We start from the raw sequence: 66561 nt of genomic DNA on the forward strand, positions 1-66561 counted from the left end.
TCACACACCCATTCTTAGTACAATTATCACCTAAACTCACTCTACCCAGTCACACTAATCCACACCGATAAACACATCCACTCTAACCTGCCGCATACACCTTCTAAGCTCACCCACCAGACCACTACCCACATCCCTACATCCACACCCCTCTATCCTCAACACTATACCTTCAGCACTATCCCCTAAATCCTAAACCCTAAACCCTCATCCCACAACCCTCAACCCGAAACCCTAAACCCTAAACCCTAAACCCTAAACCCTAAACCCTAAACCCTAAACCCTTAGGGCATTCCTAGATTTTCAGGGGTCTCCACTCATTCAAATATCTACTTCAGCGATCGCAACGTTTTTTTTGGACAGGTGGTTGATTATTATTGGCTTCCTTGCAGCTCTTCCGGTATTTGAACTGCTATACTATCAGCGTATTCTCCTTCTAACAAGCAATGCTGGTGACGTAGCCGCGGGTGACATTAGCTTTCGACATGCTACGAGGTTTCGAAAACACCGCAACCGCCGCTTATTACGCTCATTCCTTAGCAGAAACCCAGGAGCAATGTGTACTGAGAAAGCAAAGCTCTACGCGGTGTGTTGGTGGGTTAAAACGGGTGTCAATACTTTAATACTAGCATTATTTTGCTGTACACACCGACCATCAGTCCTCAACACACCTTACGAGAATTCTCAAAATTTCGCCCATCCCCGAGCTGTTCGCCCTATTGGGCACTTTCTTTCTCCATGGTGAAGTATGTCGCGGGCGTACTCAATTTGATCGCCAGCATGCGCTCACAATCGCTTACCCGTCCACTAGCGTGCAGGGAACCGCTGATAATGTGAAGTAAAACAATATTTTTTTATGCTGCGTACTGTGCGTTATGTGATATTGACAAAGTAAGTACTTGCTAAAAGGTCATAAAACAACCACGTTCAAGCCAACCGCATGTGGCTAGCGACACAGCGGGGACTTCTTCGTTTGCGCATTCTGACTTTGCTTCGAAGTGCCATTTTGCACAAAGCATGATATTATATTGTACGATGTGGTGGGATTCACAATAAAGTGGGGAAACCCACATCGCCCTTCTGATGGACTGGGCTGCATCCCATAGTAGTGGAGCATCTATTACCGTGGGCAGATCGTCAGCAGCCGAAACCACGAAATTTTTCTATACCCTTTACAACTTCCGCTCGTGAGGGGTAGTTAGCTACACCTACTATGAGTATTCTTGTTGGCCTGCCGCATTTGTAGGCTCAGTATAGCATCTATATCGTTACCGACAGACAGCAAAAATGCGCATTTCACCCGTCTCAGCAACGATGTCACGCCTTAGGAATTCGCTCCATGAGTCGCGAAGTATGCCTGAAAGATCCAAATCTTCAGGAGTACTATGGACCTAGGAACCCTAAGGAAGTACTGCATGATTCGCGAACATATTGACCATAATGTGACCACTACGAACCACACCGAGGCAGATAGACAGACAGAGCACATGAACCGCGCTGTATTGAACTAGCTGAGACTACATGCTCACAAATCCAAACGCTCGGCTTGAATCAATTCAGTGTACTGTGTGAATTCTCACCATGATACAATCGATTAGCAGCTTCCCTCCCACATCCTTATTTCACACTGAAGAGACAGAGCACCCTCGCTGAGCGGAGCCAGGACTTGGTGGTCCGGGGACAGCATTCCTAGAAGCAAAATATTCAGAGAGCAGCTACCTAGAGCACGGGAGTGTATGCACAAGGCACGATAACCAAGGAAGAACCAGAGATAAGGGTGGTCGGTGCTGTGTTTTGAGTCTGAAATTTTGGTCCTGATCCATCGGCTGCTCTGCAGCTTGCATCAGAACATGGCCAGACGGCGATCTTTGCCACTAGGTGGATAGGACTTTTTGTCAGTCGCTCACGATCCAACGCCTTCTTACTTTATTGATCTCTGCAAGGTGGAGCGGGCACAGAAGTAATGGGCTTTTGATGAAGTTTTAATGCTTCTCGAACTACTCGCTGACTTGCAGCGCAGGCAGATGTTCCGATTTGAGGCTGAGGAATCACAGAATGGCGCAGAAGTGGTCGATTATCAATGTATTCACAGCGGTAGACACACTAGGTGGGGGTTCTAGTAAAATGGGGTGGAAAGCGTCATGCTCAGTGGTTGACGGCGAAGCAGTCGCGGGCTTCGTTGCCAGTGGGAGACTTCGGGATTCCGTCCTTAATGTGTGTCACCATGGGCAGTAGTCCTAGCATTCCTTGGTAATCTTCCCTCCTCAGCGCATACTCTATCTGAAATGACCATCTTCATCTGTAGGAATATCTTGAAAAGTTTCGGCTAAGTATTTTCATGTTGGTTGCACTCAAAGCTTAGCGTAGGAACACTCAGATATGCTATTCGCTACATTCTTTTGTATGTCTTATTACGGATTTTTGAAGCCGAATACGCTGCACGCACTACTTATGTTGACGCGCAGAGACTGCTGAGGCGCAGAGGCACTGCTAAACTAGTGTGCACTTTGAGTTTCTCAGCACCTTGCATTTGTCTTCTCTTTTCTCGTCGCAGGCCACTCACATATTTTCCGTGCTCCAACAGTGCAAACCATCGGGGCGCTGCGGTTATGCTGTTCGGTCGCCTATTCCGTGTTGGTTCGTGTGTGTCTCTTAAAAGCCATTGTACTTTGCCGGCCCATTCACCCTCGGGCTTGCTCATTCTTACTGGTAAAATCGCGGCTGTTGCTGCCTGGGCAGTGACGATGGGACGAGAGCTCTTTATTGGTCCTGCATGCACTTTGTCTCGACATGCATGTAACACGCAGTCGTGTGTTTGAAGGAGGGAGGAAGATATAGCGGGCTGAGCTGGAACTAAAACTTCCTTCCGCACTATGTATATGGATTTAGGAGCTAGTAAGAGCTTGACTGCTTGGTTCATCTACTCCTGGGTCTTCTTTCTTGCAGTTAACTTCCTATCTGTAGAAGAAGTGATTAAGCTGTGTGCATGTGAGCTAGATGCTGCGTTGCGCCTTGCTGTGGATGCTCGGAGCGTTCAGAGAATGCAGCAGAGGGCACTCAAACGAATGCAAGCAGAAGAGAGAACAGGCACTTTGGGAAACTATTTGTGCAACTTTCGACAAAACTTACATTGCGTCAGGCTAGAGGTAGGTGTCACTACACGGGGACCCTAGATGGAGTGTTGTACCTAGGCTCTAGCTTAACCCGCCCCACTGCGCTCTTCTCCTTGATGACTTGGCGCCTCAAGGCGGACAGGGGAGATGGGATAATCTAGCTTGATTAAAATACTGGAAAGCATTGATGTGCATGGCCGCTGCCATAGACAAGGTACCAGCTGCGTCGCACCACGACCCAGATTGTGGAATTTCCCACTGTGGAAAAATTGTTCTACTAAAATTGAGTAATACAGACGAATTTCCGATAAGTATTCCGGGCATTTTCCGACCATAACTCACAGGCAGTCTGCGTCTTCCAAATTGTGGACATTGACGTTCCTTTCGCCGTTAGAAGCGTGGTACGAAAGCTCGTTGAATGACAAAAACAATGACAAAAACCATAGTTAAGTAGAGGACGCAAGGACGATTTGCCTTCTGCCGAGAATAGGCGTCGTATGAGCAAATGCATGTGTGTATTTACATTATTGGAAATGATTGCGATTCCTGGTTCCCGTTGTTGCACCCCCAGGGCAAAAAAAATGTGCTTTGAGGGTTATGTTTACAAGTGCCAATCAAATAGTGAAATTCACGGTTCATATCTGCTCGGGCACCTGATGGTGGTGCAGTGCTAAAGCCTACGTATTTGCAGGTATGTCAGCCAGGCCGGAAGCTCGGACCCACAGTTTTCCTGAGATGTTTGACCTTTGCAATGCACGGTGTGCTATTAAGCATCCTCCATTTATGTGGCATTATTACAGTGGGTTTTTTTAACGTCTGCATGCTTGGCCTTTACTGCTATCACTCTATCCTCCAGTTGTTCTCCAACTGCGAGGTCGCCATAAGCTCGTTTCAGTGACAGCACATATGCGACGGCGCGACCCTGCTTTCTAAAACGCCTGTCCGGGACATTGGTGCTCCTATCTCAAAAACTAGTCTGGCATACAAGTATTCAGGCTACAAGAGTGTAGACTTTGTTTAGGCATAATGCTGGAACCGCGCATACTGTGCCCGCTGCCTCTCACTTCGTGCAGCCCCTTATCATGCGGCCACGGGCCTCCCTCTTGGCATTTCAGGACAGTGCCGCAATGATTGCTGTCCACCCCCTTTACGCATCTAGACCGCACTGCTGTATCTGGGACTGCGCTGTTACCCAGGGATGGCGTAAAGCCTCTGCCACTGTCATCCGCTCCCGCGGGTCCCGGTGTAGTAAGCGCCTGCAGTACCACCAGTCGCAGCAAAACAGCAGCGAATAGCCCTCCACGAAGTACCGTCGTCTCCAAATAAGCAGCAGTTTCTATGTAGGACGTAAGATGTATGTGCCTTAGGTTGTGCAGTCCTTCAGCCGCCCTCACCTGAGGATGTCTGTGCACTCAGGAGAGATGCAGCGCCAGGCTGGCGTCTTCAAGTCCTCCCGCATCAGGCGGCAGGCCAGATCCAGGCCTCGGCAGCCCCTGCAGCATGCGCAGCACCCGACAGCCACTCACAGCTGGCAACTGGCTTAGAATCAGCAGTAGTACTAGCAGAAGCAACTACCCTAGAGAGAGCTGTTCCACGCTACCCCACCACGCCAGCCCAGTGTGAAGAACGACCGCCTCTCCTGATGCCAGCAGTCGTTCACATGCAAGCCAAGAGAGGCGTTGACTTTAAGGCACACTCACCAGAAAGGGGGCCTCCCGAAAAGCATGCAGAAGAGGGTCATCCCCACCGCCCACATGTCACGGGCCCGCCCGTCCGTGCCTGCAGCATCTCCGGTGCCCAGGCACTCGGGAGGTACGAAGTGAGGAGACCCCGCTGCAGCCAGAAAGCGTTGAGCAATACACATTACACCATTTAAGGCATATATTTGTGGCACGGCAGGCAGCTAACAAGAATTGAAGACTGGCTGCATCATCGGAAGGCGTTGGGAGAATCCCTTCGCGTCGAAGGGATAGCGATCAAGCACCCTCCGTATCAGACAGGAGAGCAGAGCGAGGGAGACAGCAAGCCCAGAGGCTTTAGATACAAGGGTGGAGAGATTGGAGAGGAGCGCATGTGAGCCTTACCTGCATCCCAAATTGTGCACGCATCATCATCCGCCACAACAGCAGTATTGAAGTCGGTCAGCTGTAGCAGCACTTCCTGTTCATCGATGCAGTAGCCTCCGGTGCCCGGTTCCTCATCACTGGCGAGAGGCTGGAGGGTATCTTTGGAAACTCTCGTGGGCGGAGGCTCATCAGTGGGGCTATCTCGTGGTACCCTTCGCGATCGTTGGCGGGCCCTTTTCCCTGTTACCACTCCATGCTCCTGCTGTTCCTCTTGCTGATCCTCCTGGTGTTCGGAATCTTCATCTGCGCTGCAGTTGCTGCAGCTGGTTGCTTCCTCAGTGTCGCTGCTGCTGTTTGGGGGAAAGGCCACTGCTTCTAGGAGGCCCTCCTTGAGGGCCTTGTAGAGGGGTACCTGTCGCTCTTCTGAGAAGCAAACAAGCGGTGCAGCTGCTGTCGCTGCTCCTGAATCGGCTGCGCTTGCTGATGCTGCGAAGTGGCTGAGCTGGAGATGCAGTGCAGAAATATGAGGGGTTCTTGGGAGCGGCCGGCTGTCTGGTACCAACAAGGCCTTTCTCAAGGGCAGAAGACTGTCTCCAGAGGCTGCCAGCGTTGGTGCCGAAGCGAACAGGAAAGAATCCGCTGTTTCACAATCCTGTTCATCCTCTGAGCTATCTTCGACTTCTGCGTCCGAGAACAGCTGCCCTTCACAGTCTTCCAAGGGGCCCGCTGCGGTGGAGCTTTCCTTGCCACGAGAGGCCCTCCTACGTAGTGGGGGCATCCACACGCGACATGCTGCGTCTAGAGGCACACGACCCGCAGAGTTACAAAGAGCGCAGAACGCCTATTATTGTGCGCAGTCTCTCGCTGATGGTTGCATTCAGGAGCTGAGCAAAAGCCTGCACGACGCTCTAGCGGCAAGTGCCGCGCAACGGACGCAGGGGAGTTGCTCTACTATTTTTCGATTCACGGGCTTACTGGGGGGCAAGGCACGCAACAGGAGAATATTTGAAGGTTTAATATCCTTGTGGACAACTCGGAGTGCATGCAGCGCGGATACCGCCATCAGCAGCTGCGCAAAACACACAGCCGTATACTCATCTGCCTCGCACGAAGGCCTTACAGAGGAGCCAAGAGGCCGGTTGGAAAAGGAAGCAGGCGAGAAGTCCAGGGACCTCCCAAGGAAAGAAGAAAACGCAAGAAAAGAATGTTCCGCGAGTAGAAATAATGGGGAGGAAATCCAAGAGAGAACCGGGCAGGTGAACTGTTGATAGAAGACGAGGACGCTAGGAAACACAGGAAATTTCTTACAGGGTAGCAGGGCAAAAGGAAGTGAGGGGAAAGAGAGACGAGAGCCGGCGTTTTTACCTGCTTGAGCAATATACGCGCTACCTCCTCAGTGTACAGCAAGATCGGCAAGCAGCCGCAAATCTTCGGATCCTCACAGGCGTGCTGCTGCTCTTCCTGCTGCTCCTGTTTATCTTCAGGAGGGAGCGTGAAGGCCGCCGTGCGTTTATTCCACTGCTGCAGCGTGCAGTGCCTTCTAGGGAAGAGCAGCAGCAACAACCCCGCATCCTCGTCTATTACAACTCCTTGTAGTGGACAAATGAGGGGGTGTCGCAGAGATGCATGCAGGAGCACCTCGCACTTCACCTGCAGCAAGCAGCAGCGGCGGCATCTTAACTGACACAGCTCAAAAAAGAGACCACGGCAACAGCCATGCCCAGTCGCCCTTCCTATGCTTGACCCCTACAGACGTCACCTGGATTGGCTGAAAACTCATGCGTGTGGAGGGCACAACTGTACAGGCACAAAAGTGAGCGTTGTGTTGTTGTATAGCCCAGCCCTCACCCGCTGCCACTCCGTGTGAACTTGCACGTCACCCGCGATGAAGCATGCGGTGCGGAGGCGCCGCAACGCGTGTAACAGATACCTCTGAACGCATCAGCAAGATCAAACTACGCCATCCAATCTGTCTTAAAGGTACGAAGCAGATATTTTCCAGTACAAGAGCTCCGCATAGGGGTTCCTTCATGCACATAGCGCAAGAGGAGGGGGTTCTGCTCGGGGTACGCAAACATGGGTGTGAGCAGGCCAGTCAGGGGCATGCAAGAGGCGTCAACAAATCAAAGACAGACCAAACATATAGGGTGCTGAAGAATTCTTCAGAGAATATCATAGGGAGGACACACACATAGATGGAGAGTGACACACACAGGGACAGTGCAGCAAGGAAAACAGAGGGGAATATCTCGTTCGATCCACATGGGTAGACCCATGAGACGCAAGGCGAGGAATATGCGGGCACAGAGGTGGATGACATGCCTTCGCGACAAGCGCCTGGGGAGAGGGTGCTGCCATGGTGGCTGCGGCAGTAACCAAGCAGAGAGCTCCCCGTCCCACCATGCCCCCTAGGGCTAGGCCAGAGACGCAACGGACGCTACCACTGCTGCTGCCCTCATCGCTGCTGCTGTCCTCATTGCTGCTGCTGTCCTCGCTGCTGCTGCTGTCCTCATTGCTGCTGCTGTCCTCGCTGCGACGAGCTCGAGTAGGCACACCATCCCTTTCATTTCGGGGACTTAGTCGCCATCGTTGCGGCCGCCACAGCATCTGTGGCCGGTCGGTGGTGCCGTTACTGCAGCGCCGCAGCAGCTGTTGCACTGCTGCCTCTGAGAAGAAGGGAAAATCCTCCGATCGAGGGGGAGGAGGAGGCGAGGGACGAGGGGGGCCCTCCCATGGGGGCTGGTGGGCAAGATCCGAAGGAGTCCCCATCGAGGGTCCTTTGAATGGCACCCCCGTAGGGCCCATGCTGTCTACGAGGCTCGTGAGAGGCCTGGCGGAGAGAAAAAAGGGTGTACTGAGGAGCAGCGCCTTAGCATCGGAAGGGGCCCTTCTGCAACAGCATGAGCGGCAGCAGTGAGGAACCTGCTGGAAAACTTACATGCGCAGCCCCTCACAGCTTCTGAACGACAGTTAGGAGGCGACGACTCCCAATTACAACACCACAGAGAGAAGCGCTGAGAAGGCCTGACAGACAGTTGCCCAAGAGCACCCATCGGAGAAGGAACCACCCAGCGTTGCTGGCTGGTGCTGCCGTCACTAGTGGCGGCACCACCAGCAAACCTGGGAACACCAGCCGCGGCAGCCAAGGCAGATGTGTTTGTTGGGATTTTAGTCAAAATTCGTTGCTGTTTAACGTTGTGGCTGTACTGAATCGCAGCAGCGTTACATTAGAGCAGCCACAAACAGCGGTGTCTTCTGTTTCGGGTCGGTGGGTGTTTTGGCCACACAGCAGCGAGTTTTGCTCGCAGAGCAAATCTTCTCTCCCTCCTCCGGGGTCTCACAGCATATTTAATTTACTTGCCCAACTCTCCTGGGAGGTCTAGCAAGCGCCGCTGTTGCCTACGGCTCTGCCGCCGTCGGCACCAACGGGATCACCCCCCTTCTTCCGCGACTGGAGGGCCACAGGCTCGTCGGTGTATGGTAGTTTGGCTGCTAATTGGCCGCTTTCACTGTTTATTAAGGCCGGAGGAACGCTAGGATTCTTCAACGTAGTCTGCTGCACGGCAGAGAGGCGCCGCTGTGCGTCAGCAGCAGCAGCAGCCAGAGCATCGGCAGAAAGAAAAGGACGTCCACCCTCCATGAATTCCGCTGCGGCAGATATGTCCCACAAGAGGCTTGCCAATCCATGCGAGGGAGTCCAGGTGGGTGCCCTGGACGCCGTTAAGCCTCCTTCGGTGAATCTCGAATATGGATCTATCTCGCTGGCGTATTCATCAGGTGCTGCCAGCACGAGCTGCAGCAGTGACAGCAGCATGACCACCCTGCGATCGCATTCTGAGAGTTCCTTTCCTCTCACGGGGGGAGAGAGTCTGTTTCCCGCCGGTTTGTTGGCCGACACGCCGGCAGTCTCTCCCAGGCCTTCAGCCGCAGATATACGCAGGGAGGAGGAGCGCAGCGAACGGGCAGTAAACGCCAGCAGGAATCGTTCCCTACAGCAACAAGACGCCACGCACGGCGCGTCAAGGGGCTTCGAGGGGCCTGCCTCTGATTCTGAGAAGAAAAATCTTCGCATGGCGACACCAGACTACGGGCAGGAGCCACTTCACCTACCCACGTACTGTGAGTTAGTTTTATATTTGCTGCGATAGTACCAGCAGCCTCTGTGGCTGATTTACGCCGAAAGTCTCAGCAACATCCTCCGCAAACTCGCAGTGCGGCCTGCCTGCGCCGCTGCAGGAGGGAGCGTAGTCTCTTGCGCTCACATGAAGCGCATGCTTCCAGGAATCTGCATTTTATGCACGGGGACAGCGGGTAGATCACTGAACTGCATGCATTCAGGCAGCGGCGCTCTCGATCGTGCGACACTGCATTCGGTCGATGACTGGATTGCACAGTTGTTGCGCTGCCAGCCCCTCAAGGCGGAGGAGATCAAAGCACTTTGTAAACTGCTCTCTGATTTGCTGGTGAGCTTGAGTGCGAGCAAACACCCCTTGTTTTGGCAACGAGGCCGACGGCCTTTCGTTCGGAAAAGACCACCCATCCCCTTCTCTTTTCAGCCGTATTGCTTCCTATCCCTCTGGGCTACACCCTATTTTCGTGCCTCCCCTTCTACGTGTTTCTACCTCACCTTTGCTGGTAGCCCGATCCTTGCAAGGAGGCTGGCTAATCCGAGTGATTGCTTTTCGCTCGTCGGTGTCTGTGCTTGTACGACTTGCGGTGGTCCCCGCCACGTGAGGGAGGATCTCTGCTGATTTAGCGTCAACTCCTCGACCCTGGTTTCAAGTAACAGTCACGCTGAAGGCCCCCTTGGCTGCTGTCGTAGTCGGGCGTGTAGTAGACATGAAACGACTGAATTGAAGAAGCGAGCTGGAGAGGTTAAAGTTTCTGGTCGCCTGTTGCTTGTGAGCAGGTCAGCGAACCGAACTGCGTATGCGTGCAAAGCCCCGTGACGGTTGCTGGAGATATTCACGGTCAATTTTACGACCTTCTTGAACTCTTCAGAGTTGGTGAGCCCTTGCTGCAACGCTGCTCACAGAAAAATTACAAGGGGCAGCGAAGGGCTTACACATGCAGGCAAAGCATTTAAGTGGGAGGCAAGCAGCCAAGTGGGCAGAGGGACGGCAAAGAAAGACGCACGTAGCGATGACCTTGCAAGATACAAGCCTGAGAAACCTGCTCCAAGGGGAGAAAACGCCGCAAGCAATCGTCTTGAGACGTAGGAGAAAGTCTCGGTCCGTACAGCGGCGGCGCTGAGACGTTTTCAGTCTCTGAGAACAACGGAGGATACCGTACCGGAAAGGCTATAGGACGGTCATATAGCCGTGCGAATATTTCCAGGGCCTGTATATATTTATCTCTTTTATTGCTGCAGGTGGCATGCCCCCCCAAGTGAATTACCTGTTTATGGGAGACTACGTTGATAGGGGGTTTTACTCTGTGGAGGTCTTCTGCCTCATCGCCGCGCTTAAGGTCCGGTATCCGTACTCCAGTGAGTTCCTGTTTGTTGCAGCATCCTTGCCGTTGCGTTTGCGAGTCTTGCGGCCACTGCTGCGGCTGCTCTATGGGAGTGGCTATATGTATGCCTGCGTTTCGAAGTGCTTTTCTTGTCGCATCCGCTGCTGTCCTGCAGTGGCAGTGCTGCGGGGAAACCATGAGAGCCGCAGCATCACCGAGGTCTACGGCTTCTACGACGAGTGCCTCAGGAAGTACGGAGCTCAAGCTCGCGTATGGGAGGCTATGACCGAAGCCTTCGATTTGCTGCCCCTCGCGGCTTCAGTGGACGGCAGCTACTTTTGCACTCACGGGGGCCTCAGTAGGGAGCTCCAAACCCTAGACCAGATACAGCGCATCGACAGGTACACGGATAAAAAGGGCTCCACTGATGTCACTATGTCCTGAGTAGCCCTCGTGCTCACTTTCTGTCCTCGGTGGCCCTTCAACTTGTAGTGCTGACGCTCGCTGTGAAAGGGGTTGCAAGGCTGTTCCATCTACCTGCAAGGAGCCGCCATCAAACGTTTACCCTGCTCCCCGAGCTTGCTTCTTCCGTCCCTCTTTTCCCACCCGGCTGGACCCCTACCGCTACGAGGTATCTGACCCTGTAGCCGTGCCTTTTCCGCGCACAGTCTTCCTGCCTTGTCCTCTCCATGACTGCGCTGTTTCATCCTGTCCCCCCATTCCAGACGTCAAGAGCCTCCGCCTGACGGCGGCATGAGCGAGTTGCTGTGGTCTGATCCTTTCGATTTTCCCCCCGAGGGTCAGCCTGCGGAGGTTTCCATCAATGGAGAAGGAGACACAGACGGGAGCGGCCCCCATGCAGCGACCCTTGATGCCGAGGGCTGGGCCCCCAGCAGCCGAGGCGCGGGACTTCTGTGGGGCCAGGTGCATGCCGCAGAAAGCAGCTCCCTTCGAGCCAGCATCAGCTCGCTGAGCCGGTAGATACTGGGCTTCTTGCCATTCAGCGGCTTTTGCAGAGGCCTTTGGAATCCTCAAGAAGTTCCGCGACGATTGTGCGTACATTGCCTGTCTCTGTTGATACCTCTGTCTGTGGTCTCAGGGCGTAACTGAGCGTTTCCTGCATCTCAATAACATGCAATGCGTTTGCAGGGCCCACCAGCTCGTCTCTGACGGTCATCAGTGGTATGCTTGCCTCTCGCCCCCTCTCCCCCACTGCATGAGGTTTACGCTTTGCGCATGTCAGCCTTCGTTGGAAAAGGGTTTCTCGAGCACATGAATGTTTGTGTATTCGCGGATATGTGCGCGTGTTCGTTTCGCTGCCAATATTCCGACTAGGAGTCACGATTCAAAGGTGTGCACAGTGTTTAGCGCCCCCAACTATTGCTACAGATGTGGTAACAAGGTAAGGCAGCACAAGGCCACTTTTGCAGTCTCCTAGGCTTCTTTGTCGATGGTGAATTCGAGAGGCCATGAAGCTTAAGGCAGGTGCACTGAGCTGGATAGGGACGGAAACAGGGATCACTGCATAATGCGGGTTTACAGAAAGAAACAGAAAGAGAGCTACCAGGCCACTGCAACACCACACTTCTTCTCTTTTGCTTCTCAGGCCTCCCTCCTTGTTTTGGATGAACAAGGGGCTCGCCGGTTTCTTTCTTTTCGTCATGCCCCTGAACGAGGAGACCCTGAGGTTTGGCGATGTGCCCTCTTATGAACCCAAAGTACTACATCTTGACTCCAATCTCTCATTGCTAGTACCTCTCTAGCCTACTGTGTACTCCTTTTTCTTTTGTGCTACAGGTTGTCAGGACATTACCGGGTTACTTCGTGTAAGCGGCGGCGTGTAAAGACGTGCACCATAGCTGTACAGGTACACCTCAATATACGTCTCTCTCCATTTGCATGTATTATGTATTTTCATCCACCCCAATTTGATGTCATATTCGGAAAATCAGCTGTAGGGATACAAGATAAGAGGGCTAACGGCGCCCCCTGCCGTTTAGCTTCCGCGGGATTGAGAAGGAAGCATCTAAGGGCCATTCGAAGCAAGGCTCAAAGGTTCTTCCGCATGTCAAACTCATTGCCGGTTAGGGAGCATTGCGGGGGCGCCCATGCGGCCCCCCTTCGAGTTCGATGACCCAGACAGTTTCTGCTTCCCAGCTTTTACACATATACCAGGTGGAATGCCTCCAAATTGAACCAGACCGTCTGATATTGCACTAGGACCCCAAAGAAGCGCTAGGAGCCTCTCTCTCACCTTAATTATTATATGTGATGAGAGACCCTTCTGAAAGTTCAGCGAGGGACCGAGCTTTGCATGTAGGGCCTCTTTGAGGGGAGCCTTGTGAACAGAGGAGGAGCAGCTGACACGGGCAACTACCATGCATCAGCACCCCAAAACGCACGCATCATGCGAATATATATACATATATATATGTATATATTTAGAGGCCTTTCCGCCAAATGAACCACCTCGCATTGTAGATCCTTTAGGCCACAGTTCCCCTGACTGGATGTATTTTCACTCATTGTGTGTGGCCAGCTACAGTAGTCTCTTGCAGCAAGCCAGATTGCCCTCTTGCGAACTCGAAGGCCTTTCGCCTAAGCATATTTTGGATTCTTTCTCCTTGGCTGGGGTATTCCTGAACGCCACCACTGGATCTACTTGCAGACTCCAGCAAAGTTACTGGCAATCAGGCGTAGGCGAAATAGTCCACACGTACACTAATAGTTGGCGAAAAAGGCCCCTCTGAGCCTTGCTGAGTAAATAGCCGCGGAGAAGGCTACTAGGATCGCCAGCTACCCCAACCACGCGAGCACCCTTGGCAGTAAACGCTTGTGGCTACCTGGGATCCACCCTTAGCCGTTGGATCTAAAGATCATCCTATACGTGGCCCACCTGCTCTGCAGCCTACTGAGCTCAGGAACCGCATAAGCGGGACGGCTCCCTGGAGGGAATTTGGGTAGAGGGCGTTGTAACGGGAAATCGGGGAAGACCTACGGTTGTGTTCCCTTTTGAAGTGCTCGCACGTGAGTATTAGCCAGTATACAATGCCCCTCTTTGACGCGTTCAACTCCCCTGATTGGCCCCTAGGATGGTTCGATGCCGTTAGGTCCCTGCACCCTCAGCAACAGGCAAGGGCGGTTCTTCTTCGCCTATGACTTCTCTGGGTAACTCTTCTCCTCTCATAAAAATCCCAATCTCGGAAATATATGGCTTTTGGTTTCTATGGAAAAGCCGTGTCACAGGGCGCACGGCCCCACAGTCCGCGACTCATGAGATCCTGACGTGGGGGCGCATAGGGACCGACGTTCCTGCCGGAGGAAACCGGGTGACTTTCAGCCCTTAGATTAAAACTATGTACGCTGTACGTAAACTCTGTGTGTAATCTGCAGTGAACGGTTTTGCGGGCGAAATGGAAACCGGGGGGCCACGGCCACTCGGTTGCAAGACACGTTTGGGTTCCACGCCCGTCTCCACTTCAGGATCACAAAGGACAGCCTGCGTGATTCTTGAGGTCCCCACCTCTGCTGCTACTGATACTGTAGTGAACTCCACGCGAAGTACCTCCAGAGAGGCGGACTTGCTGCCTTGACGAGCAGTCAGGCAGCGGCAGCAGCAGAGCAGAATCATCGGGAAGCGGACGATACTTAGCATTGCAGCTGCATGAATCCTGTTCCCCAACACCCAGGACAGTGATCAAAAGCGGCTACACAAGAAATTGTGCGGCTCCAGGCAGCGGCAGCTGCAGAGTGGTCAACACTCCACAGTAGGCTAGCGGCGAAGCCGTCCAGCACTTTCGCCCATGGGTGCACTTCGAATTTTCTCGCTGCAGAACTGCTTGGTGCTGGTGCTGCTGCTGCGCTGCAGCAAGAGCACATATGCAGCAAAACCCAAGAGGAGCTACGAGAACACAGCAGCAACCGCCCTTTGGTTTCCACAGCCGCACACGCCTCGGTCTTGTATGCAGGCGCGGAAGCAGCAGCAGGCGCATGCAGCGGCTTTTCTTTTCCCGGACGCTTCTGCAAATCTGCTCGCACCCCACCTCGGTGCCCTTGAAACCACCACGTGCAGCCCTAGCAGCAGCAGCAAAAAGAGGAAAGCCAGCAGCGACAACGCGAGCAGTAACAGCAGCAGCACAAGCAGCCTTGGACCCTATAATGGCTGTGGTTTTTTAGATGATGAGAGCAGTGGCTCCGTTGACTCGGATGCCCAGGAGGCCATCAGTAGCGATAGCAGCGGCCGCAAAAGCAACGTTCTTCAGAACGGCCAGCCAAGGGGCAGCAGCCTGAAAGAGGCGATTGCCACAACAAGGCAAAAAATTGCTCAGCAGCTCGGGTCGGGGGCTGTGAAGCCGGACGCGTTGGTGCAGGAGCTACGACAACTGCAGCAGCAGCAGCAGCAGCGGCAGCGGCGTCCCCAGTCACTGGAACAGTTGATGGATTGGGTGGCTGCGGCAAGGCACGGCCAGTTTGCGACTGAAGGCGAGGCAGCCGCTGCCGTAGGAGGCGATGCAGAGACCTCAAAACCATCCACAAGGGAAGAGAGGTGGGACCCTTTCTTGGTCAGGTGGCTGGCTAGGTTCGGGAGGGTTCATACACTGGTGGCCAGCCCGAGCTGGCGAGCCAAGTAGGCAGATAGCCAACTCTGCACACCTCCTACAGAAGGAGGGGGCGCTCGATCTAGCCGCATCGGAGGTCACCGCATTATTTAGGCAGCTAGTTATGCAGGTAGCCTGTGCGTCCTGTCTGGAGAACTGCGCATAGCCAGCCTGCCAGCCGCGCTGAGCAAATATCCGGGGGGCCTCCTGAACCTGAGGGCGATATTGTTTTGGGGATTTTCTAGTCCATGGACGCCTGAAGCTGCTTAAGATAACTCACAGCCAGCAGCGGCAAAGGCAGCAGAAGATGCTTCTGAGTGCATGCGCAATGTGTGAGCCTCGCAGGGACCCGCCTGAAGATCCTTTTACGTTTGAGGCGATTTTTAAGGCCGCCAAACAGCTGCGGGAAAACCTATCTACAAACGACGAGGCCCGCAGGGTAGGCTATCTATCTGTATCCCACTGCTTCTTCAGCTTCGTCGTGCACGTGTTTTGCGCACGTTGCATTGCAGCTGATAGTCCGTATGCTTCTGTCTTCGTCCCCGGCATCTTCACTGGGACGTTCCCTGCTTTTCAGTTCACCTGCTGGGGAGCCAACCGCAGCGAACCATCTTCCCAGAGCCACTTTTGCCGCTGCCTGTAGGCGCCTTTTTTGGGGCTGTTCTCGCTATGCTTCTTACGCAGGCCTTCTTCCTGCGTCACTACGAGCGCGAGCTAAGCTCCCTTGGAATAGAGAAGGGGTCTCCTGGGTATCCGTCGTCTCCCGAGGGCCTTGCGGACCGGCTGGCGCTAGCAAGAGCCTTCGCTGCAGCGGCAGGTCGCAGCGGGGTGCCTGCAGCTTCAGCGCAGAAGCGTATTAAACACAATAGTCAGCAGCATCAGCAGCCTCTGGAGGCTCGCGTTGTCTCTGGAAGGAGGCAACGGAGCAAAGGAGGGGCAACAGGCGGCGGTAGGAGCACCCGCCAAGGTCGGAACCCGGGCCTCTCTCCTCTCGGATTCCCCTCCCTGTTGAATGTCTTCTTTGGAGGCGGCGACATGGAGGAAGACTCAGAGAAGTCCGACCAGACGCAGCAAGAGAACCAGCCGAGGCACCCCCTTGAGCACCTGCTCAGCGGTATCTTCGGAGGGGGACCCTTGGAAATTCTCAGTGGCCCTGCTGCTGCACCCGATTTGCTGCAGCAGCTTTTCGAGGGTGCAGCTGACTTCAAAGGCCCCGAAAAGAAGCGGCAAATAGACTTCCTTCAGCCAGAGCAGGTTGACAACCAGCAGCAGCAAGCCAGTGGCACGGAGTGGAGTGAAGATCGAGAGTCAAACCCACAGCTTCTCTCTCTCTTCAACAGAGCAAAGCAAAAGGGTAGCATTGGCTTGGTTGATGTGCTGCGCAAAGCCTTTCAGGTAGGCGTACCCATCCAGTCAACATACTGGTGCTGCCACTTGGGGCTTCTTGTCACTGTTTTCTGTAATACCACAGCTGCGGTTGCTGCTGCCTAGTAGCGGATCTTTCTGCTGGAGTATCAACGCCCATGTGGCTCTTCCATGCTCTCTGAAACTGCATGGACGACGATGGGGGTTGCACAGGTCAGGCCATACAAAGCATTAGACTCACTGATGGTCTGTTTTGTGCTGCTGCACAGGATGAAGGGATGAGGGAGCTTGCGGTGGTAGCCGTCTCCAAAGGGCTTGATGCTGCACGCGCAAAGGCAGCAAGCGCCGCAGGCCGTTACCTCTTGGCTCGCCTCCAGGACGACGGTTTGCTCCCATAGGACAGCGGCGAGGTAGCTGGCTATCTGCTAGGGAAGCTAGCTGGTTGGAGTAGCTAGCTTGTTACCTGTATATGTATGTAGTGACCGAGCTGTCAACCTACTTAGCCGGTTGTGCAGACAGCTAAGGAGATGGCATACAAATGAGCTTCGCTGGCTGGAGCCCTGGCGGCAAACTCGTTGAGTTTGCCCTTCACACACTGAGTAGGGGAGTACGAAGTATTTAAAAACAGCCCCGCCTTAAACGCTGCCAACTTACAAACGTGTGTACGCACATGTGTCTGAATGTCGACGCACCATGCGCCTGGTTCCCACGCGCGTCATCGAAGCTCTTCTACCCCGTAGATGTCGGGGTATGTATGGCCACATCTGGAATATGCAACTCTCATATTGCAACAGTATGAGGGCTGTGGGTACTTGCTCTGTGGCCATCTTGAATATTTGGAAGGAGGGTATTTAGTTGAGGGGCAACGCCTTACTGTGTGGCGTGTTACAGCCGACTAAGGTAGCCACCAAATGCTATGAGCCCCTTGTTCCGAGGCGCTGTGTCCTCGGTTCCTTCTGACCCAGTATTCAGCCCTTGCCCTCGTGGATCACTCCATTTTTAAAGAGCCACGTGGGGAATTAAGCAACCTGTATTATCGACGGCTGCTGCTGCCTCGCCCAGTGCATGCAGCCGGTCATGGGGATCCCGACAGTTCGGCAGACACAACTGGTGCGTATTGCGAGCTAATTGTCAGATCTGCTCCGAAGCTCATGTCAGCTGACCACACCTGCGGGGACGCTGTCTCGTAATTTAGTACCAGCTAGGTTTTGGTTTTCGAGTGTGGCGAACGAGGGATTTACAACTGGGCATAGTGATGCTGCAGGTTGACGGAGCGGCTGATTTGCAGCAGCGTTTCAGCTTGAGCAGACGTTTGGCATCATCGGGAAAAGGAATTCAAAATGATAACCGCTAAGGGCTGGTTGGTGAACACGCATATATGCTCAAATTGTAGAATCGGGCCCAGGCGTGCAACGTCCTGGAAGTCGACGAGGGCGCCTACCTATTGCACTAGCTAGGACAAGCTGACCGAGGGGATGCCCCAGCGACTCCCTTAGAATCAGATTTCAAGAAGATTGAGTGCTCCAGTCGGTCATCGTCCACTGGAGGACGCACGACAATTGCGCGGCAAGTTTGGCGGCTGATTACTAGCTCGCGGAGAGCCAGACCCCTAGGTTATAATGTTGTGCCACCTTCCTCCATGTGTACGATCGTTCGCCTTTCAGCCAATCATGGTAGAATGCCAACGTATCGTTAGAAAAACATTTTGCAACCTAACCGCTATGGGTGGAGGAAGCAACGCTTTTTTACAATGTTTTAAACTGCTGTATGGCTTTAAATGTATCGGGTTGTAACTAGATTGGAACATCTTAGAGTGTAGTTAATTTGACCACGAATCAGTAAAGAATGGACTAAATCGCGATTTTGTTCGTATGCCGAATAACGAGCAGCTGTGCAAGAGCGCTAGATGCTATTTGCAACTAACTGGGAATGCGTGGAGTTCTTCGTGGTCTCCGGTAGACGCACCGTAGCAGTCCCTGTCCATTCTTGCCTGTGTTAACTTCGAAAGGCGTGGGCTGGCGGGAGAGAAAGCCCTTTAAAATACACTTAAGAGTTATCTATTACGTGTGTATTGTGTCTGGACTTAAGTGCCTCTTCACAGGGACAATGAACGGAGCCTTATGCTAGCAATCTACGAGGACCCTGCCAACAAAAAGCAAGATTAAAAGGAACCCAAGATCAGCCTATAGGCAAAAAACGGACTGGTACTGAGCGCAGCTGATGCACTGCCTCATGCTTCACTAAAAAGCAGTTCATTATGCACACGCCAAAACCTGGAGCAAAAGATAACTGGCACATACTTTAGACAGGAGGCGAGCTTTCCGAGGGCTCTGTGTGCATGGCCTCAAGCCTGTTCCTGAGCAGCTCTGAGAATGCAATATTTCGTAAACTTTCTTTTCGTCATTCATTATTCTGGTTGTGAGCGCTGCGGACGCAGTGACCGTAGCGCGCAGGATGTTTGCCACTCTTTTCAAGTAAACTGCTCCAACGTCTACATCGCATGGTTACATCCCCCTGAGAGAAACTCTAGCCTAGTAAATAAAAATCTGAAATCAACGAGAGACGCAACAGGCAACTGATGTCTTAGCAGTCAGTGCCACGGGAAGGCAAAACGCCCAGTACCATCAGCATTGGAGGCTGCTGCTGCAACTGGCTCTCGTGTTTCTATGTGCAGACCCCAAACCCTTAATACCAAGCTATAAAAAACAATCGGCTTCATTTCCTGACAAAGAAATTCAATTCTCAGCTGATGCCCGACCCGCTGCCGTCCGCTCGGAGAGGTTCCGAGGGCAACACTTGGGTCTGCGGCAGCACGAGAAACAGCAGCGGAAGCAACACTACGACCCCGCCTCATCAAGCTCTATACCCTCTCTTTTCCTATAATAAGGAGTCCTTTTAGAGCGCGGACACTTGCTCAACCGCAGGAGGAGAGCTATAGAGAGTGGCTTCGGTCGCAACGGAAGCAGCAGCAAAGGGAGCTGTCGGCTGCCGTAGCACCACCACGTCCTGAGAATACTAGAGGACAGGTGTTCCTGGCTTGTCTCACCCATCTTGCCCCTTAATTGGGCCCCTGATAGGGGCAGAGATACCAGGATAGTGGGTTTGCGACACAGCATGCGACCCAGCCACCCTTCTAAAGCTTAGGGTGATTGCATACAGCACGAGGGGACCTCAGCGTTGCTGCAGAGGCACCAGAACATCCACGTCCTCGTTCAAGTTGCGAAGGCCATTTAGGCCGAGACGGGGAGGGTGACGGCTCAACTACCAAGGCTGCGTGCCTCTCCAGCGTCATTTGCTGCGGCGGCGTCTGAAGGGCAGCAGCAGTAGTCGGAGGCTGCGCAGGTCCAGAGCGAACGGCATTCGCAGCAACAGCAATGGCAAATCTGCTGGCCTGCTTCCGGGTGTACACTCTGGCCTCCGTGGGGGCCCTCTGGGCACTGTTGATCCACACCTGGCTTCGCTGCGATGAATTCTATGCAGCCATCGCGCGTTTAACGACTAGCAAGTTTGCCCTCGCTGTAAGATGGCATGCATATTTCCCCATGCCACTGCTGTCTGGCGATTGTGCCGCACTTCCCTCTTTCTGCTGCTCTCGCATTTTGTTACTATGGTGTCATAGCTGCTGCGATGTCCATGCAACTGCTTTCTGGACTCCCACTGCATTGCTGGCTGCCGAACCTGCTCCTGCGGCTGCTCTTCCATGTCTCGCATCTTGAGTGCTGGGGTGTCTGCTTGTTCCTCAGATTGAGTACAACTTTTGTTTTTTGATGTTTTTGTTGGCCGCGAAGACCTTGCTGCATCTCCTTGTCGGCCGACTGAGGGGCCTTGAGGTAGAGGTTAGTTTTCTACTTTATGAACCTTTGCTGTTTCTCTGCTGTCAGCAGCTCATTTTCTAGCAGACCTGCGCTGCACAGGCGATGCCTGATGTTCATTAACTTTGCCCTTGTTGCTTATTGGGTGCATAAGTCCGTCTTGCGGGTGCATGTTTTTGTGGCATTTGGTGGCTGCTGGCTAATCATGTGCTTCTCTAGCTTGTGACGTGGACACTACTACAAATTTCCATCAGGGGAGGGAGCGGCTTCGGCATGATGGACGATGACAGCAGATGTCTTCGAGTTCAGAGCTGCCTTTGCGTTTTTGTTGCCACAGCAAGTTCTCGACAATGGCAGGGGCTTCCTCCTGGACACCGTATTATTTCTCGTCCTGTCTTCTCCCACTCTGAATGGGAGCGAGCTCTCTCCTGTGCCACTCTCCAAGTACCTCTTGCTGCTCATTACCCTCAAGATTATGCATATAATTCTCCAGATCAAGGGAAATTCCGTGAGTGCCCCTCAGCAGTTCCACCAGTAGCGGGGATACTAACAGGAAGCGCTTCCTGCCGTTTTGATGCTACAGAAGAAAACGTCCAGCGGCCCTTGCAGCCGCCGATGCGCTCGTCCCTGTGTCTCTGCCGCTGCTATTTCTGCTCCTGCACCCTCTCCGGAGAAAACTCAATTGGAGGAATAGCTTTAGGTTGCGTTTAGAGTCTTTCGCCTTCCTGAACAGCCCCCGTGATCATAGGCCTTTGCTGTCGTTGCTGCTGCTGCGCCCGCAGGTTTTCGAAACAGGCGTGCCTCGCTTCTCGATGGTGGCTCGCTTGTTTTTGTTGCTGGTGCTGCTTTTGGTTACGGATGTTTCTTTTGTGTTTTTCTTTTACGCGAATGCCAGCAGTCACTCGACGTTTTACCTCTGGCTCCTCTTCGAGGTACACGAGAAAAACTTGGCGCTGTCGTCGCTCTGCTGTGCTGCTGCGGACTCCCCATCTGTGCATGTGTGCTGCCGTATTTTTCTGCCTACAGCTGCAAACCAGTGCCGGCGCCCTTGGAGCTTGGCAGGGGTGCCCCGGCAAAGGGGCAGCTGCGTCTGCTGGCGGTTATTTTCAGCACTTCTTTTCTTACCGCTTTGCTGTTGCGTCTGTGCGGTGTGTGCTGCAGTTTTTGGGGATGCTGAGTTGCAGCTGCGTCTGTGCCTTAAAATTCGCCGCGAATATCGTTGACGTCCGCTCAGAAAGTGGTACATATTAGAGTGCCCGAACCGAAGCATTTTCTGTCTTTGCCGCTGTCGGTATCTACTGCATCTGCTACGTATGCTGCTGGTAATCAGTGTATGTACGTTCGCCAGTCCAGCGTTCGCGTGTGTGTGGCTGCTGGCGTTGCCTTTTGCACTTGTGGTGGCGGCTAACTGCCTGAGTGCACGCTACTGCTATCTCCTCTGGTGCTGTGTGCAGGCTGGCTGAATAAACCGGCCTTTGTATTCTACTTGGACATGGTCCACGACGTCCTTAGCCTAGGCATCTTTTTGGTGGGTTCCGTGGAGAGCCTCTCTCTGCGGTCCTTGCAATACCTGCGTGTGGCATTGAACCTCACTTTCGCCTGCCAGCCCCCCGTCTCTTGAGTCGCTCTCTTAGACCACCTTAAGAGAGGCCTGCGTGCAAAAGTGCTTACGCTGGTGTGTGTATGGATGCGTGTCTATGTGTGTGTGTGCCTTCTTGCTTTGCAGGTGTTTATGCTCGTCTTTTTCGTCACACAACCTTCGCGTCTGCCTCTCTACATGACGGCGGATATTCTACACGTCTCCAAGGCCCTTTATCGGCGGATCTTGTCTTTTCGCAAGTATCGCGCGCTTTCGCGCAACTTGGACACCAGGTTTGTGCTCCTTATGTGCTCCAGTGCTCCCTACTGTTCACTGGAAATATTCAGCCAGCGTTTTTTTGTCACCGTGGCACCCTCTCCGTTCATCTGCGTAGGGGTTGTCTAACAAGGCGTTGTCTCTCTCTCTCTATATATATATATATAAATGTATGTATAGCTATATGTATATATATATGCTTATTTGGGATTTCAGCAGTTTCCACGTGTGTTGATGGGAGCCCTCAGTGGTCCTAGCGGGTTCCTATGGAGTGGTATGGCGAGCGCTTGCTGATAGGCCATTGTGTTTGCCCCTGTTTCGCCTCAGGTTTCCCGATGCAACACGGGAAGAGTTGGAGGCAGCGGATACATGCATCATCTGCAGAGACGGCTTGGGGGAGGGCAGCAAAAAGCTGCCGTGTTCCCACATATTCCATATTGATTGTCTCCGGTAGGACTCTTAGCGGAACGCCTCACCAGCAGGAGCAGGAGTTATAGGAGAGAGCAGAAGGCAGCCGCACTACCTCGAGCAGTAACGGGAGTGTTTGATGTGTGTGCGGCGCCTTCTTTGCTGCAGCGCGTGGTTGGTGCAACAGCAGTCCTGTCCCACATGCCGCGCTGACATTCCTGTGGAACCCGCGAGGTCGACGAGCCGAGACGCAGCAGCTCAGAGGCAACAGCAACACCCAAGCGCACTTCTTGCATCGGGAGCAACAGCAGATCGAGGCCCTCCAGGACCACCTTCTGGCGACACCAATTACCGCGCAGCCACCAACACGGGAGGCGCGGCGAGACAGAATCCCAGCATTAGCCGCAGCAGCAGCAACAGTTTATTTGGAGCGTTCTCCCTCTTCTCTGAGCAGGCTCTGGGGGGATCTAGGCGGCGCACTCCCACCAGCGCAGCAGACCCTACTAGTAGTAGTAGTAGTAGTAGCAGTAGCAGCAGCAGCAGCAGCAGCAGCGCACATGAACCAGAAGGAGCACCTGCTTGGCAGGAGCAGAGAGAGCAACAGGCAGAGGGACTGCTTTCGGCGCTTCGTACCTCATTGCAGTTTGTAAGCCAAAGTGCCACTGCGTGTTATGCAGTGTCTCTTCATCTTTGAAGGCGGCCCGACTAGGCTCCCTTTCTCCCTTCCTCTTCTCGTCTGCGTATGCTGGTCACACAGCGTTCTTCTCCGGTTGAAGCTTCCTTCATATATGTCCCTTATTCACCCTCCCGGTCCTACCGTTTCTCAAGATCCTTCGTGTGACTATCGTCCGCTTTGTTTCCTGCTTGGCGGTTGCTCTACATTTGCGCAAGTTTCGTTGCTGCTTTCGCTGCAGTGCGAGGCATACCGGCTGCACTCGTCTCTCTGGATCATCGAGGCTCAAATCATGCAGCTTCAGCAAGGACGACTTGCCGCTGCTGCTATTCCCCCACTGAGTCAGCTACAACAGCAACAGTCTGGTAGCTCTGCCGGGCAGCAGGAGCAGGGGGAATCCATATTGGCTGGAGAGGGTGTGCAACAGCAGCACCTGTTACAGCACCAGCAGCAGCTGCTACAGCAGCACCAGCAGCAGCTGCTACAGCAGCAACTGTGGAATCAGCAGCTCCTGCATCAGCAATTGTTGCACCAGGCAGCACTGTATGGGCCGCTCCCGATGCCTTCACAGGTTCCCAGCGCTCCCGCTTTCCCTGCATCTGGCATTCCACCCGCTTTTCCTGCTACTGCTGTGCCTCCTCCTGTCCTGTCATGGCAGTCCTTAGGCTTTGGGTCGATCCCAGCGGTTCCTTCCTATGCATACCCCCCAGCAGCACCTGCTGCAGCTTCGCCACACCCTGAGGCCTCGCTTTCGGCTGTGAGGACGCCATCGCTGCCCCCGCAGCAAGCGGAAGAGCAGCACCAAGAGCAGCACCAAGAGCAGCACCAAGAGCAACATCAAGAGCAGCACCAAGAGCCTCATCAAGAGCAGCACCAAGAGCCTCATCAAGAGCACCATCAAGAGGAGCAGGCAGAAGACGGTGAGCTGTTGCGCCTGCGGACGGAGCAACAGCGGAGATGGCTGGCGAATAGGGGCGCAACCCCTTGATGTGCACCTGTGGCAGTGTTTTTCGGGGTGTTGTAGCCAGCATGCGAGCTCAACGCACACATCTGCCGGGGTCCGTACGCGCTGCCGATTATTGATGCCCGAGCGCCTAAGTATTTGGGAAGTACAGAAATAGATGCGCGGGCCGCTCGACACTGCGACCCCTTGGTGCAGTATGTACTGGCTACCTAGTGCGCGCAGTTCCCCACACGGGAACTTCGCAACTCTTCCGCTGCGGGAGCAGTAGCAATTTTCACGATGCAGCTGCCACTGTGGCTGTTCCGCATGTGGCTGCTAAGTGTCTTGCCGAGAGGCCTTTTGGGGAGTTTGAGTTCCTTCAGAATGCAGCGCAGCTGGCGGATGCATGGTGGCTGTGTAATCCGCGCAACACTCAGCCCCAGGTTGATGATTGCATGAGACCCTCTCCTGGTCAGCTGCTGGTGCACCCGTGAGAACGCTTTAAGCGCTGAAAGCCCTTAGGAGGGGCCCCTCGTGTGGCTTCCGGGGTGGGTGGTTGGGCAAAGCCAGGCCACCCTTTCCGGCGTCTTCCACACTTCCCCCCCGCTTTTTGTCGTTCAATACGAGCAGTCCTGCCTTTTGCATCATAGGATCACGCACTACGGAGGTCGAGCGTCCTTTGTAAGTGTAAGTGTATCATGGGTGACTTGACGAATAGTGCGCGGGTGGCCAGCTCGGTAGGCTGCTTACAAACTAGCTAGACGGCTAGGCGTTTCTGTAGCCGTATCATATGCCTTGCCTACGGTTATTTTTACATTGCTGAAATGGTCTTACTAAGTTTTGGTCCAAGAATGACAAAAAGCGCAAGTGGAGAAAGAAAGGGGTTGCGAGGGAGGAAACGAGAGGACGGCAGGTGTTTTAGCATAGGTAGTCTACAGAGGCTGCGACAGGAAAGCGCGGACTCAAAGAAAAATAGGGATTTAGAGAGGCAAGGACTGCCCACAAGATCAGGCACTTGAGCCTGCGGACTCTGCCTTCTGTTCCTCGGCACATCGCTGCTCCTCGAACGCGGAGAGGGCCTCGTCGTACTTTGAGTCCAAAACCTCGCAAATGGTGCTAAGTTCCTCAAGAGCCTGCTGCAAGGCCCCTAGAGCGGGCCCTTCTGCACAGAAATACCGATATGCATGCATGCACGCGGGCATAAATACACACAGGAAACAAAGTTGGACCCCGTAGGAATCTAGCTCTATAAGCTTCAGCAAGCTAAGGCTATTAAACTGAGTCCATGTGCAGTGGGCGGTGGCTCTGTTCAACTAAAAAAGCAACCTCACACCATGTGAGCTGGGATTTTAGCATGTGTGACTGTAGACCCCAGAATCCTACAAAGGCGAGGAGCAAGGGGCGCCTCACCAGTTGTTTGAATCCTTAGGTTCATCTCTACCTGCGTAGGATGCGGCACAGAGTATCCAGCAAACTCAACGTCCGGGTTCCTTATGAGCAGCGCGCGCAAGGCATTCCCCAAAGTATGCGTCTCGCCAGGGAGGCTTGCAGTGAGACTCGTGGAGTCAAGTCCCCCACCCGCATCAGCTGCCAAGGTTGCAAAAGAAGAAGCGGTACTGCATCCTCCCTCGGCACAACCAGACACAGGAGGCATTCTCCGCTGCTTGTGCGGCTGGTTCACCCACACCGACGGTGACTGTTCTGCTCTTGGCTTCCGCTGCCGCTTGGATTGTGTTGGTTGTTGCCTATGCAGCTTTCGCCAGTAGACCTGTTGCCGCCCATGAAGCGCTACAGAATGCACGATAGTCTCCCTTTGGATATCTTCGTGGGGTTGGCCGTGCTGCGCATGATCGAGTTCGTCCTTCTATTTCGCGGGAAGCCAACTTTCCCGCGGTGCTCTGAGATGAAACGTTACCCTTGCATGAAAAGGTCTACCAAATAACAAATCCTAAATTGTGACCCCGAAGCTGCAGCCGCTGAACTCGAGACCTTTGAAGGGCCCATCAACGAACTATGGCTGCACGGAAACCCCTGGGGCCCCACAGGGGGCCTCCCGTATACCCTAGGCAGCGCCTACTCGCGTAAGGGACCTATATGCACCCATCACACGGCAAGAATGAGATCGTCGTGAGTTTAGATCTTCCGATTTCTTTTTCGCTGCGTTGTGTGCCGCTTCATCTAGTGCTAGATAGCCCTTATGGGCTGGACAGGGTCTCGAGAGAGGGGCCTCTGGACTCTGTGCAGCACGCCGTGCTCATTTTTGGCGTAGTGCGCAATATTAAGGTTACGGGGGCCCCCTTGGGGGCCCTTGAGGATCTGTCTTCCCCAAGGGCCTGAGCTACGCCCCTGGCGAGTCCGCTTCTCTAGACTCTCCGCTACTTCATGCTGGAAGGCCTTCTTCCAAGTAGCGGCAACATGGCAGGCCTCACCAGTGCAAGCCTCTTGCTGTGGGTGCTTCTGCTCTCGCCTTGGAAAGCTCCTGCACTGCTGGCTGGCTCCCTGATTACGAACACAGCCCGTCCTTCGCGTGGTGGTGTTGCTGGTGGGAGCCTCGCCTTTGCCTCTAGGTCCATGCATGCGAAGCTCAGGGCCTCTTGGGTTCCTCCGAAGGCACATTCGGCTGCTGAAAGTCTCCGCAATCTTGCGTGTTGGCCTCCCCTTGCGTCGCTAAGGCAATCCCTATGCCGGGTGAACTTTCAGCTCTTTGCGGCTGATGGTAGAATTCCCTCGCATCCCTATGAGCGCCTGCGGCGCCTTGTCGACCTCAAAAAGCAGGAGGTACGTTGTGTACTCCAGATGATGCAGATATGAAGACTTCCAAGCATGAATTCGAGGTTATCGGAGCCGTTTTTTCGGGGGTGGGTGGGGGGTGGGGGCTTCTTATTTAAATGGTTGCGCTTGTGGGGGAGCCCCTCTGTGGGCTTACTTTTCAGTTTTAAAAGGGCGTGCCTTTGTGGCATTTGGTTGCTGGTGCTGTTGCTAATGCCGTTGTCTACAAAGGTAGTGACGGTGGGTTTGGAGGTGTTGCTTCAGGTGCAGCAGCTGCAAGTGCAGCACCAGGCGATGACGGACCCCCTACAGCTGCGTCAGCACTACGTTTCGCATTGCCATAATGGGAAGCTGATTGAGAAGCTGAGGATTAGGAGGGAAACGGGGCAGCTTAAGCTAAGCTTGCAGAGGCAGCTCGCGGCTGCCAGTGACTCCACGCAGCAGCAAGAGACCGTCCAGCAGCAACTCAAGTTACTTAGCCAGATACGTGCCCACTCAGAAAGCGCAACCCACCACGTTCACACTAAAGAGTGCGAACATGAGCGGCAGCAGTCGGATGGTAGCGATGGACGCTCAGGGGGGCCACGCTCAGCGGAGGAGTGTTTGAAAGCTCTGCAGCAGGAAGACCCGGATGAGACCACTCTCAGCGTCGTGTGTGACATAAAACGATGTAGCAACGTCTCTACAAGAGGACGTCCCTACCGGCTTGCCTTTAATGACGCAGCAGAGGTGGTGGTGCCTCTGGCTGAGGCCGGTGAGCTTTTTCACGAGTCTGAGCACCGAGGGAAAGGGGTAGAAGTAAAGCAAGTCCGACAGCGGGCGGAGGTATAATGAGAGATGGGTGAAGTGGGGCAGTAGCAAATGAAGATGTGCAATTAGAAGAACGGCGCGTGGGAGGCAGAGGGGAGCAGGAGGGACTGAGGGCGGAAAGGACGAGACGTAGATGGGCTGGATGCATCACAAAGTGCTTCATCGATGTTGCTTATGCGTGGCTTTCTCTCCGTCCCATAGAATTTGGCCGGAATGGCGGCGCCACTGGAAACCTTTTGTGCGCAGCCTGAACCTGCCTCTCTGCAGTGTAGGGAAGTGTATATGTCCATCGCAGAGAACAGCGTGTCTGATGTCTGCGCTGGACCTGGCTGGGGGGAGGTGGGGCTTTGTGTACTCTCGGTCATGAAGTGCAAACATGACAGCGTGCGGCCCCTCGCATACATTCGCATGCGCGTCTTCGGGCTGCTGATATATCTTTTCTATTTGCCTGCGCGCGCTCACCTCTTTCCGTAGGTGCCGACGTGTTGCTCATGGCTACGGACCGCGAGGCTTGGGGGGGCTGTCTGGAAGATTTGCAGAAGGCCCGCAAGGCGCTGACGGGGGCGTATACATTCTCCCAGAGGCCAGCACTCGTCATGAAGGACCTCGTGATACATCCCATTCAGGTTAGGATTCAATGCACTAGGGGCTGGTCAATTGCGTATGAGGCGCTCGGCAGCCTCTTCACGCTTCTTGCTCCCTTCATTCGGCCTTCTAAAAGCAGGCTTTAGGGCCTTCCGCGATGCGCCTCCGGGGACTACGTTCCTGAGCTTTCCTTCTGGTGTCTTGCATTGCTCGCATTGTTTTTAGAGTAGGGCTGTTGGGGTTTTGCTGCCGGTGCTGCAGATAGCCCAGGCAGCAGAAGCCGGGGCGGACGGGGTGTACCTCATTCACAGCGTGGCGGGGGGAGCTCTCGAGGAACTGCTGTTTGCTGCCTGCACTGCGGGCATCGAGGCAGTCGTGGAAGTGCACGGTGCTGAAGAAGCCCGCCAGGCGGTTGCCGCTGGGGCCACCCTCCTGATAGTAAGAGGCGACAGCCCCTTGACGAACAAGCGAGCTCAGTGGAGTCGTGGGCGGGTCCTAGTATCTGGTACGAGGCAGGGAAACCTATGACTATGCTTTCCCAGTTTTTTTGCGTCTTTATTTGCACTGCGTGCAGTAGAGGGCTCTTCCGCGTGTCTGTTGGTGTGTCTCGCATCCACTGCTTTGCAGGCAAACCAGATAGACCGGCTCACGGGCCTGCTCTATCCCATGAGTGCCGTAGACGTGCGGGACGCGGTGGTACCAGAAACAGTTGTGGCTGCCAAGGGCGGCATCAGCTCGTTGGAAGACGCTAAGCAGCTTGCCAGGTGTGGTCTTGACTCAGTGGTACTGGGCAGGGCCCTTCTCAAGGTCAGTGCATTGACCACGGCGCACAGGCACGCGTCTCGTACATCTAGGGTTCGCACCCTCGCATCCTACTAATTGACCGGATGCTGCCTGCCTTCTTTGTGTTGCTGCTAATATCGCTGCTTAGAACGTCTTCAGACGTGTAGCCCTCAACAAATGTCTGCTCAACGTATGAGCCCCATAAGCACAGGGCTTCCTCTCAGGGGTGTGAATGGCGGCTCAGCCCTCCGTGAACGGGCCCGCTTCTTTGTTGCGGACTGGACTGCTAGGCTCCCCTGCAGGATCGGGCTGTACGTTTCTTTGGTGCTGTGGCTTTTTGCTGCGTTCAGTCGGATGCATTTGAGCTCATTAAGGGCTTGAAACGAATAAGCGCAGGACCTCGAGCTTTGGTACATCTCTTCGCGGGGGCGGAGGCAGCTGCAGCAGCAGCTGAAAAGGCTCGGGAAGAAGAAAAGGAAGCACGACGGGCGCAGCGAAATGCGTCCAAGGAGCAAAACAGTCGCCAGGATCTCAGCGACGCAAACGAGGCCACCGGGTCCCCGGCGATCCCAGCACCAATAAGATCGCCTCCTTCCCCTCCGGTAGAAGAGGCCGAACAGGCAGCCTTCTCAGAGGAGCCCTCGGGGATCTTGGAAGGAGGGGGACTGGCACTCGCAGCTTCCCAAGAGGTGTATAGGAACACGCAGGGTTTCGGAGGGACTCCGGCGGCACCGAGAGATGAACCTGTGCCCCGTTTTTCAGTTGAGTGGGAGGCACCAAAAAGGGTTGGCACAGAGGAGGAGCTTAAGGCCATTGATGAGTCTCTTAAAACCCGCGTCTTAAGGGTGGGAGGTCCCTCTGGCGGGACTGAAGGACCAGAGGATGCCCCCCGAGGTCTCCGGGTGTTCCATTCGTTTGATTTTTGCAACGCGAAAGGCCCTGTGCAGCCCATTGAACCTCATGGAAAGGCACCCGTCGCTAGCAGCGACAGTAATGGTGGGTGCTCTGGTAATGAAGGTGGTACGAGGGAAGACTCGAGTGCGGCAGCGCTGCGTGCAGCGTGTGAAGATCTCCTTATAGGGGCCTCCGAGGATGCTGTAATTGGTGGCACAGGCAGCACAGATGAGCTTGTGCCCTTCAGTCCTCAAATGTCTTTTGAAGACCCTGTTCAGGGGTCCACGCCTCCAGGGGTCCCCGGAAGAGGGGCGTCTGAGACTGTTCCCCGCAAAGTGTACTTTCGGAACGATGCGGGGGAGATCGTGGAGGCAGTCGTTGATCCCCTTGCGGAGGCCGCGAAGGACCTCGATCCAAAGCTTGTAGACTCCCTTATTGAGGAAGCCCGTGCTGATCCCAAGGCGTTTGCTGCTGCAGCTGAGCAGCAGATTCTCCATACCTGGAGACAGGCGGAAGAATTCGAGAATTTAGACGGGGGACCACCACCTTTTACTCGGGAAGGAGTCTCCTCCAAGACAGCGATCTTAGATGGTCCTATGGGTCTTCCTAAGCATGAACAGGAACCGCTGCTGGAGGGTCCTGGGGGATCCCGTACAGAGGTTAATCGTGAGGACGTCCCTTGGGCAGCCCCTAGAGTGCCGGGGGCCTCAAAGGAAGAAGTAAAAACATGGCTGAAGGACCTGGAACTGCAACGTATGGCCCGGTTTTTTCTAACGCCGGAGGAGAGTGCCGACTTTTTTGGCCGGCTGCAAGCGGCTGCTGATAAGCTGTGGGGCCCCACAGCAGAAAACCCCTCGGAACCGAGAGTTTTGTCAAAGGCCCATGGTACAGACAACCAGGCCACAGCGACCCAAATTGAGAAGGGTCCCTGCCTGGCGGATAAGGCGTCGCAACCACGTCCCTCGCTGCCTGCAGACCAAGTCTCGGCCCCCACACCGATGTCTGCTGCAGTAACACCGACTAGCCAGAACTCAGTATCTCAGGAACTGATCCCGCCTGCACCCCTGCATCAGGAATTGGCGCCTTCTGAAGCAGATCAGAGGTCATCTGGATCCTGCGTCCACTCCAACACAGGGCCAGCACCCCAAGGCATGCAGTTCACTGTGACAGAGTCTCCTGTGTCCTACGGAGAGTGGCTACTTAGGCCTCGGAGTCAGGAAGAGCCTGTAGGGCAACGGCCAGAGGAGGTTAGTAGCCCCACAGCCTTTTCGCGCGTGGGCTGCGTTGACGCCAAACCCCCACTGCTGAATGCAACGGACAGTATGGAGCCCTATATACAGTACTTCCAGCAAGGGCAGCAGCAACAACAAAACGATATGGGACCTCTGGACACCATACAGCCTGCTGCTGGCAAAGGCCGGCTGGAGCAGGAACGGCGCTTAGCTGCAGGGGACGTGGGACCCTCCCCTGGAGCCTCGGTGGATTACACCGAAGAGGATTTGAGGCACCTTTTGCCCCTTCCCGACACTGTCCCCCAAAGGTCCCTGGTAGATGAGTTGGCGGACTCTGGGGGTATTGAGCCCTTGCCTTTCAACCCTCAAGCTCAAGGGACCTGAAAGAGGCCCTTATTGCTTCTCACAGAAATGGGGTTGCTTGCTATGACTTGCGGCTATATTTAGCTTATAGCGAACCACTTTTTAGGGTCAACCGCTAACGGCTATCATCTGGGCTTAGGTCGCTCGTGAGTAGGCTGCCCCTGGATATCATGTGATAGCCTATGAATACGGTGCTATCCGTAACGTGTCTGCATGTATGCTCTACTGATACTGGTTTAAGTGGCCTTTCGTCTTTTTTTTTCTACTTGCGCCCTCTAGACATTAACGGCAGTAAGACGCGTAGGTAAGACTCACTTAGAAGTTACACGATAATTGGGAGATTACAGTGCAGAGCATGGGTGGCCACAACGAGTTTACTCTCAGAATTTAAAGCCAAACACACATCTGATGCTTCTTAGGGAAGGAAGTGTAGTTGTAAGCCTCAATATGTAGCGCTTGCAAGAAGAGAAATAGGTGTCCGTCGGAAAGCGCTATGCAAGCAAAGCAGAAAGCTTAATGAAAGAGTTATCAGGTCATGCACCCACGTACGGAGATTTTAAGTCGAGTTCAAATTGGTAAATCCGTTCTCTGCCGCGAGTTGCCTGTGTGTCTCTCACTGTGAAGACGGTTCCGAGGGGCACCAAGCCGCACCCCTTTCTTCCGTGTACCCGTTTACTCAAGGGCCCCGTATATTTCGAGTTCCAGTGAAATATGGAGCTTGCTTCAAAAATTGAAGGAAACTTGACCCGAAGGAAGCGTTTAATTTTGTGTCTTCAGGAGCCTGGACCAGAAAAGCTCCAGTCCTCGTAGGCACCCACGTATGGCAGCAACGCATGAGTTGAGCTGGCATTCCTTCATCAGCGCAACGTTTTGCCGGGACAAAAGTGATAGCCCCCTGCCCCTTTTTCAAAGGCATTCAAACTCCCTGACATTGCTTCCTTAAAGACGCCGGTGTGTCAGGCTCTTCTAGCCGGCTCTGAAGTTTGTCGGTCTAAACTGGACAAGGAAAGTATATCATCGGTGGGAATTGTTGTTGACGCTTTTGCCTTGGATGTCTATGCGGCAGTTATGCGTGAACACCTGAAATGGAATTATTGGCGGTAGCGTAGTCGCCTGCTCAGAAAATTAGCTCGGTTTGGAGGGGAATCGACGTTGCTGTCATTCCAGCCAACTTCTAATAGAAATCAAGTGGCAAGAGAGAAAGAAGGAAGGCAGCGGAGGGAGATAAAATACGGTACTCGGGCTGAGGTCCCTTTTTGCGTCCGTCCGGGGAGGTGCTTCCCAGTACGCTCGTTTACAGTAGAAATGCCTTCCACCTCCTCAAAATATTTGAGACGTCCAAAGCTTTGGCAAAATTTTAGACGATTATTGGCTAGTTAGGCTGTCTGCAGCTTTATTTCCTGGTTGAAGGCTAAGATCGGCCCCCTGCCACGCATCGGGGACACCATAGGCAGAGACCTTCCGCTGCCTGACGCTTGTCACGCGCTTCGATGCAGGACAAGACGAGTTTGAACACACTGTGCATATAATCGATGGAGAGCTTGATAAATCACGTTTTGCCACCAACACAAAGTTTAAGGCAGAAGCTCGTAAGGGCCAGCAAGCATGGATTGCATTGCACCAAGCATCAGGAGTTCCCTTTGAGCGCCTAGCGCCTATCTATCTTCTCCTCGCCTGAGTCTGTCTATAAGACACAGTGCGATCATGCTGGAAGAGAAAGCACTCTTTTGAAAGCCAGGCTCACAGTGTCTAAACATTGAAGCGGCACCGAAATGAAAACCGTAGAAGTAAATGGAGAGATTCAGGCTCTCTCCCTGAAATCAAAAATCAAACACGCAGAGGCTTCACAAAGTGATGAGGGCTCTCTGTCTGTGCTGGGAGAGACTGCAAAAACAAGAGGTGTCGGTGTAGGGTTCATTCTAACATCTGAACAGGTAACTAAGCGCTTCTATCCTTCCATGCGCTCTTTTGAAGCACTTTCTGGTGGGCTGCATCGTTTTCTGCTTTCACGGTTCCGGCAGAGTTCGTGACTCTGCCGAGGATGTACCTTCCTAATTGCACATCTTAGCTGCGTTTGTCTCAACGAGAGGCATAGCACAAGAAGTAGCACTTCCGTTGATTCATAATGAAATGATTCCGGCCTACGCAAAGTATAACTCCCTTCAGAAAGCCGGTCTGCCCTTCCTGCTTTCTAATGATCGTCCACTTACGTACTCCCTGTCCTGCTGGTTTTGTTTACTGTCTTCTTGAGCGCTGATGTCGAGAACAAATTTAGTATCAGCAGTCTCCTTAGCTTTCTCTTTCCAGCATCATGAGCCAGTCCGGTTAAGCATTAGCAATAGAATGCCATAAAGATTCTAAGCAGCATACTGTTTCCCCCCAGAATGAGAGCTACTGTCTTCAAATAGAGACCTGTCTCCTAAAATTTGTCTAAGGAGCCGAGAAAAAATAGCAAAATAGTTATCTATCGTCTCAGAATCTCGACCGTTTACGTTCGTTGCTTTGACTCTAAAGCGGGCACTAGCACGTCGATGAGTCCCTTTCTTCGTAGGATATGTCCATGGAAGGGCTTTGACCCACAGGGGAGCACGCCTTGCGAGAAGTCCGCAGCTTCTTCAGATTTAACATTTATCCCTTTTCTTTTGCAGGTGAAAACAATAGACGCATTTTCCAAGTCCATTAGCGGGGAGCCCAAGGAAACTGTTGATGTAGATACAGCTACCCGACTTCTGGTAGACCTTAGGTACGGCCAAATACCTTCGGGTGCTCTCAAAGCGCACTAAAGAGCCAAAATCGTCGTCTGAAACGCAACTCTGGGGTCGCCATGCATGTCATAAAGGGCTCTATAGACGTTTGATGAAACGATATTCAGAAACCCGGAAGGATCGGTCACACAAGATTCACTTAAACATGCGCCCAGCTGACTACAGTGCATTGGAATATCTGAGTAGCGGCGCATCTGCTGATATTTTGCACCAGACCCGATGTATCGCAAGAACAGATAGACGAACTTATGGAACGGGTTGATGGTGGCCTTTCTGGGGAGCTGCAAAAGACTCAGTTGCTTGAACTTGTTGAGGTGCGTAATAAATATACTTTGATGTACCGCAAAAAACACTGATGGCATCACTCGAACAAAGGCACTTTAGTGAACAACCAGTCTAGTAATATCAACTTATTCCATAGGACTCTGCAAAGAAGGTAGCAAGTGTTGTTTTACGGAAAGTTGGGTCTGTTCATTATGCGCAGGCTGTCTGTGGCTATGAGATGGAGAGGAAGCAAATGGACCAGGCCTTCGGGTTGCTTGACAAAGATGGGAACGGCTTTATTCCTCTGGAAGCTTTGAAATGCGCACTCAAGGAAGGAGATACTGGGTTGTCTGACGAGGAGTTCGGGGCCTTTTTGATGTATTCAGGCTGTAATAATGACACTTCCTTCGACTTCCGCAAATTCGTAGATACAGTGGCCTACGGTCCAGTGATGCTACGGACAAAAACAAAAAAGAAGGGAAAGGGCAAAAAACAGAAAACGCCTCAGAAACAAACAAGCTGACCAGTATTCTCAAATAGTGCAGTACGCTGAGTAAAGAACACTGTTGCAGCTCACCAGCAATCAATATACCTCGCAAGCGCAGATGCAGCATTATTTAAAGTGTGAAGCTTTGCAGCCTCTCAGGCTCTAAGGCGCTTAGTCGCTTTTTAAGCGTGAACACACACGAATACTTCTTTTGCAATTTATCACAGTCTTTGGCCTGCTGACCACTTACAACACACGAATGCTTGAACCACACGGAAAACGCTCTGTGCTCCTCTTCTGCCTGTCTCTGGAGTGACCGGTTGCAGGTGCTCCCTGTATTTACTAAAGGCCTGACACTCACGTGTAACGACGTAGAGTTGGCTAATACCAGCGACTCTATATTTTGCTGAATCAGGCAGCCCCGCACCGCAGCAGGGCAGGGTGTCTTGGCGCTTCTGTAAGCCAGGTCCAGGGGGTTCGCTAAGCGTAAGCAGCTTAACAGAGGAGATCAGACGACAGGAAGGCTGCAAAACATTCGCATGAAGTGGAGGGGCTTGTCTTGTATACAACCTGGAGGTCTTTTTGCTCCACACACAGCCCACACTACGGATCACAGATGCTTGGCAACAATCGAGCTGTTACCGCTCGAATGAGAAATAGGAAAAATTGTAGTAGCTAGACATGATGCTATTGATCAAAGAAAACAGTCTATTCTTATGCGAAGAGTTGCGCAGGCTCATTGCATTTTTCAGGTCCAGGATCTGTTTAAAGCGTTGACCCCGGGGGATCCCAGAGGATGGCAACGCAATTTAGGGCCTAATTGCATCTAGTCTTCACTGGATCAGTTAGATAGTGCTGCCTCTGTACAGCAAGCCAGTTCCTAACATTGGGTTTTTCCCTTCATTTCTCCATCTTATTCCTTGAATTGATTGTTTCGCGATCTGAGCGGATAGAGCTTGAAGCGTGGAATATACAACTTCTTATCCGATCTGCATAAGGAGACTCTTAGCATCTATGCCTTCCGCCAACTAAACGGGGTACAAATTTACCCTTGCAAAGTGCTTCTTCCTTGTTCTTACCCCAGAAGGTTCTGGCATAAGGGGAAATTGATAGCTGGGGTTTGCGTTGTTGATCACCCCGGGCATTCGCAGCCAATTGCACACGGCGGCGCACCGTACAGGTACACGGGGATCATTCTTGTAGCATTGCACTAATGCTACTCTCCATTGACTAATTTATAAGGAAGGCAAAACTCATGACACAAAATATCAACCAAATCTTAATTCGATGCAACTAATGTACAGCTTGATAGGCTACATAGAGCAAGCTGTTATAGGTTAGATGCATAGCTACACCCCCAAATATGTGTAGGTATTATAATCCATGCAGTGCAGTCGATGGCCATGGGTGATTCCTGCTTGAACGTTTCTAAGGCCATGTGTCCTACAAGACTCGATGCCTCAGGCATTATGCACACTTTGGTTGATCTGGGAGTACCATTTGCGCTTCAGTATCCATCTTTCTATAAATAATTACAGACCATACAACATGGATGCAGAGCCTGTTCCAGAGTGCAAAACTATTCTGGCTCACACACTGTTAACCTAATTGTGAAAAAACGGGGCGATTCCAGCTAATCGAAGAATATGTGCCTCCCGCTTCATTTTGTTTCTATGCTCTTTATTTGCAATTTTTGTGTCATCGAGCCCTCTTCTTGCTCGTGACTGCAAGTGTTCACTAAGAACATAGCACGAAGACACCACAATGAGGTGTAGTCTAATGGCATTAAGTTGAATGCCAACACAGCTACTAGATAGCAGTATTGTATCACGCTGGGTCAAAAGCGAGGAGCAGAAACAGTGAATTTAGAGTCGAGCGGCCAATTTGCTCACAGAGTGCACATTGATGTATCCACACCTCTAGATTTGTCAAAGCACTAACGGGCTTTTTCTTTCATTTTTCAGAATGACAAAAATTTAGTGTGTAAAAGGTTTATTATATGCAAGCATGGAGAAAGTGGCTTCTTACTCCCCGTATCCTCCTTGGTGTGGCTTCGATTCCGCGAAGGCACCCTTCCATGGCTTGCCGAGAACAACTTGTTGACTCGGGGGCTTTCCTCTCTCGCACCCCTCTTTCCTTTATTTCTTCCATATTACGAGCTTAATATTGCACTGTATATTTGCTGTCGGCTCTCTTCCTTATCTACATTTAAACATGTTCGGGCCAGTCGAACTCTTTTTCCTGTGCGGCTCGATTAGCATGGCCTGCTACCTACTTGTTATTTCCACAGTCGTTTGCCTCAGGGAGTAACGTATCACTGCTTTTTGCAAGTAATACCGAAATCAATCCTTCTTGTTATTTCTACGTGTCGATAGCCTTGTCAGCAAGGCGATAAGCAGCTTTATGGACGACATCTACGGCAGCAGGACTTGGTCGTGTTCCACGAACTAAAAGCAGGCACGGCGTTTGGGGAACGCACGCAAACATATCTTGTTTTGGGCAAAGCGCCGCGAGTTGGCTCTTTGGAGAATGCGGTTCTTCAACAAGTTGATTGTGGCCCTCTGCATTATTGGGATGATTTCCACGGGCTACATGATGGTGGCGTTTGCTGTATTGATGTAAGGAGGCGAAATAGAAACGGAGGAAGAGGATGCAATGGGGACTGTGAGTGGGTCGAACAGGCGGAGGGAGGGAGGGGAAATTGAAACAAAGGATCAGAATGCACCACGGTACCCTCTAGCTTCCATCTTAGGCTGCAATGCGACCCCTGGACGGATAGCTGTTCAGGGTTCAAAATCCGAACTCTACCAAGCCAGGCCTTAGGAACGCGTATAACTGCATTCTATCTCAGTTTTTGATCCTTTTTTCTAGCAATCAACTCGTTGATCGCGAAGTCGCCCTCCATTTTTTGCTTCGCGAATAACTGCTCCGTGTAATCAGTTTTAGAGGTAGAACTTCCCTGCATGCGTTATGCACTCGGTTCTACAGACCACACAATTTTCGAAGGTAACACTAAGTTAGTGGGTAGGCCGAATGGGAGCAGAATCGAATTTCGATTGTTCGAGGCCATCTGCTAATTCTAAGACACCATCCGTGGCTCTACACCAACCTCCCGTAGTGCAGTCCGATTCCATCATACCCAATTCCTCTCTTCTGTGCTATAGCCCGTAGTATAGCAGCCCTTAGCGACGCATACGCCGAGTGCATTTGATGGAAAAAGGCTGCAACTCTAATTGAGCCAGTACTAGCTGAAGGTAGATCTCAAGGTAGACGGAAAGCAGGCCTGGCAGCGTCAAGCTGTTCAAAAGGACATTTGCACACTTTGTAGCTCTAATATATGCTGGCGTTTTACTGCGTTGTTGGTGTCCTAGGATAGAGGCTGAAATGATAGTGACACACAATCTCGCATGGAGCCAGCTTTGGGGGTTTTATACCCTGGGAACGCGTTGAAGTATTCATTCAGTTTGATGCGTAATAAGTGCAGCACACTAGAATCTCTGTACTCTGATAGTAAACTAATACATATATCTTCTGGATATTGATGCTGCCGTTGTTGTTGGAATAGGTTTTTTATTGTGACCATAGCGAGCGCTTGGTGAGCAGCGCCTAGCACAGGCAGCAGCGTCCAGGTGTCTCACTATTAAAGCAGTCGCTGCACCAAAAAGAGTAACACTACCTTCACCAGCTGCTTGTTCATCCTGCGGTCGCACGAAAGTGCCAATGCTAATGTGGAACTGGGGCGGCACGAAGTTCAAGAGACTAGCTGCGTCCTAACTGGGGTTTCGGCCCTGCAAGCGGGTCCTCCGAAGCCTATATATGCCCATAATCAATAAAAAATGAGCTTCGAGCAAAACCCATGACGGACATTTATTGTCGTTTGGTCCCTTCACATCCAGTCTTCCAACGACCCATGATTGGATCAGGAGGCAAGGATAACAAGCCATCGTTCTTTTCAGTCAAATGCGTTAAACGTCACGGAGGCAAATAGTGCATTTCGAAATCATTAAACATTAATGCGTGTCTGACTATGTTTTCTGATACCCACTCTATCCTATGTTCTTATTCTATCGAAGCTTTTGCGTGCTTTCAAGCAAAGCGTGTCTGACTGCCTGTCAAGCGAGCAATCCGAGTTTTCCTGTTTCTCCTGAGGCCAGCCGTTCCCCTTTGACTGCTATCTGCGTCCCCCCTTCAGCGATACTGCTGCCTGCGTGACAGAGGTTGCGGTAATGTGGTGATTAGGTGCCTCAATGAAAGTATTCCCTCATCCACAGCCACGTCAGCCAACACGTAAATCGGCTTGATGCCGCGTTCGGTCCGACAGCGTGTAGTCTTGACTACTGACCAGCACCGAGTGAGCGCAACAATACAATTGAAGGAGAAAGCCAACGCTGCCTGCTAAATCTGCAGCACTCAGAACTGAAATATACACCTTGATTTCGTCGGAGGTACTTTCCATCATAAAGCGGAGGTACATGTGCTGCATCCGCAGAGATAACTGGGGCTATGAAACGCAAGTCTTCCCTCAGGCAGCGCCACGGAGGCAAGGCCACTGCACTTAAAGTGTGATATACAGCTCGGTACGCGCTCATGCTCACTATAAACACAGTAGGCCCTGATAAGCTTGGTTGTGATATGAAACTGATAGCAGTTGTAATCCCTACGAGGGTAGCTGCTGGAGCCCATGAACAAAGCAGGGCAGAAAGACAAGGCGGAAGGGAAGGCAGGGCTGCATGGGGCAGACAAAGACATTTGAAATGTCAGCCATCCGAAGGGCTATAGGTGCACGCAGAGGTAGGCACACGAAGCTTGCTTCAAAGTGCTGCTGCAGGCTTTTGTGCGCCGGAGCTGCTCGGGACGAGAAAAAGGAGGGTGCCTTTTGAGCGCTAGTGCTCTGTGCCTGTTGACGCCCAGCAAATGTGGACTTTATGTTATCGATGAGCTGTTAAAAGCTTCTACAAGAGCCAACTTTCTGCTCTTGCCTACACTGTAAACTTGGATAGAGCCTGACGCAAGCTTAACAATAGCCCCAGGGGGAAAGTGTTTGAGCAGCGGCACGGGAAAGACAAGCAGCAGACCAGGCACTAAAAACAGAGAATCCTGCAAGCGAAGTATTTGGCAATGGTATTTAGAGCGAAAGAATGCAGCGCAAAGTAAACAGGGAGACCTACAAGCAGCAACAGCAGTATCTCTGGGTGTTCGAATAGGTATCCTGTAGGCCTTTGCGGAGTGATTCCGCAGCTTAGCAGAGACCGTGAACCTAACATGTTAGTTTTGGCGATAAAACACGCCACAGATGTGGTGACGGTAGTTTCCGCAAGGAGTTTGAGAGCCGCAGAAAAACAGGAACATACAATGAAATACGCCGAGTGAGAAAAGCAGCAACTTATCGAATATTGATCCTCTGAGACATACACTCTCCAGGCCACACGAAAGAGTTGGCCCGGAATTGGGATGTTACACCAGAGGTGAGAAAACGAAATAGTGCAATCCGTAAGTGGATGGAAGGCACATCCCAAAGCGGGCAAGATTGCACAGTCAGCCGCATCAGTAAAATCAAAAAGCGGAAGGTGTGTATGTAGCAGTTAGGGAAGGTGCTGCCTCTGTCAACAAAGCAACACCTTTCCACGCGTTTACTTTCTCTCTTGCCGTTGGAAGGTACCCTCCCAAATGGCAATGCACAGCACTTCAGGAAGCCTGTGCCACCGCAGCGCACACACACACAAACGGAGCATATATGTGTGCGCAGCAGAGTAGTGCCAACCAAATACAACGCGTAGGCCCGCCAGCAGTGACTGCTTCATTTTCCCGCATTAGTTTTCCACGTATCACGTACATCTTGGTCACTGACGCCCAAGAGGCACGAACACGCGCTACCGACAAGCCAGACGCAACCGGCAACGAGGCAAAGAGAAAATCTGTGTCAGCTTCCGCGTTCGTCTTGGTCTCTGCTTCTTGATACGTTCCTCGTTTACCCTCACCTCTCAGCGTTTTGCCATTCATTTAATGTAAGGACATCCCGTAGCATCGAATGAAAATCCGCTTCGCCTGATAACAACTCCCGAGCACCAGTTTCCAAGTTCTATTGCAGCATCGATTCCAATGTTGTGCAGCAACCCGAACAGCAAGCCGCCAACAAAAGCGTCTCCTGCCCCATTCAAATCTACTATTTTTTCCATAGGCACCTCGGGCACAGGATACGAGCCGATAGAGATGGTACCGCTTGGCCTGCAGCCACCCACACCTCTAGAGTATTAAATGAGGTCGGAAGACTCTCGCAACGCAAGATATTGGGATACATTCAAAGATGCAAGCAAAGCCAGAGCACTATGCAACCAGCCAGGCTCCAGTGAGGAAAGCAAAGCAAAATAAAAGGTGCACTTGACCTGAGATAAGAAAATCACTTTGCTTCAGTAGAACTACTCAGTCAAGATGGAACAGAACATAGCCCAGCACACATGCTGCTTTTCAGCCTGCTAAATCCTATATGTCGCGCCTGTATTTCATCCTCTGGTTCCTGTTAGTAGTGTCGCAACTGTGATTTTCTTAGGGTTACTTAGATACGTTCGCTGTTCCTGCCTTACGTGCGGCTGGCGACAATCACGGGATCCGCTCCCTGTGTAACGACAACCATTTTTTGTTTGTTGGCTCCCTCATCAAGCCCCTTCAGCATGAGGTCAAGGATCTGCGCTGCTGTATCCCCAACGCTGCCAGTTGTGTCCATGCCGTTCAACTCTGCGAACTTTGTGGCTTCTTCCTTGTTGCCGCAACAGACATTGGCTCTCTGCAGCATTTCAAGGTACTCCGCCTTAAACTCATGCATCAAGAATTCAGCCGACAAATTGCATGCGAAGGTCTTTCCAGACGACTGGCAGTGACGAGCAAGCTTCAGCAACACCTAACACGCGAACAGAGCATACACAAGTTCGCGCTGTAGAAATATTGTAATACAGAATTGTACGAGATCTCTTGTAAAACTTCTGCATGTATTTTGGGGAGCGATAATGGCCCTTGTGACGCAATGTACGCAGCTACACAAAGCACTTTGGAATATTGGCTACAGATGCTCCTTCTCGGGCAGAGGAGGTCACACACAGAGGAAGGAGTACAGCAATATAGACATGAACAAAACTGAGGTAACACAACTGCGAGATTGAATGGCGAGAAAAGAAGCGCTTCACTGTGAAACAGAATAAGCATGACTGAAAAGGATTCTTCACAAACGCCAAAGAAGACACACCATCGATATGAGGACGGGCGTGCGCACACAAGCAGAAGAAGCACAGAGCTATAAGGTATCTGCTTGTGCCTGTTTAAGTGCATGTCCCTTGTTGTGTCTCACGGCAGCAGAAGAGGACAACAAAAACCCGGTGCAGTACACGGCGTCGCATGCTTCAACCTCTTTCCATTTCGCCTCTACAAAGGCCTCGTCGATATCTACTGAGGCTCCCAAATTGGTGCAGACGCAGCGTTCTTTGTCGGTCACCAGCACCATGCAGGTGCCCGTAGGCTTTGTCGCGCTCGTTTTATAGATGGGGATTATACCTAAGTGCGCAACGAGAAAATTTCGACAAACATGTACATCATAAGAATGAGAGAATCCATACAAGAGGGCACAGAGAGTGAAGCGAGTGCTAGAAATCATATTTGCACGCGTAGCCATATGCTTTCCTTTCCGTGTTGATCTTTGCAACCCCTCGTGTGCGGACTGCCCAGACCACATTACGGAACGTCCCAACTACTGCTACTGGTAACACAACGTCTTTACTCTCAGTGTCAGTGCTCAGAAGCATGAGAAATCAAGAAGAGCAAAGGGAAACACGAGGAAGGGGACCGACCAGAAAGGTGTCAGACAGGTCCAACTCTCCTACGCATGAGCATACTGTCAGCTGCTTTCAACAAATGAGGTGATACAGAATAAAATATGTGAACCAGTACCCTGTGATTCCAGCAGTTCCTTGAGCTGGGCGCCCTCCTTATCTTGGCCGATGCACCCAAGGAATTTGCTCTCCCCGGGCTGTTTCGCAAGCAGAGATGTACACGCACAACAGAAATTCTTAGTACATCAGCAGCATTTCGCACATCACAATATAAGACATACGCCGCTCTCTAGTGGCCCCCTGCAGACGATGATGGGGAATAAAACATTTGTATAGTCGAGAGGTGTACGTATCCTGCAGGATGATGTTCAAGATCTTGCGCCAGAGCTGAGTAATAAGGCCCGAGAGTACAGGGGCACCCGAGCTACTGATACCAGTTTTCTCGCACAGCTGATCGTTTACTCTATAAAATGCGAATAATACAGGCGCCAAGGCGAAGGCTCACGTTGTTACACAGTGCCTGGTACACGCGAATAGTGTTCTGGCCGCATCCTCCTGCGAGATACTTGCATGCATACTTCTTTTCCAGTATGGGGAAAAGGCTCATTTGGTGCTCGTTCGCGAGGACGGCGCCCCCGTGGGGCAGCCCATATTCGTCGATAAGCGAACGGGGTACCTCAGCCACGACGTCCAAAAGAGGATTACATACCCCCAGAAGCACCATCTCGAGGAGGGAAAAAAAATGTAGCACAATCCCACGAATAAACGGATAATAATCGGAAAAAAGCAGGAGCTCATATGAAGTGACACAAAACGGACGAAGATTTTAAAAATGGGCCCCCATACAGGAGCCTCAGGGCCCCCGGGTGTGGGTGCATTACCACAGTCCACGCACAAGCAGAGACTCTAAAAAAATGATGGTGGTTCAGCAAAAATGCAATAACTTTAGTTTATCCTTTGTGTACTGCGCGGAAGTGGACTTTTAGCCACCTAGTTACCTCCGCACAAGTGTCGGGTCTGACGTGTACTATTGCATTGGTCCTTAAGTTTGACCCACAGAATGCTATGAAACCCACCGAAACTCGCCTATATGCTTTACTACTTAACATGCATAGGTCGTTCCAGAATTCTCCTACAGCTCCTTACTATCCTTGCCTTCTTCAGCATACGGTGTTACAGGGTTTTTTGAACATAAAGTGATCTGAGCAAAGCGCTCCTAAAGAGCAACAACAAATGCGCCTCGCATCAAAGGCCGTATGGCGAAATATGTGGTACAGACAAGAGGCGTTATCTTCTTTGTGCTTCCAGCCCTCTTGTCAATTTTTGCCGGAAAAGTGCGTATGTCCTAGCTGTCTTAAAGTATGTACCCACACAGGCAACCTCAATAATGCCCCCTGGACTCTCAACCGCAAGCCAGATTCGTAGAACCTTAAAAATAAAAAGAGTATAAGTGTAGAGAGTGCTGAAACCACAAAAAACAGAAGGTTGGTTCCTCTAGCTGGAAGGAATCCCGGCAAGAACTCCAAGGCTTCTTAGAAATACTACGTTTTCGCGTTAACTAGGCTAAACTGGGCATTCAAAATTCAAATGTTTTGCTAGAATAGCACGATTTAGAAAGCTGCAGCAAGCCCTTTTGCAGCGACGAACTCAGATCCCATCAATACACGAGTATGACATTTTCTTGAGAGTAGTCCCTGTGGGCGTCCTGTTGGGAGTTTGAAACTTCCACATGTATGTAGATGCAGCAGAAGATGTACAGGCAAAGTGTCCCTCAGTTTTCCAGAAGGATGTTCTCTTCAAGGGGTGACTCCTTTTGCTGGGGAGACTCCACCCCGGACTTTCGCGCTGGCAAAACCCGCGAAAGAGCAGAACCCCATTCACCCAGCTCAGCGTATGCAATCAGAATACCTACCACCTGAAAAAGCAGCAGCACCAACACTGGCAGCAGCATTAGAGAGTCTGGAGATCTAATTTTACATTCAGACTACAAATACCAGGTGAAACCCGGCATCCTAGTATCAGCAGAGGCGCTACTAGAGATAAACTATATCTTCAAAGAGTTCCTATGTACCAAGGAACAGATGCAGATCTAGATTCTTAGGTATAGCTGGTTATATGCACATCCTTGTGGGAATGCAATATTTTTTCTTTTCGTTACCTGATTGACAGTAAGGATCTTGGAGCCGTCGAGCTTCCGTCCGAGCTTCGTTTCAATAGGTAGCTTGGCTGCCCGTACTCCTTTCTCTTTGCTCCTATTCAGTGTCAGTCCTTTGTACCTGTTTCTATCTACAAGGCCACCAACTATGTATACTGTGTCTGCGTCTAGGGTATGCAACTCCTCTTCTGCATCAGCAGTCAGATAAACGACCCGTTCCAAGGCACAATCAGCAGCGAAAAGCCGCTCAAACGTCTCGCAACTCACTTCGCACTTCCAGCGGCCATTGCACTGCACCCGGCGCAATGCCGAGTAGACACGTGGCCCAACACCAGATATACACAGCTCAACAGCTGGACGGTTGGATGGAAAACACGGGGGAGCGCAAGAGCCAGCCACAGGGGGTGGTGGGGAGGCCAAATCGTTTCCATAAAATGCAGTATCCCTCGTGCTTGCAGAGCTAGCAGGGGAGTCAGAGCTCGAGGAGATGCCTGACACCTCAAATAAAGGCATCGCAGCAACGTTCTGATCCGTACTGTCACCTGCTGAAAAAACGGAAGCTGATGTGCTGTTCATATCTTCTGTGGAGATATTCATCGCCGCCTCATTCCCTTTCCCGTCGACCTGCTCCTTCGTGTCTTGCTTGGTCGATTCCTTTCCCGTCTGCTGAAAATCCTCCTTCACATCGGCCGCTCCTCTCCATCCGCTTTTCCACCGCCGCTTGTTCCCTGCTGCCTTATCTCTTATTCGATTGAGACGGTTGGCATCCCCATATGCGTACATGAGCTGCTGCACTAGGGAAGATATCTCTGACTCGTTTTGCAGCTCTTCGAAGGCACAGTCAACGCAAATACGCACAGTTAGACCAGCATCCCCTCCTGCGGGGGGGGAGTTGTCTGCTGCACTGGAGCTTTTTTGCGCTGCCATTTCCCGCCTTTCTGCTTTTTTCCTACGTTTAATATCTGGCCGCAAAGCCCTCCGTCGTTCTTTGAATTCCTGCAGCCGCTCTTGGGCTCGCTGTTTCTTGATTGCGTTCTTCGATAAGACGGTGTTGGAAGGCTCTACGTCCTGAAGATCAGAGCTAGCAGTAGTCTCGTGTCCGCTTATTTGACTTGATCCAGATGCATTATTTGGGGGTGTGAACGCAGAAAACTGCTGCTCGGGCTGTGGATCGATTGCCCCTAGGCATTTCTGCCGAAGGTCGAGCTGCACCATTGTCGACGAAACGTGAAAACAGGGATACTCAAGGGAAAGGTAAGCTAAGATAACCTTGAGATGATAGAGAGAGAGAGTTAGGAGCGGAATTTTTCAATGAGAGGAAAAGAGAATCTCTAGAACACGACCAAACACAGACGGCAAATTTGGCATGCATGCTGGAAAGAACAGAACATTACAAAGACGCAAACAGGACCGTTATCCAAATCTTTGGACTAAATGCAAATATAAAATAAAAGAAAAGTATTTGATTACCAACAGGGAGCAGAAAGCCCTGACACAATTCTTTGTTGTTTAGGGCTGTGACCCGTTAGACGGGTTGCGTCGACTCCCGGTGGGTTATTCACGGTAAAGGGAGTGGAAGCAAACCACACTCTTGAAAGCATTTTCCGATGTGTGTGTAGTTGCATTAAACACCATTCTATCGACTGTCTCGGGGATTGTTTTTTCCTGAATGCGCGTATCCTTTGTTTTTTTTTCTTCGCGTTGACCACTGCTTTTTGGCAGTAGAAACAAAAAGCGAAGGCATTCCAATCCTTGCATATATTAGCATTATCTGTTTTCCACGTAGAGTTACGATGATGATGAGCACTCCTCTGGCCATTCGCTGGCTGCTTACGGTGTATTTCTACACCGTGGTGTCTATCTCTTTTATTATATCCTTCGTTTTGCAGTGCATCGAAGGCGCCTGCCTCTTCCCCTTCCTCCTCATTAAGCCTAAACTCCGCGTAGTGATACTTGGACAAACTCACCAAGGCCTCATGGAACTCGGTAAGCAGCCAAATGACTCGCGCGTGAATGTAGTAAGATTTTGAGATTTGGCTTCAGTTTCTGAATGCATGGCAGGAAACTAGTGAAAAAATACGCACTGTAGAGCTCGATGCATATCGGTTTCGAAACTCAAATGAAGAACACGCTTTTTAGGCATGCAGCCGTGTGACGGTATACTTTGAGATGGGGAATTCTACTAGTTCCTCTCGCATTCCTAGAATTCACTGTCCTGGGGCATGCTAGCTTGATCGCTAGCCGAGCTTTCGAGCTCTGCGTCTTCATGTGCTGCACTTGTGTTACACATCTCTTTCCTCACGCACGCTCGTCTTATTCCAGCATTTAAGAGGAGAGAATCCACCTTCGTCCGTTTCTTTATCTTTTCCTCTCGTTTTGTTTCAAAAGCGAGATTACAAATTTAGGCGCTCTTGACTTCTGCTTCTCCCTGCTTTTATCTTTTTATAGCGTATATTGCATGCCGTCCCTTTTGGAAAAAGCAAGTCTTGCGTCCTTTACCCTCGGGGATCTCCTCCAGGAAAGTCATTGTGATGGCAAATCACACCAGCAAAGTTGGTAAGTGGGGCACTGTCTCTTAAAAGCCGTGTCACAGCTTCTCGGAGCCTGTGTGGGTGATTCCTCCACTTCGCCGTTCGTGTTCGCCTTCCTGCCCATGTTATTTCGCCATCCAGCGGCTTGCATCGTTCGGTTCTGCTAGAGCATTTTCCGTCCCACAAATTATGCTGCTGCCTATCGATGCATCACCTGCAATGCTTCAACTGACCAAGCGGTTTGTGCAACTGGATTTTATGCTCCCTTCGTCTTGTCAACTCACTTCCGTTTCGCATAGATCCCTGGGTTTTGGGGTCGACGCTTCTTGGAATTCCTACGATGTACGTCGTGAAGCATTCTCTTCTCAGTGTACCCATTGCAGGTAGGCCAACTCTTGCCATCCACTCTTTTCTACCCCGAGTTGTTGCTCTTTCCATCATTCTTCCTCCATGACCGCCTATTCTTCGCTTCCCTGTTGTGTCGCTCTTCCCCCGCTCGTCTTTGTCGTTCCTTTTGTGTATTTTCCTTTCAATTCTTCGCGCGTCACCGCTTAACGTCTCGTGCTGCGTGCGAACAGAGGGAACGGTAATAGCTGTTAGCTGCAGCTGTCACGTTGCTTCTGCTGCTGGCCACACACTTTCGCTCAGCTTGTGCATCCTAGTTATGTCTGTACTTGCTTGTTCTGCGTTGCCTCTTGATGAAGCTCTCTTAGCTACTCCAAAAGAGCATGCCTCTGTGAAACCCCCCTTTCCTGCCTTGTTTCCAGGATGGGCTCAGTATCTGGCCGGGTGCCTTTCGGTTCAGTTTACGAGAGAGCGGGGAGGATGGGGCACCCAACCCGGAGCCGTACAGAATATGATGCAGGCAAGAAACGAATGCATATAGAATTAAATTCCCCAAGTACCGGAAGGCTGTGTATATAGTCTATATCTGTATATGCCATGCACATTTCGCCCTTCAAACCGATCAGCTGACGACTCAATATAGACTTGCAAAAAAGGCGCAGTGCTCTTACTGTATCCTCGCTCTTTGCACCCATTTGCATAAAATTCGACATGTAGCTGAGAAGACTGGGGACAGTATTCTGTGCGCATGAGCTGTCTTACTGTACTGTGTGTGAGATACTGCTCCTTGTAGAATCCCTTTGCCCTGTGCACCTTTCCGGTGTGGTTCGTCTCTTGCTTGTATTCGGGCGTGCGCCATTCTGCATGCCACTGTCTCGTTATTCCGTCTTGAGATAATCAGTTGTTGCGCATGTAGGAGGCCCTCCACGCCCTCTCGGACGGCATTTGCGTGGTAGTCTTCCCTGAAGGGACGCGCAGTGTGACCGGTAGACTGCAGCCTTTCAGAAACGGGTTTTTCCGATTGGCCGTAGATAACCCGGATATCTACATTCTCCCCGTTGGTACGAGTTTTCCCCACCATTTTTAAAACATACTGCGTGGTGTTTGGCTGTGTTTGTCTCCGCGCATTGCACACCAAATGCTCTGTTCCATTTTTAAATGCTTTGGTAGTACTTCTTAAAAAGTACGCAGATCCGTGAACTGAGAAGTTGACTAGGCATCCCGCGTGTGTGACCACTGTTCAAGTTCTTGACCAGCCCGGGGCATCACCAAGTCGGCTTGAGTTCCCCCCCAGCAAAGACATTGTTTGCCTCCTGAGGCTTCTGTCATTATTAGCCATACCGCTTTTATTGCTGTTGTTCTTGGGCAAACGTGCAGCTCTTCATAACAACTTCCGGCTGTGGCCAGTCACCAGCAAACTCCTTTATCCGGGCACTTCCTACGTTGCGGCTGGCGAACTCATCTCCCCGAAGGTACATCTAGGCAGAGAGTGGCCTCGTATCTACCTTCATGCACTACCGAACGCCTCACGGACATGGCAATTCTCTCGAACAGGCCATGTGTAGTGCTACAATACGTAGATGGAGCTTCATGGCCCCAAAGGTCCTGTAGGATCCCCAGGCGCTCCTCCTCACTTTCCCATGAAGTGCCTCAAGAATTTATCGTGCCAGCCAGAACTTCTTGGCTATCCTGTCCTACCTTGCCTTTCAATTTGTTTCTCTGACCTCAGGGTTTGACAGTTGAGCAGTTGCGTGACAAGACGCACGAGGCAATTTTTGATCTGCTAAAACTTTCTCCGGAGTTCGACGCTCTACAAGAACAGCCACTTACCGAGTTGGCCGTCTCAAGGGAGCACGGGCTGTAACTGCGGCTGTTGTTGCACCTCGCCAAAAGGAAAATCACTACTCGACGTGCGTTCAGGAGAGCAAGTGCAAAACTTACGAGGAAAAAACCTGAAAAAAAACGGCATTTATCAACTGAGACGGCGAGGAGAGTACATATAGTCCCTTAGTGCCGTTTGTTTATGTTTGCCAAGCAAACAAGCACACGAAGGTTAAAAAGAGTAATCAGCAGTGCCGACAAACGACATGCAGCGCTGGTTCAAGGAAGTCCCAGCATATATATATATATATATATTCCGTTTTGCACACTTGTATGCCTTACTGCATTTCCGCTAACCCACAGCAGCGCGTCCAAACTGCCTCTGCGGTAGTGGCGTAAAGCAAAGTCCTAAATCTGAAGTGGAAATATACCATACGACATTTGCCGATCTCTTGAGTTTGAGAAGATGTCAAATTGCTGCCCGATGCATGCCGCACTCTATACCCACATGCTTGCCTTCACTCCCTCACTGTGTCTTCATGTTCCATTGACGACGTTTCTGTCCGCCCAATGAACACACCGTCGCAGTGGCAACCAGCTGGTAGAACTGCTGCTGCTCCTTGATGTCAGAACCGAGCACAATCGCCACCACAGGCCTGTCAAGAGTCGGGGGACGTATATATTTACACAAACGTATACACATCGCAGTAGCCGACAACAACATGGATGGTAGCGGAGCAGTACGACAAATTGGTGTGAAGCCATGTACAACGGGATAAAGAAGACTGCCTTTTGGCATCTCACTACTCCAGGGGGCTATTCAAGGCCACTTCCATTGCGAGGCATAGGCTGAGGCAAACTCCCCACTGCGGTCTGCCTCAGAAAGATGTACCCAAAATCGTTCTCTACGCAGGCTCAACACGTACCTCTGGGGGGAGTCGCGTTGCTGGCATGGTGCATGCAAGAGACAATGCAGCGCCGCAAAGAGCTCCATACCGACTAGGGGCTGAATAAGGCAATGTTCGATCGCGGGAGATATAGTAAACCTCTGAGTACTCGCGGTAGTCCCTTGGTCAGAATTGAATATCACAGGTACCATAGAGTCAGCAGGAGACACCACGACAAATAGGACCTGCGAAAAATGTACCAGCCATAATGTCTTATGAGTGGTTTTGATTGCTGCTTCTTTTCCTACTGGTGGCGGCGCGGGAGCCAAACTTCGTGTATGTGAGCACTGGACTATAAAGCAGGTGCAGTGACCAACGTTGTCGCAGGTTTCTGCTGGCTCCAAAAGCCCACGGACGCCCAGGGGTATCCAGTGACTTATTTGCAGGTGCTGTAAATGCGTGCTTCAGAATGCCCTACCCTTTCCCTGGTTTCTCCATGGAGTACGTCCACTTGGAGTATGCGAGTCGCGCCAAACATTGAAATTCCACGGCACGTCAGTGCAGATATATCTGAGCTGATTTGGTAACGTAGACTCTGTCTTATAGCGTCTCCTTCATGTTTAAGATTCCGCACCGCCGTTTCGACAGCCTCGGAGGCCTCCTGCTTAGAGTCCGCCCAACACCAGAGGGGATGTTGAGTATTCGCGACACCCGGGGTACGACAGGCTTGCGTTCTCTGCACGGCTGCGCGGGGGGCGAGGGCCTGCGGGAAGAAAACCGCTACAGTGTGCAGATAGTCCAGCTGCATGCAGCAAGTGGTGTAAGGTCATTCAATTCCCATGTGAATCAACACTTCACGCCAACGCTCATCCATCCAGACCCGGGAGTGCAACAGCACCTATGTTTCTTACTTTTAGTCGATAATTTAGCACCGCACAGTACTGATTCCACAGGTTGGGATCAAGGGCCTTGAGCAGTTGGGCACTGAGGGCCAAAAGCCCGAAGGTGTCCGCTGTAGCGAACCACAGCCACAGAACACAGATGAGACCATGTACCCAACTGGATGGGAGCAGGGTAAAGGCTCGGAAGATCCAGGGAATGGACAGTTTTACTACTGGTGCCACAAGCAATGCAAGAATGAATAGAATTCTATCTTGCTGACACGAATGCACATTCTTCGACTACGAGCTCAGGCGAGAGCGCCCGTTACCGAACCAAACCAGATGGAGGAGATACTGTCAGACATGGCGAATATAGACGCCAGCAGCCAGCAATCAGAGCAAAACAAACAGTACGAAAGAGACCATGAGCTCCTTGGCTTACAGTCCCTCGCCGAGGGTCGTGGGATGGCGCTGCTGCTCATGGCCCCCAGAGTTGTCTCAACAATGGATGTGCAGGCCGTTCGAGCTTCTTCGAGCTCCTGTTCCCTCAACAACTGCCCTGTTCCGCAGCTTACGCCGCCAGCAGATCTAGTAGGCGCGGCAGCGGTAAGGGCAGAGTGTGCGTTTTGTTGTAGCAGATGCATGCGCAGCCGCAGCCCAAGCAACGCCACCAGCAACTCGGACAAAGGATGCAGTGGAGGGCCGTCCCTTTTCCTGAAAGTGTTTTCCTGAACACATCAGACCGTCCATTCAAAATGCCCGTCAAATCCCTTCTTTCCCACCTCCGTAGTGGTTGATTGTGGCCCTCCTTATGGGTGAGTGCCTGTGTGCCTCTCTTTAGCTGCCTTCATGTGCTTGTCACTGTGAGTGTCTTTCTAGTTCTGCAGCACATGCCGCCCGGAATAAACGCATCAGGCATGAGGAAATCGCCTTTGGCACCAAAGAGCGAGAGAGCGTGAAATAATACCCCCATCTGCATCTCTTTTCCCGAGGCCTCTGACTCTACGACAGAGGCCGTCTTCCGCCAATCAGCACGCAGGGCCGCCGTCAGCGCCGGGATCACAAACGAGTGCGCAAAGCGTATGACTGCAACAAACAGCTCAAAGTAAGCAGACACCGCAATCTCTTCTGCACTCTCTTTTGCGAGAGAGTCAGTCTGCTTTGGGCGCCTTTGCAGCCAGCGTCAACCTTCCTACCGTCGGGCCCTCCGCCGTGGCTGACCAACGAAAATGTCAACATATGGGGGGGATGGGGCAAGTGCAGGATGCCTGTGCACGCGGCTTACTATGCAGCTGTAGCTCCTGCTCAAAAGCATCGACGGAGGCCCGGTGCGGAAAGCCGCTTGCATCCCTAGAGCACCCAAAGTCTTGCAATACGTTTTCCTGTGTACCCAGAGATTGCGTTGGCGCAGCAAGAAGGCGGCAGCCGACAGAACGGAATATGCCGCTGGCGCTGACGCCGACCGAGTTCAGGGCGCGAACTGCATGGTGCATGGTAAAACGCACGCAAATGTGCGGCATAGCGTGGATGAAAGCATGACTCCATTCAAACAGCGCCGAGTTCTCAACGAAGACTACACCTGGCGGGGAGGAACCTTACGGATTCTCACTGCGGCATGGGACCACCAGACCCCCGCCGTACCGACAAGGTCACCACAGTCTCCTTTTGGGGGGGTGTCATACGGCCAACGAGGTTCTGAAGGATTATGAAGTGGCAACGCGAATCCCAAGGGCTGCACCCCGCGACTGCAAAGTGCAGATAGGAAATGAATCCAAGGGGGGAGAGCAGCTGGTGTTGCGCGCTCTGAGGAAGTTGGGGACGTAACAAGAATGCCTTCTGAAGCGGCTAACAGACGCTGTGATGCAGCATGCGCATAATCAGAGGCGTCGCGGGTGTTGCTGTTGGTCATGCAGCTGGAGCCACCGCAGCTGCGGGGTTTCCTGGGTGTGGGCATATGGCCCCCTTCTTTGCCGTCTCTACTGAACTGCGCTTCTTCTTCTTGGAATCTCATGGCCAAATGGACTGCGGCGGCAGTTCCCTCCCAAACCGCGAAAGCCTCTCTGCGATGCAAGCCTGAGAGTCCCTCAACAAGACGCGCCGCCAGTGCATCCACCAATCGGCCCTCTACTTCACGCCTTGGAAAGCCTGCTGCATCATCTCTCCCCTGCTCCGCTGAACAGTTCTCTTGCTGCACCAAAGGCAAGCCCGCCACGGGAGAGCCAGAGGCCACGCTGCGAGGGAAGAGGCGACAAAGGGCGGAGAGTGCTGCGGCAGTTCCGGCGCCGTCAGAGGCTCTTCTGCCCGTCGGTTGAGACAAGCCATGAGAACATACACGCCGTTGGAGGTACGTCAGTAGCTGCAGCGTCTTCTCGCTCATCCCTTGGGGCCCTTCGTTGAGGCACGCGAGATCATGACTGCCTCCAGAGCGGGCTGCAAGGGGAGCACGCGAACTGGTGGGGTTCTCAACACCAGGGCCTGGCGCTGCAAGACTCGCGGGCGTCATAGCCAGCCGCGATAAGGCGGAGAAGCAGCGTGCCACCTACCAGAGAATACGGCACATAGACAACACACTCAGAGGCCTCAAGGAGAGAGGGCAAAAGTTACAGCACACCTCAGAAAACTTGGCCCCCCATCACGAAAGCGGCCTGTAATACACCCCCTAACGCTCCCTCTGAGGTCCGAGTGCAGCTGTTGCTGCTGGATGGTCCTGCTCCGGTTGTACATACTGTTTGAATGCTGCAGTCTCTGCTGTGCACCGCGGCCTCCAGCAGCGCCTCCACGAAGGACCTTTCAAGTGTCTGGACACCAGAAACAGACGCCCGCACCCTCAGGAAGCCTCGCCAACCCACCCTCACACCACTCAAGAGAAAGCCACACGGCAAATGCTGCAACACTTCCGCGCGCAGGTGCGAACATCTGCAGCGCCTCAAGCCTTTAAAAGGTTGTGCTGCCAAGTCCTAGGCTTTCAGCCAGCAGCATGCACCGGAAAGGGCTAGGCCGGAGCACCCAGCAACAATTCAAGCCCTTGTGTCAGAGTAAGCCAAACACTGCTGCAGGAACGCACACCGAATTGGACGTAGAAAGCAAGGGCCTCATTTCTGAGGCCTTCCGGAAACTCTGCTGGGGGCCCTTGTGCGATTAGAATACGCGAAACCCTAGCGACGACCTCATCCGGCGCCTCTATTCCCTGAGGCAGTCGCAGCAGAAACGACTGCAGATACCAGCAGCCTGTGAGCAGCGAAAAATGCATTCACGCGCACCCAGTGATCAAGGTATTTTCCTAGCCAAACGGTCTCTAAATGAGGCCTCAAGGCTCGCGGTGCCCTTCCTGTAGAGCACCGCTGGTCCCACCCTCTCAAGTCTCACCAGACGGCACAGCGCACACAAAAGGTTCTGGATATCCGATGGCGTGAGCTCGTTTGGTTTCGATTCCTTGAACAAAAATCTGAGCCAACAGATGCGACACACAGGAGCAGGGTACTGCTGTTGGACCAGGGAGGTCTGATTGGGCTGTCTGGATGCTGACGTGAAGCCTACTCTACGGCCCCAGTGCGGGAGAAAACAGTTTAGCCAGAACCGCGTAGATAAAGAACCCAAGCGCACCGCCATACGAGCCGCAGAGCAGTCAACGGATGCTCCTGTCGGTAAGGAAACCTAGAGAGCCCTGCTGCAACCATCACAAGCTGCTGCGCTGTTAGAGATGCCACTTGCTGAGACAGTAAGTGCAGCAGCGCCATTAGGCAGACGCTGCTCTTGTTCCCCCTGCAGAGAGAAATCAAGCAGGCGCTAGAAGCATTGCTAAACGTGTACAGACGAGCACCACACGGTGTAGGGTGCATGGCGTGCTTCTGAAGCCGCCGCCTGCATAACCAGGCCTTGAGATGCCCCCAGTAGGCTTCGTTAAGAATGGTAGATAGAGAGAGAGCCGCTCCAGTGTCTGATCAACTCACGGCAGCGCGTGCTGCAGCTTCGGAAGGCTCCCTAGAAGGAGCGCGAGGCTCACAGGCTCAAAAACAGGGCGCAGCTCCCTCCAGTGTCTCTCCATTGCTACAACCCATGAAGTCGCGGCGCGATCTTCCCCCGCTTTCACGAATCCATGAGCGAGCAATGCTAAGTCTCTGCCTCGCACAGAGCCACCTATTCCAAGCCGCCGCACGTCCAGGACCCTCTGGGCGCTACACGACAAGCTCGCATACAGCGCTCCCGCCGAAGGGAGCACACTTGCCGAATCGTTGCCGTTCGAACGCGAACTGCCTGCGTGCAACGGACCGTTCGGAGCTACTCTAGCTTCCACTGAGAAACCGAGGGCATCTGCACTGCGCGCCCCTTCCAGTGCTTCCAGTCCTTTTGAAGGCATGTGCTGGCGTTCCGCGTGAGCCCACGAGCTCTCTGGTTGCATTCTGAACGGCGGTAAAGACACGCGAGAGAAGACATTTGCCGCAGCCGCAACAACAGGGAGCGGCAGTCTTCGCTCCCTGAGGATAAGCTTCTGCGCCACGAATGCGGCCAAGTGCTCCCTAGGCGCGCCTGAGGGCATCACCTTCAGCAGCGCCAGGCTGTGCAACAAGTCGCTGTGAGTGTATGTACACCGCCGTTTGAGATAAGCAACACCCAGAGCCAACACCTCAGGGGCCTCGTGCCCCCCTAATATGATTCCTCGCAACAACTTCGCCATGTGGTGTGCACTTGGAGGCCGAGAAAACCTGACTGGAGCCTCAAGGATCCGCCGAACAAAGTCGTCGTCACGAACATCCTGCGCAGCCATGTCCTCTGGCGAGCGCTGCGTACTGGGAGGCTTTTGGACGCTATCCATAGCTGAAGGTCCGGGCAGATCATTACGGCTGTGCAGTGGCTGGCGATGATAGACTTCCGCAGGCTTGTCGAGCTCTAGCAGCAGCTTCAAGTGTTCGAGGGCTACTCGCGCTGCATCTTCGAGGAACTGTGAATCTCTTACACGGAGGCGAGCGGTGCAGAAGAAGATCAGATCGCATAGCGCAGCAGGAGACAGAGAGGGCAAGTGAAAAGAGACCAACTGGCGCGCAGAGGAAAACGTCTCCGCGCGCGAAAAAACTTCCTCACCAGGCATCACTCGGGAAGACGAACTCCCTTTAGACCCCTCCCGCCCGCAGGAAAACGCGTAGGCAACCAAAGCGGGAGCCAACAAGGCCTCTGCCCCTAACGCGTTCTCCGGTGAGGCTCCGCGATTTACAGCCTCACAAACGGCAGAGGCACGACGCAAGGACCTCGCTATATCCATTTCCGCTTCGATTTCCTCTCTTGCACCCTGGTGGCCTCTGGCGTCTCTTAGAGGGCCTGTGAGCTCCTTGTTGACACTGAAGGTGAGGAGCACCCGGCATAGGGAGTTCTCGTAGCTCACCGAGACATCCTCCTCACATCCCCGACGCCTCGCGAGGACGCGCAGCTTCTCGTTTGGTTTCTCCGAGGCAGAAATCTGCTCGCCGTCTGTCGGGAACGCTCCTGAGGACCGTCCCCCTCGAGAGGCCCCTGGAGGAGGCGCTTGGGAGGCATCCGAGGGGGCGCACCGCACACCCATGTTGTAGCCTTTGGAGAAGGCGGAAGCCTCGAGAGAGGCCGCAAGCAGGGCGTCTTCGGTGAATCTGCAGCGAACGACAGGTGGGCACGTAGCCAGGCAGCAGCTAGGGAGGGCCATCGAGTTGCTCCCGTGCAGGGGTTTGAGGCATGCGAACCACGCAGAGGGGTAACGCAGCTCGCCAGAGGCGCGGAGACTTCTTCTCGGAGAAACAGCATTCTGCAACCGCAGTCCAAGCGGCCCTCTCAGCAAGAGCATCATTTGCATAAAGTGAGAGAGAGGCACCGAAAGCACACAGAGAGACTGCACCGAGAGAGGCCTCGGGAGTTGCTGCTCTTGGGGGAGGCAGCACGTCCCGCATCATGAGCTGGCTGCTACCCCAAGAGCATCCTAAAACGCCGCCAAGCAGTCCAGCTCATGAACGGAGGCGTGCAGATTTGCAAGGAGGCACGGTTCCCTGATCGAGACTGGCTCATGCACACCCTTATCGAGACGCAGTTTGAGCCGGTGCTCCGTCATTGACGGAAGGGATAGGCAGCGATTCGGGTGCCTATCCTGAGACTCCTCTTTCAACGGTTCCTCTCTCCCACAGCGGCAACTGTCAGGCCAAGTGCACAGCAGCCTAGGGGTGCAGGACGCGCCTATCCTTGCGCTCTCCTTGAGAAGAAACCTCCCCCAAAAAATATAAATCAAGGGCAGAGGTGGCGAGCACCCGAAGGGTTTGGGGGAAGGTTAAAAGCCCCTGCTCGTGCGGGCCAGAAGAGGCGACAAGATGGCGCTGCCGTAAAAGGAGGGGAGGTCATTACAGGCAGACAGCGGCAGCTGCAGCAAGAAAGCAGCTGGATTAGAGGGTCAATGCCAGCGTCAGAAACAGCCTGTGCTTATTAGAGGGCCAAAGAAGAAGAGAGTAGAGAAACTCAATGTCAAGGGCCGAAGGAGGGACAGCGAGCCCGTAGGCAGGAGAGGATCGACGGGATGCAAGCCGAACCTCCCTCTTCTGTGGATCGCACAGCATAAAATAGAGCTAGACGAAGAAAAAAGAATAAATCTGCAGTCGTGGGGTAGGGATACTAGTGGCACTCCGGTCCACAAAGCAGCTGAGGTTCAGTGGGAGGGGTCCGTTGGGGGGCCCTCTCTAGGAGGCCCCCTATGCTGAATTGAGCGAGTTTTAGTGGACCCTATTGTGACCCATCAAATCCGAGTAAATCTGTTTGCTGTGTTCACTGCGGCTTATAACTGCAATTGGAGCACCGGACAGCTCCGTAAGAGCTCCCATCGCTCTTTTCTGCAAGCCAAGCACTGCCATGTCGGCCCTGCCCAGGCCTCTGGAATTTTGGTTAGACAAAGTCTGACACGCGCTTGGGAGCCCGAAGTATTAGATTTAATCTCAGCATGCGAATCAGAAGGTCCGTGGGGTCAAGAAACGAAGAAGAATAGGCATCCGTGTGCAAGCAGAAATAGTCCCGCTGAGAAAACCTCCCTTCCGTGCGGCCAGAGCATGAATATTCGGCGTCGAGAGAAACTCCTCTTGCAAAACTTATACACGTGAGCTGGGAAGGTTTCATAGGTAGGCGTCATGCCCCAATGGCACTCTCAGGTCTGGTTTAAGAAGCTCTGAATTTCTGGCACCAGAAAAGTGGCTCCTCGTATTGACATGTCACATCATCTCAAAACGCGAACATAGTGACAACGGCATTTGATGAAAGGTAACGGCGATTGCGCAGACCCGACATTTCCGGAGCACGCGACAATCCCCGCACTGTGTACCGGCGGCAGAAAGCTCAAAAAATGTGGCGAAATGACAATGGCCGGCAAGTAGGAAGCCAGCTTCTGAATTTGTGCAGTCGAGACCAACGAAGTGCCGGACCTCTTAGGAGGTCATATGGCAAGGGAGGGAGGCGACAGCCTGCTCTAGCTCGATGTACGTCGGTAGAGGTTGCTACCGTTGAAACACACCCCGTTAGTGGCTGTGCGGCTACTTACTGTGGGCATGCATCAACGCACGTTGACGCCTTCAGATGGCTTCGCAGTCGCCTCGATCCGCCTCCTTTCTCACATTAGGCACCTAGTTAGAAAGACTTACCGCGCCTTTTCTAGGGTGCGTTCTAACCACCTTTGCGAGTACCGTGACATGCACCAGCGGACCACTTGCGAATTCGCGAGGGGCCCCACGTGCATGGGGAAGAGGATTCAGCGCCACTCATAAGAGAGGACCTGTGAACGTGAGAGCATTCCCCTGTGTCATGGACAACCGTTCAATAAACAGACTGCAAAAGGCCGTCGGTGCCTTAAAGAACCTTTACACTAAGCGGTGTCGCGGCTGCTGCCACTGGATCTGGTCTCCGCGGAGAGAGAAGTGATGTTGGTGCTGTCTGAACCGGAAGCATCTGCAGCGCAGAGAAGGCACAATTATTTTCCTTCCTTGTAGCACGGACTCTCTGTTGCAGCTGCACCTGTTTTTGTTCCTGAGCGTACAGTGTCCTGGGTAGACTCAGCTGTCCACAAGTGCACTGCTCGCTATATTAGTCAGAGCTACACCGTCGCACGGTAACATGTATGCCTTCCCCAGGCACACTGAAGGCTTTGAATCGAATCCCACTACGCAGCTGCAGCTACACCATGCGAGAAGCCCCCCTTCCCCCAAAGGCCCCCTAGAGACCCCTACGCGAAGGTTCTGAATCGCACCTTCTTCCCACTCTCCTTCCTCCAGGTCGGATCCCTCGTGGGAGTATTCTGAACCTTCTTCTGAGGACTGCCAGCACCACCATACAGAATGTGAAAGAAAGCGCGAAGTGTACACTCTGATGGGTGGCGGTTTTCTCGGCCCTTTGAGAGAAATGCTACATGTTATGCCCATGAAAACAGCGGAAGGAACCACCACTGGAGGGGGAAAGACGAAGTAGTGCGCCGGATTCAGTACGGAGAAACGCATGCATGCAACTTGGCAGAGATCCACGCGAACGGGGAGCGAGACAGATAGATCGATTCAGCTAAGCTACCGCATGGAAATAACCGACAGGAGACATGTGCAAAGAGGGCAGCGAGGAACGCATTCGGAGATACTAGTGCGGCAGAGGCACACAAAAAGCGCAGTTAGCATTGAGAGCTAGCCGTCGCTGCCGTTGGACGCAGTGGCTATCCGCAATATATGAGAAGGTCTTTTCTTGTAATCTGCTGCCTGCCGGATGTCACACCTACCGAGGCTTCATCCAGGAGGTCCTCAAGTCGCCTGAAGATGAGGGGCAGCAAATCAGAAGCCACGAAAGGCGCCAAAACTCCATCCAGCGTGCGGCCCCACACTGTTCCCCCGCAAAACTGCACCGGCACACAGATTCCACAAAACGGGCTTTATGTGACTGTACGGAGAGACGATTCGGCACGACAGTCGGAGCACAAAAGGTGACGGCTCCCGAGCAACTGCGAGAGAGCAGTGCCCCTGGAAAGGCTTGTAATGCACACATTCAGTCTCTCTTTGTGCAGGTGCACACTAAGCGCCTCATCTACACAGTGGCACCCAGACGTAGCAAAACCTATAGATGAGGAGCCAGTTCACAGTGACGGGTGAAGGGTCTTCTGGCTTACTCCGACAACTTCTAGAAAGACGCGGGCATCGCAGGGGGCCTCTTCGGTAGAAGAAACTTTATTGCCTGGTATTCGGTCTGGACGCACTACAGCTAAGTCGCCAGGGAAAAACAGATGCTGAGGCTGCACAGAAATGGCGCCATAGGGTTCCCATTGTAAGGCAACCACGGAGGTCCAGCCCTCCTCTTTGAGAAGGCCTGTGGAGACACCAGCGTACACCAGGAGATTGCACAGAATGGCTGGAACGGCAATCGAGATACTTCACCGACACTTGGAACGAGCAGCGGAAGGCGCCATCGTTGCACGTAAAAAAATCGGGGAAGCGCAGAGACAGCCTTAAGTGCAAAAGAAAGCTCACACAAAGCGCGATAGAGCAACTCTCATATACACTGATCACACACAAACGTCTTTTAAGAGAGGGCAAGGAGATATCGTGACTCTGCTTTGGCCCCTTGCTTGGTGACCTCTGGCCAGCCAGGCACGCAGAGAGTGTAGCGTGGCAGCAGGGAGACCTCGTTTAGCTACAGTTGTTGTCTAGCTTCCCTTCAAAGGGCTGAAGAAGCGAACAGTGCGCTCCCCTCCCCTCCCCCACAGGAACCATTTTGATAGCCGCTCTTGGCCTCGGTAGAGCAACGTTCCTCTGAGAAACATCACTCCCAACTTACCTTCCGCCTCTTTGTACGTCGAAAAAACGTCGGGGCCATGTGGAGGATGCGGCAAACCAGCGGTGAATGGCTGTGGTGAACAGACAGAAACAAAAGCAGAGGGAGCCCGTAACAGTCGCGTAGGCAAGAACCAAACTGAGACTAGCAGACTGACACAGCCATCCTCTGGTAGGTTAGACGCAGCACCTCCCTCCTAGCACGCAGGCTAAGCTGTAGTGCATGCGCTCATTCTCTCGCACACACTCATGGGAAACAGAGCCGCCGCTCAGACACCTATACGCATAGGGAGCTTAACAAGGAAGAGTGACACCAATGCATGCAAAGGCGCGATCATGCAAGACGCCAATTGGCTGATTGGGGTCATGCGCTACACGCCCCTCCCTAGCTTCAGCTAAAAGACATGATGCCAGCCGTCGATGGCCTAAGGAGACTCCATAGAGGATCGATCTCATTTGCTGCGTGGTCTAGGGGGGAAGGGGAGGGCGAAGGCGGGATACCGTTTGCCCTAGGCATCAGTCCTATGAGTGTCTTTTCGAAACTTACTGTCACTCCAAGGGCCTGCATCGCCTTGAGAATGGGGGCTGGCATGACATAAGCGTTTGCTGCAGCGGCTGAGAAAAACTCCGAGTGCTTTGCGCGCAAAAGGCCTGAGAAAAGCAAAGCTTCCAGAGGCCTCGCCAGTGACACCTCAGCGCACAACAGCGGAAGCAAGAGTGCCATCTCTCAGCGTTCCATACGGAGAAACATTTTCATTCTGTCTGTACATATATCCGTCGCCCTGGCCTCTTGTGAAGCAAGTGTGTGTGGCTATCTACATATTCATACTAATATATACAAATATGCTGAGATATATATAAATATATACATACAGATATACTCATAGATATTCAAGATCCAGAGGGCCCTCGAGGTCTATGTCTTCGCAAGGTCGCTCTGACCGCATAAAATCCTTACTCGTAAACTGTTGAGTGTCTTTTATCCATGCTACCAGTGCCTTCTTCTCTTTGCGTTGTACGTACACCACAATGCCCAATTGCACGTCTGCAGCTCCCGGGGACTGAGGAGCATCATCCATGAGCACCTCGGGCCCTGCATCCCCTAAGACCAGCGCCGTAGCTTCAAATAAGTCCCTCAGTTTCTCTTCGGTGTCTCCGTCCGCCTCGGTGACGCCCCACTGCCCGTGTGAGTACACCAAATGCAAGAACGCGGCAACAGCTTCCAATGAAGGGCCCCCATCGAACGAAAAGATGTCTGCAGCCAGAGCCTGTGCCTCGTGAAAAACCAGTGCGTCATCGTCTCCCTGCGCTTCCGAGGCTGTGGGGGCCTCTGGAACGTCCGAGACTCCGCTAGGGCCCCCTGTGGGCGGCCTTTCTAGGGGCCCCTGTCCGCCTTCGGGGCCCCTGGAGCTTTCCCCCGTTTGCAGGCGTCTGTGCGACGGTGCGGACGACCCCGTGCGCAACAGCGGCAGGCGCTTGCCAGGAATATCGAGCATCTGATACACGACATCGGTCTCCGTCATGAAGCGGAGCAGTAGGGGCAAAGCGTCCCTCGCGGCTGCGAAGGCGGCCAGGCGGTTCGTCACGAGGGGCCCTTCTTCCACAGAAACGTCACCTCCCGCTCGCCGAGGAGCCTGGCTGCCCTCCTGTGCCTCCTCGAGAGGCGCCGTGGGGCCCTCAGCTGGACCCGCGTCTGTGCGGCTGTCGCCTCTCGTACTGGTGATGCCGCGCGTCTGCCGCTGCGCGCGGTGACGTCTGTGAGCCGCAGCAGCTTGCAAGAGAGCTGCGTGATTCGCTCGACCCTGGAATGCTCCTTCATCTGCTCCAAGCGCCAGGGATACTTCCTTAAAAAGCCGGGCACCCCCGCTGTGACGCTGAACCTCAGCGAGATGCGACTCTACCGACGTGTCACTCCCCACCTGGAGGCCCCCAAAGTGCAGGTTCAGCCACCAGGGCAGCGCGGCGGTCTCCTCGGGGGCCCCTGGCCTCGGGGGCCCCTGGGGCCCCTGCGCGGCGGCGCCCACAACCTCCTTAGGCCGCTGCCGCTGCACCACCATGTGCGGCAGCAACACAGGCGCGAGCCTGCAGTCTGCAGGGGCCAGCGGCGTTCTGTCTAAAGCAACGGGGGTCAGCCTGTGGCTCTGAACATTCTTCTCCAAGACGCCAGTTTCCCAGAGGACTGTGCAAGTGGTGCACACTGCATCCACCACCCCTACGGTATACGTCGGCGAGCCGAAAGCCGCTCCCGGAGCTGCCTCTGCAAGAGCAGTAGGAGCCGCAGCGGCCGCACACGAGGCGACATCCTTCTGCGAACCCCTCTTTGCACCACCCTCGCGCTGCTGCAATAATCGCCGCACATCGACGTACACAGGCTGACCAAGCCGCATGACGGGCTGCTGCAACGGCAAGAGATCCTTCGGTTGATGCTCCGTCCACGGCGCCAGAGACCTATGGCTCCCCGCAGCTCCTAGAGGCGCCTGCAGCTGCCACGCCACTTTGATATTCCGGATGGCAAAGGACTTCACACAGCCTGCTCAGACCGACACACAGAGAGACACATACATCTACATACATACATCTCCCTACATACATAGATGTACATACACACATGCATACATACACACATGCATACATACACACATGCATACATACACACATATACATACACACATATGGGCATGCATATATATACACACACATATACATGTACAGCAACGCCCCCTGAACTCAGGCATAAGGTCCCATCCTGTTGGGAGCGCCTTTTTCTCTCACAACGCGAAGGCAACGCAGGGTTTCCCATTGCCGACCCGCATCCGTAAACGCTATTTTAAACCTCAACAATAGGACCTTCACGTGGTATACGTTAGGGTGGAGACGGGTAGGCGGGGGCTCTCTCTACCTTTGCAGAGTCGGCCGGCGTCTGCAGCGTTCTGATTGCTGTGAGCACCTCCATGCATGCGCTCAATTTGCGACTGAAAGTGCCTTATCCACTCGCCAGTAGCATACACCGGCAACGACGGATAAAGCCCCGAGATCCAGCTCATCGGGTGGCCCCTACGAGGCTCTGGCCGCACGCCTACCATCCTGCGAAAACAAGTTCACGCGGCAACGTGGGTAACGTGTCTGCACCGCCTCCAAAGCGCAAAGCCGTCAGAAACGCATGCAGAGCACCTCTATATCTGGGGCTGCCGCGAACACAGAGAGACAGAAGCATCGAGACGGGGGGCCAGAGACGCCCAGAGGCCAAACTGAACGGCAGTTCGAGCACCACGAGGCAGCAAAGCTGCAAAAAGGGCTGCATGCAAGACACCCTCCGACGACGAGCTATGCAAGAAGGCTGCAATGTACCCTTCTTCCAGCGTGAACTCGTGACCTGAGTCCAGAGCCACCACGTAGTCGACCTTGCCGCCGATCACACACCCCAAGCGGCCGCCGCTCACCACTGGCATTCCTTCATTAAACTGCTGCAGCTGCTGCATCAGTGGGGGATCAAGGGATAAAGCTGCAGCCCCCATTACCTGCGAGCGAATGCCAGCGAGGCGAGACGGCAGACGCGGGCGTTCTCCCGCGACTATGCCATCGTCTGCGACGCCTTGGAGGGCACAGTGCTGCTGTTGTTGGGGCCGGTACTGTTGTTGGGGTTGTGGCTGCTGCCGCTGGTCGTGCAAGGCTGAGGCATCGCCGATGCTGCAGACGCCAGCCTTGAAGGCTTCTATAGGGATGGCGACGTCAATAGACTGCTGCACCTCCAGGACGAGGCCTATGGCCCCGTTAGAGCCTTCTAATACCGTATCCCCTACAAAAAGGCACCTGTCGACTGCAGGGAGAGACATGCACAACAAGCCATGAAAGGCAAGCGTGACTGCCCTGGAGCTTGCGACTTCATCGTGCAAAGGCGTCTGGAAAAAGCCAGAAAGCGACAAGGTTTCACGGGGGTTAGAGGGGAAGGAAAGCCCACCAAGCGTGAGACCGCGGCACTTGGTATTCTCTACAGTTCCGTCTTCCCAGGCTACCTGCACCTCGTCAGCATCTGGATCCATGTGATCTGCACGGCTCACGCGCATCGACGAACTCCTCTTCTGGACAGTCGCGCTCACTTGCGCTGCTGTCGGGGAGACTACAACTGTGCCGAAGTAAAAGAAGGAGGCGAGGCACAAACGACAGAGACACGCAGCGAAACGCGACAAGGGAGACACGCGAACCTGCAAAAGTTGCGGCAGGCTGAACGGGTAAAAGAGGTACACGGGCACGCACACGGAGTAGCCTCTCTCCAAAACATGGATTCGACAACCAGGAACTTCGAGGCAAAAATGCTGTTTTTTCTTCAAAAGCAGGAGACACATCTTCTTAGGGCTTTCTTTAGAACACACTCACCCGTGTCTAGGTCCTGAGAGTAGTCCTGGATGCCTCTTGGCGTTCTGATGACGAGACCCTTCATGCGAGATGTGCGTGACGCCACCTGAGCATCTCCTCCTGCTTGGCCAGTAACACCAGGGGCCTCCCCCCTGGAGAGTGTGCCCCCTTGGGGACCTCCACGGCCATCCCCTGGAGAACAACGCTGCACCACGTCGTCTACGTCAAATGCCTGCCCAAGCTTCTGGGGTTCTGCAGGTAATGCCGCTATGAGGCGAAGGGACTGAAGGCAAACTCCCTGCATTGCTCCCACCACGGAATCTCTGCAGATTCCACACCACGTAGTGCAGCGCGGGGTGCTCTGCCAGCTGCTGCGGCAGCAGGAGCACAAACTGGAGTCGCGTTCAGTTGGAACGGCTCAACGGGTGCACGATTCTAAAGGGATGGACCAAATAATAAAATTGGAGGGACAAGGCAAGCATAGAACACGCCTAGAGTCTCAAGCTCGGTTGCAGGTGACCCCGGCAGCGAGCTAAGGGGACTTCTTGAGGGAGGGTAGCTACTAGCGAAGGCCAGAGGGGGCCTCGTTGTGCGGGGCGGGTGACTCTGGATGTTGGCCTCTAAGGGGGGCTAAATCCCACGAATCGCTCAGTTACGTGACCCAGAGACTCCACACGAAGCCTTTTGTAGAAGACCAAGTTATATTGCCTCGAAGGGGAGCGGCGACACGGGGTAGTC

The 66561-nt window shown here is 53.0% G+C and overlaps 9 protein-coding genes across 9 annotated transcripts; 5 read left to right on the forward strand and 4 right to left on the reverse strand.

Annotated features, from left to right (window-relative positions):
* Nucleotides 1–8817: 8817 nt before the first annotated feature.
* Nucleotides 8818–12463, forward strand: LOC113146940 (serine/threonine-protein phosphatase PP2A catalytic subunit-like). The gene is made up of 10 exons (XM_026335789.1): nt 8818–9298; nt 9392–9642; nt 10089–10185; nt 10551–10667; nt 10809–11034; nt 11359–11557; nt 11733–11815; nt 11969–12035; nt 12240–12320; nt 12431–12463. Exons 1-10 carry the CDS (start codon nt 8818–8820, stop codon nt 12461–12463), a joined length of 1635 nt encoding a protein of 544 aa, XP_026191574.1.
* Nucleotides 12464–14595: 2132 nt separating this feature from the next.
* LOC113146941 lies at nt 14596–16994 on the forward strand. Its single transcript, XM_026335791.1, has 6 exons — nt 14596–14776; nt 14912–15179; nt 15410–15450; nt 15591–15670; nt 15916–16626; nt 16866–16994. Exons 1-6 carry the CDS (start codon nt 14596–14598, stop codon nt 16992–16994), a joined length of 1410 nt encoding a protein of 469 aa, XP_026191576.1.
* Nucleotides 16995–22185: 5191 nt separating this feature from the next.
* On the forward strand, nt 22186–24332 carry LOC34620502 (histone-lysine N-methyltransferase 2D). Its single transcript, XM_026335792.1, is given in 3 exon segments — nt 22186–22280; nt 22591–23317; nt 23586–24332. Coding segments are annotated over 3 exon segments (1569 nt in total).
* Nucleotides 24333–26702: 2370 nt separating this feature from the next.
* LOC34620504 lies at nt 26703–31744 on the forward strand. Its single transcript, XM_022733753.2, has 6 exons — nt 26703–27065; nt 27321–27810; nt 28341–28492; nt 28713–28889; nt 29079–29258; nt 29585–31744. The coding sequence occupies exons 1-6, from the start codon at nt 26703–26705 to the stop codon at nt 31742–31744; spliced, it is 3522 nt and encodes a 1173-aa protein (XP_022588342.2).
* A 9491-nt stretch (nt 31745–41235) lies between these two features.
* LOC34620506 (adenosine kinase) lies at nt 41236–43780 on the reverse strand. Its single transcript, XM_026335793.1, has 5 exons — nt 43562–43780; nt 43175–43253; nt 42579–42781; nt 41821–42134; nt 41236–41464 (listed from the first exon to the last, which is right to left on the reverse strand). The coding sequence occupies exons 1-5, from the start codon at nt 43778–43780 to the stop codon at nt 41236–41238; spliced, it is 1044 nt and encodes a 347-aa protein (XP_026191578.1).
* A 1047-nt stretch (nt 43781–44827) lies between these two features.
* Nucleotides 44828–46426, reverse strand: LOC34620507 (tRNA methyltransferase 10 homolog B). Its single transcript, XM_022733756.2, has 2 exons — nt 45215–46426; nt 44828–44971 (listed from the first exon to the last, which is right to left on the reverse strand). Exons 1-2 carry the CDS (start codon nt 46424–46426, stop codon nt 44828–44830), a joined length of 1356 nt encoding a protein of 451 aa, XP_022588345.2.
* Nucleotides 46427–47007: 581 nt separating this feature from the next.
* On the forward strand, nt 47008–49951 carry LOC34620508 (1-acyl-sn-glycerol-3-phosphate acyltransferase 1, chloroplastic). The gene is made up of 7 exons (XM_026335806.1): nt 47008–47197; nt 47660–47767; nt 48042–48125; nt 48510–48607; nt 49004–49148; nt 49465–49559; nt 49817–49951. The coding sequence occupies exons 1-7, from the start codon at nt 47008–47010 to the stop codon at nt 49949–49951; spliced, it is 855 nt and encodes a 284-aa protein (XP_026191591.1).
* A 5080-nt stretch (nt 49952–55031) lies between these two features.
* LOC34620509 lies at nt 55032–57588 on the reverse strand. Its single transcript, XM_026335794.1, has 4 exons — nt 57441–57588; nt 55627–57193; nt 55280–55438; nt 55032–55209 (listed from the first exon to the last, which is right to left on the reverse strand). The coding sequence occupies exons 1-4, from the start codon at nt 57586–57588 to the stop codon at nt 55032–55034; spliced, it is 2052 nt and encodes a 683-aa protein (XP_026191579.1).
* Nucleotides 57589–62351: 4763 nt separating this feature from the next.
* On the reverse strand, nt 62352–66127 carry LOC34620510. Its single transcript, XM_026335795.1, has 5 exons — nt 65845–66127; nt 65429–65515; nt 65172–65287; nt 64781–65117; nt 62352–64003 (listed from the first exon to the last, which is right to left on the reverse strand). The coding sequence occupies exons 1-5, from the start codon at nt 66125–66127 to the stop codon at nt 62352–62354; spliced, it is 2475 nt and encodes an 824-aa protein (XP_026191580.1).
* Nucleotides 66128–66561: the final 434 nt, after the last annotated feature.

This window comes from Cyclospora cayetanensis, unplaced genomic scaffold, assembly GCF_002999335.1.
Source record: "Cyclospora cayetanensis isolate NF1_C8 unplaced genomic scaffold, CcayRef3 CcayRef3_contig_80, whole genome shotgun sequence".
Classification (NCBI taxonomy): domain Eukaryota; phylum Apicomplexa; class Conoidasida; order Eucoccidiorida; family Eimeriidae; genus Cyclospora; species Cyclospora cayetanensis.

What these genes read in the sequence shown, in the direction of transcription:
- LOC113146940 (XM_026335789.1), top strand. Translation starts at nt 8,818, where the DNA reads ATGAATTCCGCTGCGGCAGATATGTCCCACAAGAGGCTTGCCAATCCA. An exon ending in ACTTCACCTACCCACGTACT is followed by an intron (nt 9,299 to 9,391) that starts GTGAGTTAGTTT and finishes GCAAACTCGCAG; the next exon opens with TGCGGCCTGCCTGCGCCGCT. An exon ending in GTCTCTGACGGTCATCAGTG is followed by an intron (nt 11,816 to 11,968) that starts GTATGCTTGCCT and finishes TATTCCGACTAG; the next exon opens with GAGTCACGATTCAAAGGTGT.
- LOC113146941 (XM_026335791.1), top strand. Translation starts at nt 14,596, where the DNA reads ATGCAGGCGCGGAAGCAGCAGCAGGCGCATGCAGCGGCTTTTCTTTTC. An exon ending in CAAACGACGAGGCCCGCAGG is followed by an intron (nt 15,671 to 15,915) that starts GTAGGCTATCTA and finishes CTTCTTACGCAG; the next exon opens with GCCTTCTTCCTGCGTCACTA. An exon ending in TGCTGCGCAAAGCCTTTCAG is followed by an intron (nt 16,627 to 16,865) that starts GTAGGCGTACCC and finishes GCTGCTGCACAG; the next exon opens with GATGAAGGGATGAGGGAGCT.
- LOC34620504 (XM_022733753.2), top strand. Translation starts at nt 26,703, where the DNA reads ATGGCAGGCCTCACCAGTGCAAGCCTCTTGCTGTGGGTGCTTCTGCTC. An exon ending in GGTGCCTCTGGCTGAGGCCG is followed by an intron (nt 27,811 to 28,340) that starts GTGAGCTTTTTC and finishes CTCTTTCCGTAG; the next exon opens with GTGCCGACGTGTTGCTCATG. An exon ending in CTGGGGCCACCCTCCTGATA is followed by an intron (nt 28,890 to 29,078) that starts GTAAGAGGCGAC and finishes ACTGCTTTGCAG; the next exon opens with GCAAACCAGATAGACCGGCT.
- LOC34620506 (XM_026335793.1), bottom strand. Translation starts at nt 43,780, where the DNA reads ATGGTGCTTCTGGGGGTATGTAATCCTCTTTTGGACGTCGTGGCTGAG. An exon ending in ACCAGGCACTGTGTAACAAC is followed by an intron (nt 43,254 to 43,561) that starts GTGAGCCTTCGC and finishes CTTGCGAAACAG; the next exon opens with CCCGGGGAGAGCAAATTCCT. An exon ending in GGAACTGCTGGAATCACAGG is followed by an intron (nt 42,782 to 43,174) that starts GTACTGGTTCAC and finishes TTGCGCACTTAG; the next exon opens with GTATAATCCCCATCTATAAA.
- LOC34620507 (XM_022733756.2), bottom strand. Translation starts at nt 46,426, where the DNA reads ATGGTGCAGCTCGACCTTCGGCAGAAATGCCTAGGGGCAATCGATCCA. An exon ending in AGATCCTTACTGTCAATCAG is followed by an intron (nt 44,972 to 45,214) that starts GTAACGAAAAGA and finishes CTGCTTTTTCAG; the next exon opens with GTGGTAGGTATTCTGATTGC.
- LOC34620508 (XM_026335806.1), top strand. Translation starts at nt 47,008, where the DNA reads ATGATGAGCACTCCTCTGGCCATTCGCTGGCTGCTTACGGTGTATTTC. An exon ending in AAATCACACCAGCAAAGTTG is followed by an intron (nt 47,768 to 48,041) that starts GTAAGTGGGGCA and finishes CGTTTCGCATAG; the next exon opens with ATCCCTGGGTTTTGGGGTCG. An exon ending in TCTCAGTGTACCCATTGCAG is followed by an intron (nt 48,126 to 48,509) that starts GTAGGCCAACTC and finishes CCTTGTTTCCAG; the next exon opens with GATGGGCTCAGTATCTGGCC.
- LOC34620509 (XM_026335794.1), bottom strand. Translation starts at nt 57,588, where the DNA reads ATGCGGGACGTGCTGCCTCCCCCAAGAGCAGCAACTCCCGAGGCCTCT. An exon ending in GACTGCGGTTGCAGAATGCT is followed by an intron (nt 57,194 to 57,440) that starts GTTTCTCCGAGA and finishes ATGCCTCCCAAG; the next exon opens with CGCCTCCTCCAGGGGCCTCT. An exon ending in GCTCTGCGGCTCGTATGGCG is followed by an intron (nt 55,210 to 55,279) that starts GTGCGCTTGGGT and finishes GCCGTAGAGTAG; the next exon opens with GCTTCACGTCAGCATCCAGA.
- LOC34620510 (XM_026335795.1), bottom strand. Translation starts at nt 66,127, where the DNA reads ATGCAGGGAGTTTGCCTTCAGTCCCTTCGCCTCATAGCGGCATTACCT. An exon ending in CTCTCAGGACCTAGACACGG is followed by an intron (nt 65,516 to 65,844) that starts GTGAGTGTGTTC and finishes TGAGCCGTGCAG; the next exon opens with ATCACATGGATCCAGATGCT. An exon ending in TCCCTATAGAAGCCTTCAAG is followed by an intron (nt 65,118 to 65,171) that starts GCTGGCGTCTGC and finishes CAGCGGCAGCAG; the next exon opens with CCACAACCCCAACAACAGTA.